At 43.3% G+C, this 71,937-nt stretch overlaps 2 protein-coding genes across 2 annotated transcripts; both read right to left on the bottom strand.

Annotated features, from left to right (window-relative positions):
- Window positions 1-16,623: 16,623 nt before the first annotated feature.
- On the bottom strand, window positions 16,624-31,632 carry LOC120981492 (embryonic protein UVS.2-like). Its single transcript, XM_040411030.1, has 14 exons — window positions 31,453-31,632; window positions 26,857-26,884; window positions 25,488-25,532; window positions 24,996-25,061; window positions 22,626-22,760; window positions 22,419-22,536; window positions 21,351-21,529; window positions 21,062-21,143; window positions 20,784-20,911; window positions 20,583-20,698; window positions 19,257-19,482; window positions 18,527-18,645; window positions 18,057-18,267; window positions 16,624-16,628 (listed from the first exon to the last, which is right to left on the bottom strand). The coding sequence occupies exons 1-14, from the start codon at window positions 31,630-31,632 to the stop codon at window positions 16,624-16,626; spliced, it is 1,638 nt and encodes a 545-aa protein (XP_040266964.1).
- Window positions 31,633-52,862: 21,230 nt separating this feature from the next.
- On the bottom strand, window positions 52,863-67,766 carry LOC120981491 (embryonic protein UVS.2-like). Its single transcript, XM_040411029.1, has 13 exons — window positions 67,617-67,766; window positions 63,097-63,124; window positions 61,074-61,139; window positions 58,728-58,862; window positions 58,521-58,638; window positions 57,438-57,616; window positions 57,149-57,230; window positions 56,871-56,998; window positions 56,670-56,785; window positions 55,349-55,574; window positions 54,606-54,724; window positions 54,136-54,346; window positions 52,863-52,867 (listed from the first exon to the last, which is right to left on the bottom strand). Exons 1-13 carry the CDS (start codon window positions 67,764-67,766, stop codon window positions 52,863-52,865), a joined length of 1,563 nt encoding a protein of 520 aa, XP_040266963.1.
- Window positions 67,767-71,937: the final 4,171 nt, after the last annotated feature.

The raw sequence follows: 71,937 nt of genomic DNA, 5'->3' as shown, positions 1-71,937 counted from the left end.
CAACGGACATGGGCATCACTGTAACAACACCAAAAATTTCCATCAGATACACTTACTAACCAAAAATTTTTACCATTTTTTTGTGCTTTACATAACTCAAGCATTTTAGATGGCACATTTGAAATAACAGATGCTGGCTGTCCTACTTATAATATTGCCTAAACCAGCCAAAAAATAAATAGAAAAACTTTTTTAGTGAACATTAGGCTTATACCTTTATACTCTGAAGGGGGATAGTCTCTTTTCAGGGGGGTCACCATCACAGATTACTTCACCAGACAAGGTTAGAATGTCCAAACTCGTGTTTTATTCCAGACGTTTCAGCAAAACAGGTTAGTCGCAGCTTTAACTTATCACGTGTGACAACCACACAAAATAACATACCCTTGCCCGGCTAGGCTCTAACTAAACACAAGTGTATCCCTGACTCACCTAGAGAGCCCTGTTCACACATGGAACACAAATGAGGCTTTCCTCAGCCATTCAGTCCAGCAACCTCCAGGCTGTGACACTTCAATGCCTTTTGGGGGATTGTGGCCCAGTAGTCCTCCCGACTCTGTTTCACAGGCGTCATCGCGTCCCTCAAAGTTCAGGCTATCGCCTAGCCTCGTGGCCCCTCAGCCCACCCGGCTGAGACCACTCACACAGAGCCTCACCAGGACTCTACTTCACCAAACACTCCAGAGCGAGACACACCCAAGATCCAGTAGTAGGATTAAATAGGATCCCTGGACATGAGCATGCCCTAAGTCCCGGACTGGAGCATGGGGAACAGGCACCCCTTTTATCCTGCTTCCCCGTGACTTTACTGCACACCTCAATGTTCACATTGCCACAACTCCTAGATTTGGACTCCTGAGTTTGATAAATCTGGAACAATTGGCTTTATGTCTGGAAAGACAGCCAGCCTGAGATGCTTTATTAATATGATTTAGAGAGCCCCCTCTGCTTCTAGCACTGGACTCTTGTGATGGACGAACATTGACCGGGACGATTCAAATATTCGCGAACCGCACGTTCGCGGCGGACCACATTGACTTTAATGGCAGGCGAACCTGAAAAACCTTCAGAACAAAGAAGAGAAATCCGTCTCACTTCAGGTGAAGTATAATAGCTTTTTATTCCAGCGAAGTAAAATCCGTGAACAAGTGTACATAAATCAATCTACGCGTTTCAGACCTCTTAGGTAAGAGGTCTGAAACGCGTAGATTGATTTATGTACACTTGTTCACGGATTTTACTTCGCTGGAATAAAAAGCTATTATACTTCACCTGAAGTGAGCTGGATTTCTCTTCTTTGTTCTTTGGATTTTCACCGCATCCAGGTGCGGCATCTGTGCACCACAGGTGATTCAACCACTGCAGGTGAGAGCTGCCTTACAATTTTCTATATTGAAAAACCTTCAAGTCATATTTGAAGGCACCAAATACTTACTGGAAGTGCACAAATAGTCCCACAAAATGTGACATACCAGAGGGGGATCAATAGCAAAAATTCCCACAAAAAAATATGTATTTTAATCAGGGGCCATTTTTATGCGTCTTAAAGGGAAACTTTAAAAATGTGCGGGCTGGAGCCTAGAAAGATTTTATTTTAGACCAATGGAGTACAGGCCCCAAAAATTAGGCATTCACCTGACAGAAAAGAACAAGTGATTATGTGGCTGGAGGTACATTAGGCGTTCACTAATTAGCCGTTCAATAGAAAAGGCCTTTTATGCCGCTGTATATACATAAGACAAATAAAAATCTTTGTTGTTCTGGGTTGTGGCGGATTTGTCTGGGCTGGCATGAGGAAATTCAATTATATGTGATCGTCATAAGTGTTGAATTCCTCCGAGATCAATGCTTTATTCATTTTTAGAAATGTAAGGTAGTCCACACTATCGTGAGCTAGGCGAGTGCGCTTATCGGTCACGATCCCCCCTGCTGTGCTGAACGTCCTTTCGGACAGGAACCTCGACGAGAGGCAAGCCAAGAGTTTCATTGCAAATTGTGCCAGCTCTGGCTACAGGTCAAGCCTGCAACCCAGTAGTCCAGGGGTTCATCGTTTCTCAGAGCATCCACATCGGCCGTTAACCCGATGTAGTCGGAAATCTGTCGGTCTAGGCGGTCCCTGAGGATGTATCTGGAGGGCAGCTGTCGATGGGTTGGCTGCAAGAATAATCTCATATTCGAAGTGACCAATACATCTTCAAACCGCCCTCTTCTGGCAGGCGCAGTAGGATTTTTAACCGCACCTGTTTCACTGTGGGTGGAAATTCCTCTGCCAGCGCCCGCAACAGCAGAATGCAGCATCTCTGACAGTAAGGCCTAAAAATGCTGCATTCTGACAGCCATCTGTGATGCTGGTAACATGTCCGCCATTTTATGTTTGTACCGGGGGTCTAAGTGCATTGTCACACAGTACTGGTCCTTGCCCTTTATGCTTTTTACACGGGGGTCCCTCTTCAAACACTGAAGCATGAAGGCCCCCATTTGCACTAAATTGGAAGCGGTGGAGTGCCCTGGCGCCTGCTCATCGCCCAGGAGAATGTTATCCTCGGTCTTCTCCCCCATCCACGGACAACACCAGGGATCCCCAAAAAGTTTAAAGTCCCCCTCAAAGCCTACGCTTCTTGCTCCTCCTCTGCCTCCTCCTCCTCCCCCCAGCCACCATCCTCCTCTGACTCCTCTTCAGACTCCTGCTGACTTGTCACAGATGGAGTAGCCATTCTTTGGAATTCAGCATTGCGACTTCCTCATCTTACAGCTCCTGCTCCTCGACAGCTTGATCATTGACATGATACAATGCACGCTCCATAAAGGAGGTGCAAGGTACGATGTCAATGAAGGTGCCCTGGCTGTGACTGACCAGTTAGGTGATCTCATTAAATAGCCTCAGAAGTCTGCATGCATCGAGTATGAGCAGCCACTGGCGTGGTGAAAAGAAACCAAGCTTCCCAGAACCGGTCCTGCTGCAGAGTTCGTACAGGTAGTCATTAACGGCACGTTGCTGCTGGAGCAGCCTTTCAAGCATATACAAGGTGGAGTTTGAGCGCGTTGGGCTTTCACAAATCAGACGTCTGGCGGCCAGGTGGTGTCGCCGGTGAACGTCAGCAAGTCGAGCCATGGCCGTGTGGGATCTTCTTAAATAGCCAGATTTTCCTGGCCTGCTGCAAGACATCCTGGACACCAGGGTATTTGGCAACGAATCACTGCATGACTAAGTTCAGGACGTGTGCCTTGCACGGCACGTGTGTCATTTTGCCCTGTTTCAGTGTGCTCAGCATATTGGCACCGTTGTCGCACACCACTTTACCAACTGTTAAATTGAGCGGGGTGAGCCACTGATCGTCCTGTGACCACAAAGCTAAAAGCAGTGCAGAACCGGTGTGGCTCTTGGCTTCCAGGCACAACAGCCGCAGCACAGCAAGGCAATGTCTCACCTGGCACGTCAAATAGGTTCTGGGGAGCCTGGGGGGTGCTGCGGAAGAGGCGGTAGCAGTGGAAAAGGAGGAGTCAGCCGAGGAGGAGACGGAGGATGGAGTAGGAGAAGGAGGAGAAGAGGCAGGCCTGCATGCAATCCATGGCGGTAACACCAAATCCACACGGGAGCCATGGATCGCATGCTTGACAGCAGTCAGAAGGTTCACCCAGTGGGCAGTAAAAATTATGTGCCTTCCCTGCCCGTGTTTGCTAGACCACGTGTCTGTGTTCAGATGAATCTTGGCACCGACACTGTGTGCCAGAGATATATTTACTTGCCGCTGAACATGACCAAATAGCTCTGGGATGGCCTTCTGGGAGAAATATTTCCTTCCATTGTAATGTGCCAATGGCCACACATTTTCTAAAGGCCTCTGCTTCCACCAGCTTATATGGCAGTAGTCGGCGGGCTAGCAGATCCGATAAGCCAGCGGTCAGCCGTTGGACGAGAGGATTATCCAGCATCATCAACTTTTTACGTTCTAACATTTTGGCCATGGAAGCCTGCCGTTTGTCAGATGAACGCGACGACGGCACGTCGGAAGGTGGAGTGGAGGACAAATGAGAGGAAAGAGGAGAAGGAGAAGAGGAAGGACATAAAGCGCCAGAAGTGTGGCTTTATGGGTTCTGACGGTGTTGCTCCCACTGGGCTCAGTGATGGGAGGCCAGGTGCCTTCTTAAATCGGTCATCCCTAGGTGAGTGCTGGGCTTACCGCGACTTATGATTTGACAGAACAAGCTGCAGATGTCAACACAATTGTCAGCAGCTGACACGTTAAAAAAAGCCCACACTGCGGAGCCATGTGCCGACATCCTGGGAGTGCCAGATGTGACCGTGCATGGTGGATGGCTCGCTCCAGATACAATTTCTGTCTGCTTTTTGCCTCCTATGCACTGCGAGTTCTGCCTTCTTCTCCTCCTTCTACCCTGTATCTGCTGCTCTGTCTCTCCTTCTGAACTCCGCTCCTCTTCCTCTCTTGTGGGCACCCACGTGACACCCATCGACACGTCATCATCTTCACCTTCACCACCACTGACATAGAGATTTCAGATTAGGCAGCAACAGCAGGGACCTCTGTCCTTGGGTTGATCTAGGTACTGTGGTCAGACCGCTGGGTGACGACCGTTGCTACCTCATCTTCCTGATCCGATGCAAAGAATGGCTGAGCATCGGTAAGGTCTGGGAATATATGTGAAAATAAATCCTCTGATTCTAGAGGAGGGGCTATGATGGTGGTGGTGGTAGTGTCGTCTTTAGGGGTGCACATAGCAGAGAGTGAGGAGGGTGCAGATACAGAAGGATGAGTGAGCCACTTAACCAACTCTGATACATCATTTGACGTAATCGCAGGCACCTTCTCCAACTTCCCACTTAGGCTCCGGCCTGGTGCACCTACCCATCCCCTACCACCCCTGAAGAATGGCCTAACTCTTTTTCTGTCTGTCATTTTAAAAATGACCCTGTGACAAGTAGCTTAAGGCTGACATGTCAGCCTGCATTTGTGGTAGGGGCGTAGGCGCGCTTAAAAGAAGGCACGCCCTCTCCTCATTTGCGTGCGTTTTCGGTGCTATCTCCCACCACGAGCGTCACGCCCTCCCTCACAGCGTGCCATTTCAGGTAAGTAGGGCTCCTCTCGTCCACCGCCGCCCTTGTCTGACATACCGGGTAAGTGCTCCCCTCCTCTGCTCCCTCGTTCCTTACCCCACGTCCTCATTTGTTCCCGCGATCCCCCGCATCAGCTCCCAGCCGGGCTCCGCCACGCTTACTGCTTACCCCGGGTCGCGTGGGACGCTAGGTCTGGGGCTGGCAGCTCGGCTCCCTAGTTTCCCCGGCAACGGGCTTCGCGTCCCGGCATCCGCTCACGTGACCTCGGCGCTGTTTCGTGTACGGCGCCGTGTTCCCATCTCCCGTCGCATCGCTGGTTCAATCCCTGGCCCCAACACTCGCGGGGTGGGGGGCGAAGCCAGTGATGCGATGGGGTTCTGAGCGTGGCTTCGCCTGCCGGTCTCCGGCTGCTCCCAAGCCGGGGGCGGCATTCCGGTCATGGGGGGCCTTTGCGATGCTCCCAGGCGCTTCCGGCACCGTCTGCAGAGGCCACGTGGCACGCCAGGCAGGTTTGCCGTGCAGCGTCTCCGTTGCCACGACAACGGAGTCGGCGTCCCGGCCGGCGGCACGTGTTAGGCTCCCCCTCCTGGCCGGCGGTTGTCATTTCAAAAGCAGCTCACACACATCATGTCTTCAATATTCCAAGTATGGCCTGCTCCCAGAGGTCACATGCACACCAGGAATGACAGTGTCGGTCATTCTAGTCCCAAACTCATCCAACACTCTGTGCAGTGCAGCAAAGTAAAAAAAAAAAAACGGTAGGTCACATTGGGGCGTTCTGGTCTGCATATCCTGCCCCTCACGTCACCAATTGTTTTACAGACCCCGGGTGCAGCGTCACTCTTGCGGCGCTCGTCAGCCAGGTTGCTCTCTTGGTGCCGTCTACGACGACCATGGCTATTCTACTCCGCCACATCCGCGGATATAGCCGGTAACTGCTTCTGTTGCCTGTTACGTTTCAGGCTTACGTTTTTTATGTTTCATCATCTGTTGCCTGTTACATTTCAGGATTTTGTTATTAATTTATCAACTGTGGCCTGTTACGCTTCAGGCTTACGTTTTCATTTTTCATAATCTGTTGCCTGTTACGTTTCAGGCTTACATTTTAATTCATCATCTGTTGCCTGTTACGCTTCAGGCTTACGTTTTCATTTTCATAATCTGTTGCCTGTTACGTTTCAGGCTTACGTTTTTAATTTATCATCTGTTGCCTGTTACGCTTCAGGCTTACGTTTTCATTTTCATAATCTGTTGCCTGTTACGTTTCAGGCTTACGTTTTTAATTTGTCATCTGTTGCCTGTTACGCTTCACGCCTACGTTTCTCCGTGTATTATTTGTCGCCTACAACGGCTCAGGCTCATGTGTTTAAACTGTTTCAACTACGTTGTTATTGGTCATCTGCTGCCCGTCACACATCGGGCGTACGTTCACGTCACCATGTTCGCCACCGGCTGGACGTTGATGTACGTCCCGGTTCTATTGACTCTAATGTCTGGAGTGCACGTTCATTACTTCTCACACCATAGTCTATCACGCTCAAGCATACGTAGTTCGTTTATGTCTGCCAGTGCGTACATCACTCAAGGTCTCACTTTGTGTTTTTGTTTTGCTTGCCTGTCACATGGCCGATTCACACTGTTAATTTCCTGCTTTTGTCGCCTGTCATTTTTTAGATTCGTTTTCAGTATTTCCTACTTCGGTACGATTTCAGGTTTGATGTTGTTTTTGTTCTTTTCAGTTTTCATTTCCCTGTCCGGGGCCGAGCCCATTTAGCCTTCTCACGTCACTTCACGCTTAGTCCATGGTCCCGCTCTTCAGAGCACCAGACACTCGCTTCTGCTAGTCCTCCTTTAATCACCATTCACGACTCGGGTGTCATTCACTAATACGAGACTTCCTGGTCAAATGTTATTTCTATTTGTCGCTTCGCAGCTGCAGTATGTCGCATGTGTCAAATATCGAGGAGGCCCTGTCGGTACCGGAAACCCCCGCATCCGAGCGGCCCAGCTCCTCATCGTTAAGGAGTTGGACAATACCGAAATTGATTGCGGAGCTCAACCAGAGAGGGATCCAATACCCTGCCTCCGCCCGTAAAGCTGAACTATATAGACTGCTTATGGCCGAGCCAGCAGCCCCGGACTTGGAGCAAGTCTCCATGTCCACCCTTCAGGTGTCCCTCACGCAATTACATGCCATGATGAACTCCATCGCCTCCTCGGTTTCGGACGTCCAGTCCAGACTCTCGGCCGTCGAGTCCTTCCAGGGGCTGCCACCTGACCGGTCCACTCTAGCCTTACCGGTAACCTCAACCCCAGGGCTCATTCTTCCAGGTAGGGTTCCGCATGCTCCCGAGATTGCTCCCTCGCATTTCATTCCCTGCCACATCAAGAAAGACATCTTAGAAGGGAAGGATGTTAATTTGGCATCCATCTTGATAGCCACCCACGACACGGTGGACAGCAAAACGATAGCTTGCGGCGATATATCCATTGTCCTCAAGGCCAGGGATCCCCGCCTCAACAAAAAGCTCTCAATTACGGAATTTGTCCTGGCGTTCAGCCTATTTAGGGACGTCATCTGCTCGGTCCATCCTGAGAGGCGGGAGGAGTTGGACACATACCTGTATAGGGTCATGGACTTGGGCCACAAGTACGGCGGGCAGGCGTTCTACGACTATCATCGCTCCGTTTCAGCCAAAGCCGCCGCCGCACTGGTCCTATTCCAGCACATCACGAACTGGGCGGCCATGGATATGGAGCTTTTCTGCCGGCATTTCGCGGGCCTCAGGGCCCCGGCGTGTGCGTCATGTCAGTCCATCACTCCGCTGATTGGTGCCCCAATACAGGTCCCTCCACGTCCCAGGGCAGATCCCTTTGCAGTAGCTCCGGGTCCCTCCAACGGTCTGGCTCAGCCACAGACAAACTAGGACGGCCAATAGTCTTCCTGGGCAACAGCCAGGTTTGTAATAATTTCAATCAGGAGGCTTGTTACTACAACAAATGCAGGGCCCTTCATGTGTGCGCAGGCTGTTTCAGGGCTCACCCACAGACGGCGTGTCCACAAAGATCAAGGCCATCCTGACTAAGCGGGGTCAATGTGGTTCTGCTAGAATCCCTGTTGCGCAATCATCACAACCCTCAGTTGGTACAGTTCCTGGTTTCCGGGTTCACCACCGGGTTCCACACGGGTCTGGTAGCTCTCCCACAAACCCCTTGGGAAGGGCCCATTCTGCTGTCAGCAACCAGGGATCCCGAGCCGGTGGGGACTCTGATCAGGTCAGAATTGGAGAAGGGGTTTCTCATCGGCCCCTTTCCCTTCATACCGTTTGACCTCTGGAGGATAAACCCCATTGGTATTGTGTCCAAGCAGTTCACAAATAAAAAACGTCTCATCTATGACTTGTCGGCACCTCATGGCTCCAGCACGCCCAGTCTTAACTCCTTAGTGCCATCCGAGGAAATTTCCATGAGTTACGCCACCATAGACGAGGCCATTCAACTGATTTTCCAAGTTGGTCGGGGGGCATGGTTGGCCAAGGCGGACATCGCCGATGCCTTTAAATTGCTGCCCATTCATCCACAGCTTTGGAAGTTCTATGGCATCAAGTGGCAAGACCAGTATTTCTTTGCCAATCGCCTGACGTTCGGGTCCAAGAGCAGCCCCTGGCTGTTCGACCAGTTCGCTCAGGCATTGCACTGGATCCTGGTCAACCACTGCGATTGCCCTCTGGTCATCCATTACTTGGATGACTTTCTTCTAATCGAAAGCCCAGACCGCCAGCCGTGCAAGCTCCAGGCTCTGCTTCGGCTGTTCGCCCAACTCAATGTTCCAGTGGCACCCTCAAAAACGGAAGGCCCCGCGACGGTAATTACCTTCCTGGGCATAATCCTGGACACAGGGAAGATGGAGGCCAGGTTGCCAGCTGAGAAGTTAGCAAAAATCAAGGAGGCCATCTCAAGGGCAGCAGGCAGTGCGCCAAGGTCGAGTTGCAGTCCCTACTAGGCATGCTCAATTTTGCCACCAAAGTCATGCCCCAGGGCAGGGCCTTCATGTCCAGGCTCCTTCAGTTACTCCCCTCAGCCCCCGAGCAAGACAGCCTCATCACTCTGGATGCCCAAGCCATGGCCGATCTGGCCATGTGGAAGGACTTCATGGCGTCTTGGAACGGAGTCTCTTTATTTGTACCTCAGCTGGGGCCAGCATCCACCTTGATTTTTTCGGACGCCGCCGCCTCCGGAGGTTTCGCGGCGATCTGTGGAAACCAATAGTTTGCGGGTCCCTGGTCACCAGACGTTTCATCAGCCAGAGGCGCCTTAAAATCATCCCCTTTGTTGGAATTCTATCCAATCGTAGTGGTGGCCCAGGTTTGGGGCAGCCAGTGGGCCAACTCTTCCGTGGCGTTCGTCACTGACAACCAGACAGTGGTGGACATTATCACCAAGGGCAGGTCGCAGTCACCACAGATCATGTCTTTTGTCCGCAGGCTGGTCTGTCTCTCGCTGGAACACAACTTCCATGTGGCGTGCCGGCACATTCAGGGTGTTCATAATGTGGCCGCAGACGCCTTGTCCCACTTTAATTTCAAAACTTTCTTTCAGGTCATGCCAGCGGCAGACCGGGTGGGGATACCTCCTCCGTTGTTTCAAAATCTGGTGATGGATTAAACCGTTTCATTGCTTCAGCAAAGTCTTTGATGCAGAAATCTTTATCTTGTAATACTGCCAGAAACTACAGGACCGCTTGGAACACCTTCAACAGGTTCATGGTCCTACATCCGAGACAAGACACTGACAAGACCACTTACATCACAGCTTTCATAGCCTACTGTCACATAGATCTAAAGCTATCCTTCAATACCATCAGATTGTATTTGGCTGGTGTCCAACATTTCCACATGTTGGAGGACCCTTAAAGTAGGTCGGTTTTTCTGTCCCAAGCAGTCAGGGCAACACTCAGGGGTGTTCAGAAGAGTGGTCACGCAGCCATCCTGGGCAGGCAGCCCGTGTCAGGGGAATTATTTAGAAAACTTTCAACCTCCCTAGATGGTCTTCCTTTTGGGCTCCTTCCCAGCACGGTCATCAAGGCCGCCATGTACCTTAGTTTCTATGGGTTCTTAAGACCCGGCGAATTCACCCGCACTTCAGCCAGGTCCAAGGGTCCAACCAGGGGTCAGCTAGTATGGCACCACGACCATTTCTCCTTACACCTCCTCACTTCCAAAACCTCGCAGGTGGGACCACCAGTGGAGGTGAAGTTCTTCCAGTCCACCAACGCATGGTGCCCGGTCCAGGTACTCAGGAGTTTGCTGGCAGCTCTGGGGGACTCCGCCCCTGACAGCCCATTGCTCCCGTTCCAGGCCTCGGCCTTCACGGCCTCGCAGTTCATCTCGCACGTTCGCACCTTGGCGTCGGGCTTGGGTTTCGACCCCAAGCCCATTTCAGGGCACTCCTTCCGTATTGGAGCTGCATCCGCGGCTTCAAAGCACAACGTCCCCGGCCACGTCATCCGCAAAATGGGTCGCTGGCGCTCCTCATGCTTCACACGCTACATACCTAACCCTCAGGCCGAGATATCCCAGGCATTCCACAGTTTGGTATTGTAACTTGGTCCGCTGCAATAAAGTTTTTTCTCTCCCTACTCGTGTGTGTTTTTGCCCCCTTTTAGGCTTACCCGCGGCATGGCTAAGGGCACCTCTCCAGCCATATTAGTTAGGCAGGTTGATTTTCCTCTGTCAGGTCTCGGCACGTTCAGGGCGCTAGCTCTCTGCCGTAGCCATGACCACAAAGTCCCTATAGAAGAGCAGTAATTGTGGAAGCAGGTATATCGCAAGCCTCAATCAATAATTGGTGGAAGCCGGTATATCAATCCCTTCTAAGGAAGGCTTAAAAGGAGGCACGCCCTCTCCTCATTTGCGTGCGTTTTCGGTGCCCCACCCTCCCTCCCCTTTCCTTTCCATACTCCTCAGGGTGTGCCCCCTTTTAGGCTTACCCGCGGCATGGCTAAGGGCACCTCTCCAGCCATATTAGTTAGGCAGGTTGATTTTCCTCTGTCAGGTCTCGGCACGTTCGGGGCGCTAGCTCTCTGCCGTAGTCATGACCACAAAGTCCCTATAGAAGAGCAGTAATTGTGGAAGCAGGTATATCGCAAGCCTCAATCAATAATTGGTGGAAGCCGGTATATCAATCCCTTCTATCAGTATTATGTGAAAACAGGTATAGTGAACCCCTTAATTAGTATTTACTAGAAGCTGGCATATCAAACCCCTTAATCAATATTTTGTGGAAGCCGGTTTATCGCAGGCCTCAATTAATATTTGGTGTAAGTCGGTATATCAATCCCCTTTATTAATGTTTTGTGGAAACAGGTATATAGAACCCCTTTAATGAGTATTTTCTGGCAGCAGGTATATCAAAGACCTTAATAAATATTTGGTGGAAGCCGTTGCATCGCAGTCCTCAATGTATATTTCGTGGAAGCTGGTGTATCAATCCCCTCTATAAGTATTTTGTGGAAACAGGTATATCGAACCCCTTAATGAGTATTTGCTGAATGCTGATATATAAAACCCCTTAATCAATATTTGGTGAAAACCAGTTTATCGCAGGCCTCAATCAATATTTGGTGTAAGCTGGTATATTAATCCCCTCTATCCAGATTTTGTAAAAACAGGTATATAGAACCCCTTAATCAATATTTGGTGGAAGCTGGATTATCGCAGGCCTCAATCAATATTTGGTGGAATTCGGTATATCAATCCCCTTTATCAACATTTTGTGGAAACAGGTATATAGAACACATTTAATGAGTATTTGCTGGAAGCTGATATATCAAAGACCTTAATAAATATTTGGTGGATGCCAGTATATCAATCCCCCCAGCAGTATTTTGTGGAAACAGTTACATAGAACCCCTTAAATGAGTATTTGCTTGAAGCTGGTATATCTAACCCCTTAATCAATATTTGGTGGAAGCCGCTGTATCGCAGACCTCAATCTATATTTGGTGGAAGCAGGTATACGAAACCCCTTAATCAATATTTGGTGGATGCCGGAATATAAATCTCCTCTATCAATATTTTGTGGAAATAGGTATATAGAACCCCTTAATGAGTATTTGCTGGAAGCAGATATATCAAACCCCTTAATCAATATTTGTTGGAAGCTGGTGTATTGCAGGCCTCAATCAATATTTGGTGGAAGCCGGTATATCAATCCTCTCTATCAATACCCTCTATCAGTATTTTGTAAAACAGGTATATAGAACCTAATAATGACTATTTGCTAGAAGCAGGTATATCACACCCCTTAATCAATAATTGATGGAAGCTGGTTTATCGCAGCCCTCAATCAATATTTGGTGGAAGTTGGTATATAAATCCCCTCTTTCTATATTATGTAGAAACGGGTATATAGAACCCCTTAATGAGTATTTGCTGGAAGCTGGTATATCAAACTCATTAATCAATAATTGGTGGAAGCCGGTTTATCGCAGGCCTCAATTAATATTTGGTGGAAGCTGGTATATCAAACCCCTCTATCAATATTTTGTGGAAACAGATATATAGAACCCCTTAATGAGTATTTGCTGGAAGCTAGTATATCAAATATCTTAATCAATATTTGGTGGAATCCGGTGTATCGCAGGCCTCAATCTACATTTGGTGAAAGCCGGAATATTAATTCCCTCTATCAGTATTTTGTGGAAACAGGTATATAGAGCCCCTCAATGAGTATTTGCTAGAAGCCGATATATATCAAAACCCAATATTTGGTGGAATCCGGTGTATCGCAGGCCTCAATCTACATTTGGTGAAAGCCGGTATATCAATCCCCTCTATCAGTATTTTGTGGAAACAGGTAAATAGAACCCAATAATAAGTATTTGCTGGTAGCAGGTATATCAAACCCCTTAATCAATATTTGGTGGAAGCTGGTTTATTGCAGGCCTCAAATTAATATTTTGTGGAAACAGGTATATAGAACTCCTTAATGAGTATTTGCTGGAAGCTGGTATATCAAACCCCTTAATCAATATTTGGTGGTAGCCAGTGTATCGCAGGCCTCAATCAATATTTTGTTGAAGGAGGAATATTAAACCCCTTAATGAGTATTTTGTGGAATCAGGTATATCGAACCCCTTAATCATTTTTTTTTCGGACAACAGGTATATCACAATAGTTGCAATTAGTTATTCCAATAGCGTTTGTCCCTCTATCTAGTTGCGGTAACTTAGCAGAACTGCACCCAACTGCTGCACAATACAAATGCACTATAATATACTTTCTATTACACACCTTTCTATAGCACACCTATACCAATCCTTAAAAATACTTCTGTGGCCCTGTTAGCTAGCGTTTGGTGTCCCTAACCACAGAGCAACATCTCCCTACACTGGCAAAAAGCTAAATGTAAAATAGCTGCCAGATCGGGTTTATTTATAGGGTAGTGGGTGTGTCCATGTGCTGAAACGTCTCAATTGGCTGTCCTGTCCCACTTGTTGGATGTGTCATGGGTCAAAGTTTGGCACAATGCCAAAGAATATGGTGCCGGTGGACATCATCATATGTTCGCATTTTCTGCTAACGAACAAAGTTCGCCGCAAAGCCATCTGTACTCTTCATGCGGCTGCCAGCTTACCACTATGTCACTGGGTCACTCTTTGATCTCCTTATCCTGCTGCTACCTTACCACCACTCTGTTACTGGGCCACTCTGTGGTCTCCTCCTCACCACCATATCGCTGGGCCACTGTGTGTTCTTCTCATGCTGATGCCAGCTCACCACTATGTCACTGGGCCACTCTGGTTTCCTCATGCTGCTGACACCTCCACACTCTGTTACTGCGCAACTCTATGGTCTCCTTATGCTGCTGCCACCTGACCCTGATCTGTCAGAAGGATGGAACAATGAGACACAATGGATCCTGTCTATGTAGCAGCTGTAAGGCCTGTATGACATGGTCCCCATTTTGCATCAGAATTGGCTTATGATTTTGTAGCCAAAAGCAGGAGTGGGTACAAAACACAGAAGACATGAAAATATTTCAAATACGTGTCATCTCTTTTTTAGATCCACTCCTGTTTTTTGGCATTAGCAATACTAATGGATTACTGACTAAATGCTGACCGAGTGAAGGTGGATGCTCCACAGACAGTATCCATTTTTTTGGAGTTATTGTTCTGGCGGATCAGAGGAAGGGCAAAATAATCAATGACGTCAACACAAATTTACTGCTGACACCCACTCCACTCTGTCAGGGGGGTTCTACTTGTATAAGTGTTTAATAGAACAGGTTCTGTAGAAATGTATGTTGAATTAGCTGACGACACACTACACTACTACTTTTTCACACTACAGGGAGTGCAGAATTATTAGGCAAGTTGTATTTTTGAGGACTAATTTTATTATTGAACAACAACCATGTTCTCAATGAACCCAAAAAACTCATTAATATCAAAGCTGAATATTTTTGGAAGTAGTTTTTAGTTTGTTTTTAGTTTTAGCTATTTTAGAGGGATATCTGTGTGTGCAGGTGACTATTACTGTGCATAATTATTAGGCAACTTAACAAAAAACAAATATATACCCATTTCAATTATTTATTTTTACCAGTGAAACCAATATAACATCTCAACATTCACAAATATACATTTCTGACATTCAAAAACAAAACAAAAACAAATCAGTGACCAATATAGCCACCTTTCTTTGCAAGGACACTCAAAAGCCTGCCATCCATGGATTCTGTCAGTGTTTTGATCTGTTCACCTTCAACATTGCATGCAGCAGCAACCACAGCCTCCCAGACACTGTTCAGAGAGGTGTACTGTTTTCCCTCCTTGTAAATCTCACATTTGATGATGGACCACAGGTTCTCAATGGGGTTCAGATCAGGTGAACAAGGAGGCCATGTCATTAGATCTTCTTCTTTTATACCCTTTCTTGCCAGCCACGCTGTGGAGTACTTGGACGAGTGTGATGGAGCATTGTCCTGCATGAAAATCATGTTTTTCTTGAAGGATGCAGACTTCTTCCTGTACCACTGCTTGAAGAAGGTGTCTTCCAGAAACTGGCAGTAGGACTGGGAGTTGAGCTTGACTCCATCCTCAACCCGAAAAGGCCCCACAAGCTCATCTTTGATGATACCAGCCCAAACCAGTACTCCACCTCCACCTTGCTGGCGTCTGAGTCGGACTGGAGCTCTCTGCCCTTTACCAATCCAGCCACGGGCCCATCCATCTGGCCCATCAAGACTCACTCTCATTTCATCAGTCCATAAAACCTTAGAAAAATCAGTCTTGAGATATTTCTTGGCCCAGTCTTGACATTTCAGCTTGTGTGTCTTGTTCAGTGATGGTCGTCTTTCAGCCTTTCTTACCTTGGCCATGTCTCTGAGTATTGCACACCTTGTGCTTTTGGGCACTCTAGTGATGTTGCAGCTCTGAAATATGGCCAAACTGGTGGCAAGTGGCATCTTGGCAGCTGCACGCTTGACTTTTCTCAGTTCATGGGCAGTTATTTTGCTCCTTGTTTTTTCCACACGCTTCTTGCGACCCTGTTGACTATTTTGAATTAAACGCTTGATTGTTCGATGATCACGCTTCAGAAGCTTTGCAATTTTAAGAGTGCTGCATCCCTCTGCAAGATATCTCACTATTTTTGACTTTTCTGAGCCTGTCAAGTCCTTCTTTTGACCCATTTTGCCAAAGTAAAGGAAGTTGCCTAATAATTATGCACACCTAATATAGGATGTTGATGTCATTAGACCATACCCCTTCTCATTACAGAGATGCACATCACCTAATATGCTTAATTGGTAGTAGGCTTTCGAGCCTATACAGCTTGGAGTAAGACAACATGCATAAAGAGGATGATGTGGTCAAAATACTCATTTGCCTAATAATTCTGCACGCAGTGTATATTAGGATCTTGGGCCTTTGCATTTTTCTTTATACCTGGCGCTAGCATTGATCTGTAAGGCTGAGTTCACAGTTGAGTTATTTAGTCAGTTTTGGCCCCATGAAGTGTGCAGTGATTCTAAGAGCGATGCCTGTCACCTGCGTGTCATACTTAACTCACAGTATTGTTTCACTACCACAACAGACTCCCTATACGTATTTCTGCAAGGAACAGTGTTTTACACCACTATACAGGCTCTCTGCAGCCAGGAAATAGCTGTTTTTAATGAGATTCACCACACATAAATTTGGATCGAATCAAATATTTCTGGAAAATTCGGCTAACTGACCAAATCGAATTTTTGAAAAATTTTGTCATCTCTAATATCACACATACATTATTAGTACACTTAAAATAACTGTATATTTACCATTATAGATGATGCAATTAGAAACTTTATTAGCAAGACTTTTTTTTTAGAAGGCATGTATATAATGGACAGAGAAGTCATATGAATTGTCTATACACTACCATTAAGTACAATTTTCTAAAGTAAAAGAAAGTCGAGAACATCACTTAGATATAACTTCAGTGAGGAGGTAGAATAAACTAGCAACACTGCACAGTATTCCGGTGTCTGATGATTTCCAGTTACACTGCAGAGAAAAAGTCATTGATTAAAAAACAAATAAAAATGTCAAATTTAATCCACTGTATTCATTGTTATTACCAAAAGAAAATAAATGTAATAAGAAAATGAAAAAAATATTTTTTTTATTTATTTCTAGCACAATGGGGTTTGTCTGATTATATAAAGCATAGTTTTAAAAATCAGACATAAAAGAGGAATGGGATGCCATCAGGACCCTCATCTATTAGCCAGTGGAAAACCAGTTCAAAGATCATATTTTTCTGGATTCAGTTATTACACAGAAAGTTCAATGTATTCAATAAAAACTGTAATGCTTCATAGCAGCCGTGCAATAGAAAATTGAACATTGTTTACTGTGTGTGGTGAAACCAACCTCGCCACTGGGTTTTGGAGGGGCCTGTTTGCCAGCCTCTTGCCCCTGTATTATGGGCCCTCTCATCAGCCCATGCTAAACTTTTGAACCCCTGGTCTAATTCATGCCATTTTGGGATATGTTAAATGTCTATGTGTACTGTAAAGGGTGGGACATTGTATATTTGAGTAGTGATGTCTGTCCTATTGTCTCCACGTGTGTATTGGCGATTTCCCTTTGTCCTGAGAGATAATTGAATTACTCCTCGGTTGTCTGCAGGACAGAAGACATTGTGTATTCTCCTGCCTGTGATGATTACATTTACCCATTGTGTAAGGCAATTGTATCACAGGCAGAGGGGAGGATTTTGTGTGGGAGTGTTTTACTGTATTGTACGTGTTTATTGGTTGTTTTTACAAACCCTGTGGGTGGTTACCTTGTTGGAAAATGTGTATAAGTCAATGCTTGTGTGTTCAATAAAGAGTTCCTGTTTTACCCTTCATCATGTTGAGGCTGGTGTTCGGGTAACCGACACTGTCGCTAAAGGCAGACAATTAACTTTCAATAGACTTTTGGGGCCCGTTATAGTATGAGAGCTCGGGCCCACTGAAATTCCCTCTGGAATAATCTGACACTGTCTATGGTGGCACTACAGAGAAACTAAACACTTACTGTAAGGTTTCCCTACTAATCATAGCTAATTGTAGAGGAATGCTTTGTGATCTGCATCTTATCAACTGCGATTTCTAACAAGGAGACATTGTCCAAAGAGAACATTCTCTATAATTTCTTCTAAAAAGTACTATATGACATATCATGCTAGATGACTAAATCATGATTTTTCCTGAAGATAACATTATGATGATTGCATGACTGTACTTTTAGGGAACCTTCACATTCTGCAGATTTTGTTTCAGATTAAAAATCTGTTCAATTAATATGAAAAAAATGTAAACTCTGTTCAGGTGCTTGAAATGGTTTTTCAATCTGCAGCATGTGAAGGCATTATTATAGTCAACCTACAGTTATAATGTCCTGTGAATTAATAAGAATATATAAAGACGAGGCTGTAGTACTCACCAAATTTATATGATGCCTGGAAGCCTCTAAACTGATCGCTGCCATCACTAACAAATCTCAGCCACAGTGAATTGCCTTTAGAGGTAAAGGAAGGGATTTTATAGTTCCCACAGAATGGACCCTTCCAGGTGGACCCATCCAGGATCTCTAAATAGTCATAGAGGCAGTACTGACTACTCTCTGTCTGAAAATCAGTAACCATGAAGGAAATCTGTAAAGAGCAAAAGTGTACATTGTAATATCATATCACAAGGTGATCAGACTCCAACATTTTCCATATAATTTGTATTTATAAAATTATCATTTCTGTATTTAGTAAAAATCATGTAGAAATATTTCATAAAATTATGACGCTGATATGATTTTCTAAATATAGATAAAAATAGAGAGAGAAATTCTAGGATAACTGAAATAATACAAAAATATATATTTTAGGGGAAGCTTTGGACAAGTTGAAAAGAATACTTTACCTTCTTTCCAACAGGAGCTGTAATGGTGTAGATGCAATTCATGTTTGGGCTGTAGGAATTGGGGTAGCCAGGGGATGTAAAGTTTCTTTCCGGTGCATAGAATGCTCCTCCACATTGCACTGTGGAAAATATAGTTTAAAATCGTTATTGAAGTAGAATATTCATACACAAATTATTTTATATTTGGTTGTCCATTCCGTTTAAAATGGTAGTCTAAAGAATAAAAAGAGAAATAAATTGTAAAACAATATTTGATTTTAGCTATTGAGAATTTGGAGCCTTTTTCAGAAAAACTGAGCCCCATAAAAAATACTTTGTAGCTAAAACTTTACAATGGTACATAAAGATTTCAGAGATACCCTTTTACATGTTATTTTGTTCAGTGGGTCCAAAAATGCTACTTTTAAACATCACATATTTTAAATTGTGTATCTCAAAGTATCCATAGATAAGTGATATAGTCATTGTAGTCATGTGTGGGTAATAATGAGTTGAATGCTAAAAAATGATCTTCAAAGAAGAGGAAGAAGTTCTATATGATTACTTAGTGATAGCTGCATAATTTTGGCTTAATATAGCTTGTGGCATGGAAAAAAAGTTACTAAAACTTCTAAAAAAAATTAACAAACTTAGGCCATTTTCTGATTAAGTATCCACTTTAAGTTTTAAAATTAAAAGTTACAAACAATATGTCAAGATAAACTATAAACTCTAGAAAGTAATAGTGTACCTGAGCTGTATGTGGCTTTAAAGCCTACTCCAGCAACACTGCTGTCACTGGAAAACTCAAGCAGTAACTGGTTAGTAGAGGCAATAATTTGAGGAATCAACCCAGTCCCACAAGTTCTGTCCAACAACAGGGGATCTTTCTTAGTCGGACCATCATAAATCCTAATATAGTCAGATATACAATTGGGTGACGACTGGACATCAAAGGCAACAAAGTTCAATGTAACCTAAAGAAATAATGAAAAGAAAGAACGATCAAACCATTTGTGTGAGTCAGCACCAATATTAATAATGAAGAGCTATTTAACCTAATTGTAGATAGACCACAATGACCCGATGTCCGTTGATTCGTCAAAGCAATGAAACTTTAACGTATTAAAGCAGGGTTCAGTAACCTCTGGCACTCCAGATGTTCTGAAACTTCAACTTCCAGAAAGCTCCAGTCACTTCTATGGAAGTTGTGGGAACAGCCAAGCATTTTTGCATGCTGGGAGTTGAAGGTTCACAGTAGCTAGAATGCTGAAGGTTGTTAGAACATCGAGGTAAAGAAACACAAACATCATGAAAGTTGTAAAACTAATGTTATAGTGAGGGGTCTTAAAAAAAATTAAACACATCTATAGATACAAATAATGACATAGGATTAGTTGATGCTAAAACTACTCATAAAAGGACAATAGCTGCTAATTTAATAAAATTTGGTGCCCTGCTAACACAAATTATTAATTTCAGGTCCTAATAAAATAGAATCAAATCGAGTCCAAAGTGCCTGATATGCCATTAAAAGTTGTGTATAACACTCTCTGGTCTCCTAATACTGTATCAAATCTTTTTCAAGCTCTTGAAGGCAAAGACAGCATTAGAAATGTCAAATTGATGGTGACATACAAGACTTTGGGTAAATAGATGTTAGCCAGTAATAACAATCATAATGCTTTTTTAATTTTTTTTATTAAGCAATGTATTCTATTTTGAGAGCAGATATCTTTTTTCTCTGTCTTTTGTCCTGTACAATGATTGACACTATTTTGAGCGAGCCATCCAAAATCGATAGCTTAGAAAAATTTTCTATTCTCCTGAACACAGATGTTCTGGGAAATTTGTTATTATCGATTCCCTCATCTCTACTAATAACTGTTGGAAAATTCATTCTATGTTTGTAACTTAACATCAATGATTATTCCAGACTGTGGACGGCCATTTATCATGGTATAACATCTCCTTCCTGGTATACTAGACATTAAATTTATAGAGGAAAAATGGTCTTATGTCAAAAAATAAGGAGCTTTGGTTTTTTGTCAATAGTTGTGCCTTTTCACTACGGTACCTGATCTGATGGTGTTCTGATCAGCCAAACACAGCTGGCATTATTGGGGTAGGCTGATGGATAGTTGGCGGAGGTTAGACTTCCATTCTTTTCATTAAGTAAATAAGCACAGGCATCTGAAAGGGGAAACACAACTTAATCAATGACTGTGATGGATCTTGTATGTAACTTTTTGAAATCTGTAGACCTGCAAGAGCTTACTGCATTGATACAACCGGTTGATTTTAGAGACATCTAGAACACTCAGTCCATCTATTTGACCAATTGGGATGTTTGGGACCGGTATGGTCACAATGGTGGGTTGTCCTGAAGTGTTTGAGAAAGCGAAACTGTCCGATAAATAGAAAAAATAAGGTGGAAACAATAACATTTTACAGTATCATAAATCATAGAAAAGGATATTCCAGAATTTTACTTTAGTCTTTATAGTTGCCATGTATTATTAATTTTACCAACAAGTAATGAGCTAATGACCTTACCTGTTATAATGCATCACTGATTTATAGTCATACTCAAGACCAAGGTTGTTGGTGTTTTGTTTATAAAAATTCATAACGTGACCTACAAGACAAAGAATCTCTATAAGGTTTTGTCCATGTATGTTGGATTTCATTTACAGAATTGATTTTGCACCTAATTCCATGTGAAATCTGCATCCAATGCAGGTAAAGGAAGTTTCCACAACCCTGTTCACATGTATCACAAAATTTATATCTGCTAAGCAAAAAAATATATATGTAAAAGAATAAAAAAACATGAGGAAATTACCTGGTAAAATGTACTGGTACATGATGGTGACATAGTTATCCCGGTCACTCCTTGTATGCTCATGGTAGAACCCCAGGGCATGGTTTAGCTCATGCTGTATAATTCCTCTGTACATACAGCCACCCATATCTAGTGCAACCATCTGACCTCCACCGATTCGGCCCACATATGATGCGCATCTGAATATAAATAGAACATTATTAATATTTGTAATAGTATCAACAGATTTGTCAAAAGAATAATAAAGCATAAGAAATGACTGATATTCTGATTCACATCAAATAAACGTATTGGTTCCCTCTATAACAGTGCTACAATTAGATGTAATTGTGGTTAACATTGATCTATTAGTGAGGGATGGAACATCTCATCAGCTTTTAACACAGAGGCTCACAAACCGTGTTGTAGTGTAATACATTCATGACTATGTGCAAATACAAACCATAGTGGACTTCTATTTTTCTACTGATAACTTCATAGGTCGTCAGCAGTGAATTTCAGTTTCCTTCAGCTCCTTTATTAATATATTCTTAACTGTGACTAAATCTAGTCATCTAATAGGATGAGGAAAATTGGATCAGCTCACTCATTCCTCCAAAAATACAGTCAATCTGGTGCATGGACTAGCTGGGCTGGCTTACTACAATGGATCTTTAATATAGGAGACATTTCATGCCTTTTAAAAATAACTTCTTTTATTTGAAAAGTCATCTTGGACACACAATAATAATATAAATCTGGTCTCTACTTTCATGTTTTGAGTCTACCTTTACTGTTAGCTTGTAATCTCTAAAAGGTATACTTGACATGTTTGAAATCCATGATCAAATGCCATATTTTAAACACTGCTATTGTGCGCCCAAGGTGAAATACCAAATGCCAGGAAATGTTAAGACTGAAATAATAAGACTCACTTTTTGGTTAGTATAGGTACACCAAGCTTCACACACAATAGTAGATATGGATTTCCATTTCTTTACTTGTTTCACACTAATAATCATAGATTACAATATTATACAGACACTTTTAGTAAATTAAACTTGAAAAAGCCTCAATACTAGAACCTACCCCTTTGAAGTCATAATATTGAGGTAGTCATTCTCCGTTGTCCGAGGCACAAACCTCACACAGGTAAGGGTTTCAAATTCCTCCATTGATGTCTTAAACAAGTTGAGGTTCCCAATACCTGGGGTTAAAATAACATTTATACAATGATGAATCTAGGATAAAACAGTTAGGGTGGCTAAGTTAGATATGACATGAAAAAAAACTTACTATAATTGGAGGCAAACGAATAAGGCACATTGACCGTCCCATTGGCAGATTTGGGCCACAAGCATCCTGTGCAGGACGTAGCGCTGCGTCCAGTTGTTTCGAACATGTCACCTTGATGTAAGTTTATGTCATTTTCTAAATAAAGAAGATGATGACATTTTAAATGCAGTATATACCTTTACTGTACAAATCAAATATTCAGGTCACTTAGTTGTCTAATCTAGACTTTTAGATCCATGGACAACACAGAAAGATGAGTCAATGGTTGAACACAAAGTTCAACTTTTTCTATAAAGTACAGTAAGATAGAAAAATTATAATAGAACTTGTATCATTTATACTACTGCTGCAGATCTGATTCCGTTATATGTTTAGTTTCTAAAAACTACTCCATACAGAGATATTCTCTCAACATATTCTCTATTTGGTCCATTAATATGCTCTTCATGTTTTTAATATACAATATAGTTAAAACATAAAATATATATATGATGGTGAAAAGAACCAATTTACTTTGAAAGGCTGTTTTGCAATCATCTTAGGTGGATACTTTGTGATGATTGTAAATTACAGCCTAAATTATACTTCATAGTTATATTTAGAATTCTGTCGGCTTCAGAGCCAATCTATTGTCTGTTTATTTAGTGTTTCTGTAATGATTTGTTTGGAGACTTAAGGTTTGTGTGGTCCCATTGCATTTTACATAGTGACATATGAATAGTGCATTTTATCAGGTTGTAGAACTCATCCATGTGACACATTCACTGAAGTTGTAGCAGGTCTACACAGGGATGCACCACCAATGTTGCCAGGTGAGGCCTCAGGCAGCATCAGGTAGGGGCAAGAGGGGGGCAGCGGAGGGGACATGGGTAATGATCGCTTTCATTGTGGCAAATGGGTTAGGTTAACAAATTGGCATTGGGGGGGCCCAGTTTCAGTTTTCGCCTCAGGCAGAGGAAATACAAGGTTCTCCCCTGGGTCTACAGTGACCAGATCCATGCACTAAAACAATGGCTGGTGCTCTGTAGTTCCAGCAATACCTTCCAATACCATTTCCATTATAGCTATCGCAGGATTGTTGTGTGTTCGACCCCCAAGGATAGGTCATCAATATTAAAGTGCCAAAAACCCTCTTAAGGTTCCGTATCAGTTTTAAAAAGTATTCTCCTATTTAGTATGTACTGGTGACTTGTATTTTCCCTTTCTATCTGCATAACCGTACATTTATCAATGTTAAACCTCTTTTATGACATCTCTGCCTAATCCTATAACTTATCTTCCAGATTCATCTGTAGCAGTATAGTGTCCTCTTTTATCTTAATTACTTTACACACTTAGTTGTCATCTATAACAATTGATGTTTTACTATGCAGTCCCTCTATGAGATCTTATATAAATATAGTAAAAAGAATAGGACCCGATTCTAACCCCTGTGGTACCCATATAGCAATAGTGACCTCTCCAATATTAACCCCTTTGGTACCCATATAATAATTGTGACCTCTAATATACTAACCTGTGTGGTACCCATTTAGTAATAGTGACCTCTACAATACTAACCTCTGTGGTACCCATGTAGTAATAGTGACCTCTCCAATACTAACCCCTGTGGTACCCATATAATAATAGTGACCTCTACAATACTAACCTCTGTGGTACCCATATATAGTAATAGTGACCTATACAATACTAACCTCTGTGGTACCCATTTAGTAATAGTGACCTCTCCAATACTAACCCCTATGGTACCCATATAATAAAAGTGACCTCTCCAATACTAACCTCTGTGGTACCTATATAATAATTGTGACCTCTACAATACCAACCTCTGTATTACCCTGATGTTAATGGTAATCTCTTCAATGCTAAGCCCTGTGGTACCCCACTTGTGACAGTGACTTGGTCTCTGTATGTACAATACTTTTTACAACTACCCTTTGTATTCTAGGAATGATGTTAGTAGACCATTAGTCTGCTAAAATATTTGTATAGCTAAGAGTTCACAGGAATGGATGAGTTTAAATGGATAGCTGTTGGCCAAGCCATAGTTTGAATGACAGCTAAGTAATGGACATGGCCATCGCAGGGGTCAGTGCAAATTGATTGATGTACTAATGTATAACATTAATTATCTATTTATGGCACAAATCCCTTGTAATTGGTGGACATTCTCTTCAAGCACATGATTCTTCTAACAATGGAATGATTATGGCTTTCCCCGTGTCAAATACACTATAGAAATTATAGAACAACAACAGACTAATTATATTACTGAGTTTTCTTTGAAAGCATTCTAAAATTATTTCTTAATGTAAATGCGTAATGTCTATAACTAATGACTTTTATTGACCAGGGAACATAAGCTGTTACCTTTGTTGACCTTGATTATCTTGGCAAAGGTTCCTTCAGGTTCTTCTGATGCCTTAGAATCTGTATCTAAAAGCATGTATATAATGAAGGAATCATGTCATGTATTTATCAGCAATGAATAAATTTAATATTACTATTCATTATAATTCTTCCATGAATTAGAATACTGCCACTCAATGAAACCTCAGAAATTGAATTTTCTTATTCTGTATTACAATTTATATCAATGGGATTTGAAGTTCAACTTCCTAACAGTCTGTGATTTATTGTTCTATTATTTGCCCCATTTTCTAATTGACTAATAAAGTCACAACTAAATAATCTGTGACTTTAAGACGTAACTGAAAAATAGGAAAAGTAATAGAAATATAAATCCCAAAATGTAAGTGTTATACATCCAATCCCTTTGAAATACATTATAATACACAATAAGACACTTCAGCTTTCATTGAAGATAAATTACCAGATTGATTAAACATGACCTCTTCTTACCTGGGCTTGATTTTGCAATTTTCTTGATCGCATTTAATGTATTTTCTGTTGATTATAAATGAGAAGTATATTGATGAGTAAAACAAGAAATAAAAAAAACTATTGAGTTCTCATTGGCAGAATAAAGTAATTTTTTTTTTGAAATTTGAGAATAATAAACAATATTGCGCATGCTCTGTTTATGTCCCGCTACACCTAGAAGTGAAAAGACTTGGCATCCGGTCTCTGATTCCAGTATCTACAATGTCAAGACTTTTCACTTTCAGGTGAAACATTATATAATCTGCGCAATTGCAATACAGTTCTTTTTGGCCAGCCAGGATCAATTAGCCTCTACTGCGCATGCGCTGAAATTGAATCCAATAGGGCAAGCATGAAATTACAGGGTCAGGTTATAGGAAGATTCAGAAGCCTGGTCTTGGCTTCTGAAAGCAATCTGCAGGCAGGATGTTATAGAGAAGGAGCGGCTGAGCAGATTGGTCGGAAAGGATTTATCAAAATTTGCTATTTTTTCTTTTAATTCTCTGCTCTGAGCTTAATAGCCAAGTGGTCAGTCCTATCAGTGACTGAAAGCCTTCCCTGTATAAGTGTGTATGCTGAGATATCAATCACCAATAGGACCATCCACATAGCTACTAAACTCAGAATGAGCAGAGATTTAAATTAGAGATAATTGAAACGATTTATTAGAATAGAAATTTGATCAGATTTTTTAAAAATTTCAGACTCAGTAGAATCAGAATTTCTTCAAATTCAGTTTGGTAAACTTTTGAGACAAGTACATTTTCCAGACATTTTAAAACATGTTTGATCCAGGGAAATAGGTTTTGTACCAGAGTCTAATTTCTTAGTCTGTCCTAACAAATGAAACCGAAACAAATTTTAGGAAAATCGCTCATCTGTAATTTAAATGAATGAATCAGGAGTGATGCTGAATCTTTAACAAAAAACTATAGTTCATTTCTATGCAACTAAAGTTTTTAGTGCACTGTGGGTGAGGCGACTTCTTTCAGTCCGTTTTACATACCCTGTGTCATCGCTAACCGACTCTGAAGTCTTAGGGCTTGTCAATTGGACAAGAGAAGGCAACACTGGGAGGTATTACTGATGAAGCAATAATGCACTGAACTGAAAGGCTCTACCCAAAGTGCATTAAAAACCTTATCTTCATGCAAACGAAAATAACTATTTCTCAGCTTTAGGCAATCTGTTTTGTTTTTTTTATAAGAAATGCCTGACTATGTTTTAAGATCTCACTAGAAAAGTAAGTATGATTTTAATTAAATTAATACCAGACTCTAAAGACACACTTGAAGAATAGTGGTACAGACACTTAAGTACAGCCCAAATAACGCTGAGGAGCTCTTACCATATTCCTTTAATCCAGGTAGGGACAGCTAGAGAAGAAACACATGCAGTCATTAGTAACACTACAATTCCAATCATGAAAAATATTTAGCTTCATTAATATAATAGTATAAAAAGAACTGCATCTGAATGGGGTTAATTTGACAGCAATCCATAGATTTCTGCTAAATCCTTCCATAGGAATGGGACAGTCAAATATATTTCTTCTGTCCTTCTAACATGTGCAGAGACTGTCAGGACATCTGAGAAAATACAAATTTTACTGGAGACATAAGAAATGACCTTACCTGTAATGATGGAGATAGAGGAACACTCGTCACGGATCCCACCACAAAAAGCAGGAGAAGAAAAGAAATTTTCTCAGCCATGTTACAGAGAGATAGCTACAGTGTTGGAAGATTGTTTTCTTGTCTGGATTAGTGCTCAATGTATATGCCTTATATACCTGTAAATTATAGTACTCTACCAATCACAAAGCAGAACTAAACATATCTGTAATGGTCAAAATAACATCCTGAAGCCCATAACAGGTTTAGAATCATCTCTGTGTGTGACCACCAGGTGACTACCATGGAGATGTTTTTCAATTTGTTCAGCCATTCCAGTAAGTTTTCATGGTGTAATTTTTATGCCATTGATAATTTTGTGTATGTGTGTCAAACCTTAAAAGAAAAAAAATTAATATACAAATTTACACCTGATTACTAATATTTAAGAATTAAAGTTTTGTTTTGTTTTTATAGTTAGATTTGCAACCTCTGCTTGTGAGGGCAACTGTATCATTTACTTCTGTAGGGAATTCTAAAACAACAGACAGATCTATCATCAAGTTTAATATGGCTCAGTTATTAGCACAAATATAGAAAGAAGTTAAAGCAGCACTTACAGGAGAAGATATTCTGCTAGTGGTGGTGCCAGCAGTGATGGGTACCAGCCTGTAGTACCCCCGTTATTGAGAAAGCAAAAGAGAAACCGCAGCACTCTGTAGTTGTTTGCTTTGTTCTTGATATTCAGTGGTAATTTATATAATTTATATAATGATGGAGTTGCTAGTAAATTGAAATTAATAATTTATAGTGAGAGAAATAGGAAGCAATGCTTGCGTGGATCTGCATATCCTCTTCAAACAGCTGTTTGTGGGAGTGACAGGTGTCGGACCCTCGTCGATCAGATTTTGATGACCTCTCCTGATGATAGATCATCAATATTTATGGCCTACACAACCCCTTTAATGTCACTCCAATAATTATTAGTTTTGTTTTCCTCATTTATGTTTTCATTTTGAGTCATAAGTGATAACGTGATGAACTAGGCCGAAAACCATGTTGGTGCATCTACAAGCAGTTCAAGTGTTGGTGTGATGATGAGGGGAAAATAATTGCATAGTAGGCTGACAACTTCTATTTTACACTAGACAGAGCATTCTCCTGAATCTGGAAATTGTACTACACTTCCCTGTCTTTAAGTTCCAGAAAACAGATTTTCAAACAGTTCCATACTTTGTGTGACTGCATACACTTAGGCCCAAAAATGTCAGTAATACGAAAGGATTCCAAATGAAAGACCTAGATACAGAATGTGGGTAGTAGCAGCATAAGTAGTATTAATAGTCCACAGTTGTCCCTGCTGGTTTTGGAAAAGCGCAACATTACCCCTTTCTTGTGGGGCTCCTTCCTTTTTCCTAAGAAGTAACAAATAAACCCCACCACTCCCTATAGCAGACAGTCAAGAGAGTCTTCCTGCTAATGGCTTGTCTTCGAGCAGTCATCATTTGGGCTGCACTGAGAAAGAGGTTCAGGAGGAGGCTAGGGACCCCATGCATAGCTGTGTTGACAGTGGTAATAGTGGCACCTATAGCCACAACATTTGCGTTATGGGCAGCAACAGTGGCAGTCAGGGCAAATTCATAGCAGGGGAGGGGGCCAAAAAGAGCCCATCATGATATCTCACAGTCTGATAAAAGTGGCAGGGAGGGTATGGACTCTGAATGTGTGCTTGACATCAAACTTGAGTCGGATAGAGATGCTGAGGAGACAACATCAGAGGAGGAGGGAGATAGTGACAGCCCCGGCAATAAAGTGTAGACCCAATGTACCTTCCAAAGAACAGCCAGGACCCATGTCTGCTTTAGGATCCGGCGATGCCACTGACACTGTGGACTCGTTAGGCCCAAAACATGCCATAGCTAAGATAAGCTCAGCTGCTTCTAGATCTGTGTGAGTAACTTCCGCATAGTGTTTTTCTCCCCAAGATAGAGTCCAAGATCTGCAGGAATAAAATAAGCTCTAGGCATGCCAATAAAATCACAGATAACGGAGCTCTATTGCAGTAAGTTGGAGCAAACTGACCAACATTCCCATTGAGAACAAGTCTGTCCTCCTTCTCCTGTTCCTCTTTGTTGAAAAACCCGCATCCCCAAGCAATACACTGCCCTTGTCATCAGTTTCTTCTCATCATGCTAATATTCCTCCTCGTCCTTGTCCTCCGCTTCATCGTGAGACCTCTATAACGGCCAAGTTTGCCCATGAAAAAACTTTTCTAAACCAGCAATTAGCTTGTATACAAGCCAAAGCACCACCTGGCCACATTGCTGGTGGTGCAGCTGCTGCCATACCATTGTAGCAGTGCCTTGTACTCTCACGTGGAGGAGAATCCGGCAGGTCTTTGTGTTTTTTGTTGTGTGGCAACCTGGACTCCACGGTTGACACCAGGAGCAGCTCTTACAGGCAAAGACACACAGTATTTCATTCCTGGCCCACTACGTCAATGTTTTTTGTGGGAGGGGAGAAGCAGCACCCCATGCAACATGGCCATGTCTTTTTGACACCCGCCCATGATTATATCAGGCTGGCTCCAACAGCAGGTACTTATCTGCCATCTGCCCCTCCTCCATGGACAAGCTCCTGTCATTAACAGCAGCAAAGACCCCTCATCCTTGTTCCTGTCAAATGTGTTAAGTCAAGTGTTGCCATGTGGTGTTGGAGCCTGGGCGAGAGTAGCGATACAGATGAACAGTTGATAATACACATCGACCAGCAACCATCCCACTTGCTGTCACCTAGCAGACTCCAACTGGGCAAGGTGGTCAGCGACAATGGCTGTAACATGGCTGATCTGTACTTGGAGGGGAAATAACACATGTTCCCTACATGGCTTATTAAAAAGGTTCACTGGGTTGCGCAAAATCCTAACAATGTCCAAGAGAATGTCCCTCTGTTTAGCCATTCTCATTTGGCGAGGAACACTCTCCTGACTTGCAGTGAGAGAAGGGTCTGCAATTACATGACTCAATCTGCGATGTTCCAACTCTATGCAATTCAACATTGCTCAAGCTACATCTTCTGTATGAGAAGCAGAAAACTGTGAACAATGTTGTTGTTCACTGGACTGCTTCAGAAGGGGGCATGTGTTGTTTCCAGTTTGGAAGTGGCAGGTTTTGCCATTTATGCAGATCTTCATCCCCCTCATATGCACCTTAGAACATACGCTAATGCTCATGCAGCAGAGAGCAATGGAGGAAGAAGAGCTAATGCATCTTGCTGTCCGTCCTATAGCTGTCGGGGTCCCACAAGGAGAAACTCCCATGGAGGAGGAAGAAGAAGATGAGGAAAGGAGCAGTCACTGGAGGAGTAATCGGAGTCGAAGGAGAAAGATGTTGATGATGGTGATATTGACCACAAAACTCAATTGTCTAAGTTGGGGGCAGAGTTGGAAAGAGCTGGCTCTTTTAGCACACTGGCAAGAATGTTGTAGCTGTATAGCTACTGTGACAGGCATATTATTGACATCAAGCTGTCTGGTGTTTACTGGATAGCCATGATTTTATATCCTTGATATTAAAGCAAAAAGGGGGAAGGTTTTTCTCCCTATGACAGGGACGCCAAATTATGCTATAACTAGGAATCATTGTGTATGAAGCTTGCCATATCTTTTGTCCTGCAGACTCCTGCCACCAACATGTCTTAAAGGATGGCCCCTTTCCGCTCTCTAGAGTCACCCCCACCCCCACCCTCTGACGGCCACAAGTAGCAGAAGTCACAGAAGCAGTAGCAGCACCAGCAGCCTGTTCAGTCTTCTCAACATAGATTTTTTTTCCTGTGCCACATCAGGCTGAGGCTAATCAGCAAGCTGAGACCTCTTGCCTCAGCTCCAAATGTAAGGCCTAACTACACACTGGCCTGTCTCCGGTGCATACACTGTTCCCTGACCCCATGTATGTCTGGGCAGGCAGACTGAAACAGTGGCCTGAACTGGCATGGCACACTCTTCCTTCTTTCTTGGCTATCCTCCAGTGTCTTCCCAGAGAGGGTTTTCAGTGCCGCAGGATGTGTGGTGACACCGAAACGGACCGTTGTCCTCCACCACTGACCAAAACATCACTTTTCTCAACATGAACCAAGCCTTGATTTAGGAGGATTTTCACACTATTCCAGCTGAGGCAGATAACTAGATCTGGCCTTGCTGACAATGTCCCACCTTGCCACTGCATACTGTTCTGCCTACCATCATTTTGCTTGCCTACTATCATGTTCTGTATGGCTGATGATGTCTCCATCATGCCCCTGTCACCTTCACGCCACTGCTGCTGCCTACCCACCATCATGTTCAGTAAGGCTGCGGATGCCTCCATCATCTTGTTGTAATATTCATGCCACTGCTTTTGACTACCTACCAACATGTTCCATACATTTGATGCCATCGTCATGCTGCTACCACCTTCATGCCTATCCTGCTGCTTGCTCACCATCATGTCTCGTATGGCTGCTGCTGCCTCCATCATGCCACAGCCGCTGCCTGCCTACCATAATTTTTGTATGGCTGTTGCTGCATTCATCATTCTGCTGCTACCTTCTTACCAACATGTTCCATAAGGTCCCTTTCACACCAGCGTTACGGATTCTTTCAGGATGCGTTCATTGAAACTGACGGAATTTCGCAAGCAAGTTTAGTAAGTTTTGTCAGCAATTGCGTTCAGTGTTTTAGTTTTTTCCACGCCGGTGTAATCAGTTTTGATCCGTTTTTTACGCATGTGAAAAAATTGAAGGTTTACAAACAATTATATCCGGATGGAATGCATTTTTCACTGAAGCCCCTATCACTTCTATGCGGCCAGAGCTGGGAAAAAAATGCAGAATATAAAACATGCTGCGATTCTCACACAACGCAGAAATGATGCATGAAAAGCAATGCTCATGTGCATAGACCCTTTTAAATGAATGGGTCAGGATTCAGTGCGGTTGCTATGTGTTAACTTCAATGCATCGCATCCACGTGGAAATCTCGCTTGTGTGAAAGGGGCTTAAGGCTGCTGCTGTCACCTCAGCTGCTGCTCCCCGCTGCTAATCGGCTACTACCAGCATTATTAATGTTATGCATATGCCACTACTACCACTAATATTACTACTACTCATAGATAAGCAACCTACTGCTTTGTATGTTCCATGATATGCTGCTTCTGCTGCCACTACTATTGATACCTTGTCCCAACCCTTTCCACATCCACCCTGCACTGGTGCTGCTCCCAATTATAATGGAGAATTTTATAGGCTTGTTCATAACAAGCCACTTTTTCTTCAGACATCTCTTGTGTGTATCATATGAGCAAGCATTCTGACCCCATCAAGAATTTTTGGATACTTGATTCCCAACAAGCCACCGAGATGTGTTTTTAAACACACTGTTTGTTAACGGGGTCAAACATTTGTTTATCAATAGCTATGTATGTATCACTTGACATGATTTACTATTGCTGTCATTGCGTTCAAGAGCTTATGGATGGGGTTAAGCAAACATTTATAAAAAAAAAGGAACAAAAAAATTATAATAACACATTTTCCTAAATATTCTAGTCCTAGGAGACTAGAAGGTTTAATATACTAAATTCCAGGCAATGGGAACAAATCTGGTTTGGCCGAAACTGGTTCAGGTCTGAACTAAACTTTTTTTAAATTCTGCCAACCTGAAACAAACCTAATCAGCGCTTCAATCCTGATTTTGCGGGGTATTATGGCTGGCAAATTGAGATTGTATTAGGTACTGCCTCTGGCTTGCCTAATAATTGACCAAAGATGGCAGACAAGGAGACCTTCATTAAGACATTGGCACCCTCAGATGACAGAACAGGGGGCTGATGATGGGTTACTGACTATAAAACCTTCAGATACCATTTTCTCTGTTGACCATGGTTTTAAAAAATCATATATCATGCAAAAAAAGGTGTATCATCAAAAACTATTTAACTTATTAGCAATAAAAACTAACTAAAGTGCTATATATAATAGTCTGGATAAATGAAAACTGCATATTACAAACCACAATGTGTCCTCATGACTGAATGTGCATGCTCAAGTTTTACAGAACGTGGCCAGGGGAACAAAGCTTCCTTGTGGCCAGAAAACGAATCTCCTGCTTTTCCACACTGATCTAAACAGTCTATTATTCACTATGAAATGAATGAATGATAAACAAGTGCAGGGATATATTTACCAGCTCACATTTACCCTCCACATATCAATGCATTGATGACACCAGTACATCCCCAGCCCTAAAGGGATTCAATGAATGCTTTTTAAAACTTAATGACTGCTTTGAGTAAACAAAAGTATATAATTGTTCTGTATAATTTACCATTGAGGAAACAGATAAAGCCATGAAATTCCAAATTAACCTGTAACAGGCAATGGGTGTGGACCCACAGTGCCAACTAACCTGTTTGACTTGGAGCAGGCAAACAGATAAGCACACCTTCACTGGAAGAATAGCAAGCTAGGAACCTAAACTTTAGGCATCCTACTCTAGGGGAGGGCAAATTAAATACCCCAAAGTTACCTACAATAACACGGGAAGATTAAGCGTGCAAGTGCGCTGTCCCTTTTAGAGCCTGGGTGTAAGTCCTAAGGCAGAGGACCAAAAAGGAAAGCACAGGCTGTGGCCTACAACAGAGGAGTAGGGAGTTATGGGCACATGGAACACTGGCATCCTCGTTCCAGAGGAGAGCATGTGGGTCTGCAGAACAGGCAAGATGCAGAGTGGCTTAAGAGACGCAAGGCAACAGCGGACATGGGCACCATCGTAACAACACCAAAAATTTCTATCAGATACACTTACTAACCAAATTATTTTACCATTTTTTGTGCTTTACATAACTCGAGCATTTTAGATGGCACATTTGTAAAAACAGATGCTGGCTGTCCTACTTATAATATTGCCTAAACCAGCCAAAAAATAAATAGAAAAACCTATGTTTTAGTGAACATCAGGCTTATACCTTTATACTCCTTGATTTGGACTCCTGAGTTTGATAAATCTGGAACAATTGGCTTTATGTCTGGAAAGACAGCCAGCATGAGATGCTTTATTAATTTGATTTAGAGAGCCCCCTCTGCTTCTAGCACTGGACTCTAGTAATGGACGAACATTGGGCGGGACGATTCAAATATTCGCGAACCGCGCGTTCGCGGCGGACCGCATTGACTTTAATGGCAGGCGAACCTGTAAAACCTTCAGGTCATACTTGCCGGCACCAAATACTTACTAAAAGTGCACAAATAGTCCCACAACATGGACAGTGACATACTAGATGGGGATGAATTACCAAAAATTCCCACACCAAAAATATGTATTTTAATCAGGGGCCATTTTTATGCGTCTTAAAGGGAAACTCTCAAAAATGTGCCAGCAGGAGCCTAGAAAGATTTTATTTTAGGCCAGTGGAGTACAGGTCCCAAAAATTAGGCATTCACCTGAAAAGAACAAGTGATTATGTGGTACAGGAGGTACATTAGGCGCTCACTTAATAACAATTTTATTGTAGGCCAGCACAGGCCCCAAAAATTAGGCATTCACCTAACAGAAAAGGCCTTTTATGCCGCTGTATATACATAAGACAAGGAGAATTCTTTGTTCTGGGTTGTGGCGGATTTGTGTGGGCTGGCATGAGGAAATTCAATTATATGTGATCGTCATAAGGCTTCTTTCACACGACCGTATGGCTTTTTCAGTGTTTTGCGGGTCGTTTTTCCGGATCCTTTGTTCCGTTTCCGTTGTGTTTCTGTTTCGGTTCCGTTTTTCCATATGGCATATACAGTATACAGTAATTACATATAAAAAATTGGGCTGGGCATAACATTTACAATAGATGGTTCCTCAAAAAACGGAACGGATACGGAAGACATACGGATGCATTTCCGTATGTGTTCCGTTTTTTTTGCGGACCCATTGACTTGAATGGAGCCACGGACCGTGATTTGCGGACAAGAATAGGACAAGACTCAAAATCTAGCGGAACGGAATTGCGGACATACGGAAACGGAATGCTCACAGAGTACATTCAGTTTTTTTTGCGAACCCATTGAAATGAATGGTTCCATATACGGACCGTATACGGAACGCAATAAACGACCCATATACGGAACGCAAAAAACGTTCGTGTCAACGAGCCCTAAGTGTTGAATTCCTCCGAGATCCATGCCTCATTCATTTTTTGAAATGTAAGGTATTCCACACTATCGTGAGCTAGGCGAGTGCGCTTATCGGTCACGATCCCCCCTGCTAAGCTGAACATCCTTTCGGACAGGAACCTCGATGAGGGGCAAGCCAAGAGTTTAATTGCAAATTGTGCCAGCTCTGGCCACAGGTCAAGCCTGCACATTCGGTAGTCCAGGGGTTCCTCGCTTCTCAGAGCGTCCACATCGGCCGTTATCCCGATGTAGTCAGACACCTGTCGGTCTAGGCAGTCCCTGCGGCTGGATCTGGAGGGCGGCTGTCGATGGGTTGCCTACAAGAATGATCTCATATTGGAAGTGACCAACACATCTTTAAACCGCCCTCTTCTGGCAGGTGCGGTAATTTTGGTACCCGCACCTGTTTCACTGTTGATGAAAATTCCTCTGACAGCCCTCTGTGATGCTGGTAACATGTCCGCCATTTTATGTTTGTATCGGGGGTCTAAGTGCATTGTCACCCAGTACTGGACCTTGCCCTTTAACACTGGAGAATGAAGGCCCCCATTTGCACTAAATTGGAAGCGGTGGAGTGCCCTGTCTCCTGCTCATCGCCCAGGAGACTGTCATCCTCGATCTCCTCCCCCATCCACAGACAACTCCAGGATCCCCGAAAAGTTTAAAGTCCCCCTCAAAGCCTACACTTCTTGCTTCTCCTCCTCCCCCCAGACACCATCTTCCTCTGACTCCTCTTCAGACTCCTGCTGACTTGTAGATGGAGTAGCCATCTCTTGGAATTCAGCATTGCGACTTCCTCATCTTCCAGCTCATGCTCCTCAACGGCTTGATCAATGACATGACGCAATGCACGCTCCATAAAGAGGGTGCAAGGTACTATGTCAATGATGGTGCTCTGGCTGCGACTGACCAGTTTGGTGATCCCTTTAATTGGCGCAGAAGTCTGCATGCGTCGAGCATGAGAAGCCACTGGCGTGGTGAAAAGAAACCTAGCTCCCCAGAAACTGTCCTGCTGCAGAGATTGCAGTGGCAGGTTGCTGCTGGAGCAGCCTATCAAGCATATACAAGGTGGGGTTCGAGCGCGTTGGGCTTTCACAAATCAGAAGTCTGACGGCCAGGTGGTGTCACCGCTGAACGTCAGCAAGGCGAGCCATGGTCGTGTAAGATCTTCTAAAATAGCTACATTTTCCTGACCTGCCGTAAGACAACCTGGACCTATACACGGGTATTTGGCAACGAATCGCTGCACGACTAAGTTCAGGACGTGTGCCTTGCACAGCACATGTGTCATTTTGCCTTGTTTCAGCGCGCTCAGCAGATTGGCACCTTTTTGCACACCACTTTACCAACTGTGAAATTGAGCGGGATTAGCCACTGACCGACCTGTGACCACAAATCTAAAAGCAGTGCAGGACCAGTGTGGCTCTTGGCTTCCAGGCACAACAGTCGCAACACAGCATGGCAACGGCTCACCTGGCACGTCGAATAGGTTCTGGGGAGCTTCTGGGGTGCAGCGGAAGAGGCGGTAGCAGTGGAAAAGGATGAGTTAGCTCACGAGGAGACGGAGGATGGAGTAGGAGGAGGAGGAGAAGAGGCAGGCCTGCATGCAATCCATGGCGGTAACACCAAATCCACATGGGTGCCACGGGTCGCATGCTTGACAGCCGTCAGAAGGTTCACCCAGTGGGCAGTAAAAATGATGTGCCTTCCCTGCCCGTGTTTGCTAGAACACATGTCTGTGTCACGAGGGTATCAAGAGCCACGTCTGACTCCGTTATACCCGGGGTCAGGAAGTCGCAGCGGGTGGCTGCGCGCTCTATATCTAAAGATCACGTTGTTTCTTAGTGATTGTTTTCTGTGTTTGCCTTGCTATCCTTTTTGTCTCTCTCAGGGATCCATAGCTTCTCCTCCTCAGCTGTTTCTTGTCTGCCACTCCCTACCTCCTTATATTCTCCCCTCACACTTCTCTAGTTGCCAGTTATAGAGCTTCCTGCCTGGACATCTATACTGACCCACTGGAGTGGTGAATCCTGGTTGTCGTTCCTGAGTGCTACCCTCCGGATCCCTGTTGGGCTTATTGTTGTCTCCTGTTGTCGCCCACCTGGGATTATATGTTGAGTCTGTGTTGTCTGTCCTCCCCTTGGTGTTTTCCCTTAGAGTTAGTGGTGCGGACTAGTGTTCCCATCGCCCTGTTCACTATCTAGGGCTCAGCTCAGGGAAAGCCAGGGCTTTAGGCACGTGATCGGCGTACGGGTGAGGAACCCGTCTAGGGACGTCAGGGCAGCCAGGTGCCAGCCGCCAGGTGAGTCAGGGGTCACCATCTTCCCTCTCACTTGGGCAGGGCCTTCCTCGTTCCCTCCCTCTGTGTCACGTATGTGATAGCCACGCCGACCGTGATAGTCTGTGTTCAGATGTATATTGGCACTGACACTGTGTGCCAGAGATACATTCACTTGCCGCTGAACATGGCCAAATAGCTCTGGGATGCCCTTCTGGGAGAAATATTTCCTTCCATTGTGGTGTGCCAATGGCCACAAATTTTATAAAGGCCTCTGAGTCCAATAGTTTATATGGCAGAAGTTGGCGGGTTAGCAGTTCTGATAAGCCAGCCAGCCGTTGGGCAAGAGCATTATCTGGCGTCATCAACTTTTTACGTTCAAACATTTGGGACATGAAAGCCTGCCTTTTGTCAGATGAACTTGACGAAGGAACGTTGGAAGGTGGAGTGGAGGACAAATGGGAGGAGAGAGGAGAAGGAGAAGAGGCAGGACATGGAGCGCCGGAAGTGTGGCTTTGTGGGTTCTGATGGTGTTGCTCCCACTGGGCTCTGCGATGGGAGGCCAGGTGCTTTCTTAAAGCGCTCATCCCTAGGTGAGTGCTGGGCTTACCGCGACTTATGCATAGGCGGCAGATGGCAACACTATTGTCAGCAGCTGACACGTTAAAAAAAAGCCAGCGCTGCGGAGCCATGTGCCGCGACGTCCTGGGAGTGACAGATGTGACCGTGCATGGTGGATGACTCGCTCCAGATACATTTTCTGTCTGCTTTTTGTCTCCTGTGCACTGCGAGTTCTGCCTTATTCTCCTCCTTCTACCCTCTATCTGCTGCTCTTTCTCTCCCTCTGAACTCCCCTTCTTTTCCTCTCCTGTGGGCACTTACATGACACCCATCGACACGTCATCATCTTCACCTTCACTAACACTGACATTAGAGATTTCAGATTAGGCAGCAACAGCGGGGACCTCTGTCCTTGGGCTGATCTGGGTACTGTCGTCAGACCGCTGGGTGGCGACCGTTGCTACCTCCTCTTCCTGATCCGATGCAAAGAATTGCTGAGCATCGGTAAGGTCTGAGAATGGATGTGAAAATAATTCCTCTGATTCTAGTGGAGAAGCTATGGTGGTGGTGGTGGTGGTGGTAGTGGTGTCTTTGTGGGTGCACACAGCAGAGAGTAAGGAGGGTGCAGAAACAGAAGGATGAGTGAGCCACTCAACCAACTCTGATGCGTCGCTTGACGTAATCGCACGCACCTTCTCCAAGTTCTCACTTAGGCCCTGGCCTGGTGCACCTGCCCGTCCCCTACCACCCCTGAGGAATGGCCTACCTCTTCCTCTGTCTGTCATTTTTAAAAAGAACCTATGACAAAGTCCCTATAGAAGAGCAGTAATTGTGGAAGCAGGTATATCGCAAGCCTCAATCAATAATTGGTGGAAGCCGGTATATCAAACCCCTCTATCAGTATTATGTGAAAACAGGTATAGTGAACCCCTTAATTAGTATTTGCTGGAAGCCGGCATATCAAACCCCTTAATCAATATCTGTTGGAAGCTGGTGTATCGCAGGCCTCAATCAATATTTGGTGGAAGCCGGTATATCAATCCTCTCTGTCAATATTTTGTAAAAACAGGTATATTGAACCCCCTAATGAGTATTTGCTGGAAGAAGTTATATCAAACCCCTTATCCAATATTTGGTGGAAACAGGTGTATTGTAGGCCTCAATCTTTTTTTTGGTGGAAGCCGGGATATTAATCCCCTCTATCAGCATTTTGTGGAAAAATGTATATAGAACCCCTTAATGAGTATTTGCTGGAAGCCGGTATATCAAACTCCTTAATCAATATTTGGTGGAAGCCATTTTATCGCAGGCCTCAATCAATATTTGGTGGAAGCCGGTATATAAATTCCCTCTATCAATATTTTGTGGAAACAGGTATATAGAACCGCTTAAAGGGGTATTCCCTTCTTAGACAATGTGGGCATATCGCTATGATATGCCCTCATTGTCTTATAGGTGCGGGTCCTAACGCTGGGACCCACACCTATATCAAGAATGGAGCGGGGAGCGCTGTGGCTGGATGACCCCAGATTTCCCGTGGTCCATCCACCACCAAGCGCTAATCCCCGCCTCTCCCATAGAAGTGAATGGGAGCGTGTCGCGCATGCGCGGCCCATGCTCCCATTCATTTCTATAGAACAGACGGCAATCCTTCACTTTCGGGGCTCCGTTCTCAATATAGGTGCGGGTCCCAGAGGTGGGACCTGCACCTATAAGACAATGGGGGCATATCCTAACGATATGTCCCCATTGTCTGAGATGAGAAAACCCCTTTAATGAGTATTTGCTGGAAGCTGGTATATAAAACCGCTTAATCAATATTTGGTGGAAGCCGGTTTATCGCAGGCCTCAATAAATATTTGGTGTCAGCTGGTATATCAATCACCTCTAACAATATTTAGTGGAAACAGGTATAAAGAACCACTTAATGAGTATTTCCTGCAATCTGGTATATCAAAGACCTTAATCAATATTTGGTGGAAGCCGCAGTATCGCAGACCTCAATCTATATTTTGTGGAAGCCAGTATATCAATCCCCTCTATCAGAATTTTGTGGAAACAGGTATATAGAACCCTTTAATGAGTATTTGCTTGAAGCAGGTATATCAACCCCATAATCAATATTTGGTGGACGCTGGTGTATTGCAGGCCTCAATCAATCTTTGTTGGAAGCTGGTTCTTTCAATCCCCTATCAGTATTGTGTGGAAAAATGGTATATAAAACCACATAACGAGTATTTGCTGGAAGCCGGTATATCAAAACCATTACTCAATATTTGGTGGAAGCCGGTGTATCGCAGTCCTCAATCTATATTTGGTGGAAGCCGGTGTATCGCAGGCTTTAATCTATATTTGGTGGAAGCCGTTATATCAATCCCCTCTATCAGTATATTGTGGAAACATGAAGCTGATATATAAAACCCCTTAATCAATATTTGGGAAAGTCAGTTTATTGCAGGCCTCAATCAATATTTGGTGTAAGCTGGTATAGCAATATTCTTTATAATTATTTTGTAAAAACAGGTATATAGAACCCCTTAATGAGTATTTGCTGGAGGCTGGTTTATCAAACACCTTAATCAATATTTGGTGGAAGCCGGATTATCGCAGGCCTCAATCAATATTTGGTGGAAGTTGGTATATCAATCCCCTCTGTCAACATTTTGTGGAAACAGGATTATAGAACCCCTTTAATGAGTATTTGCTGGAAGCTGGTGTATCAAAGACCTTAATAAATATTTGGTGGAAGCTGTTGTATTGCAGGATGTAACAGATCTCCTGGCACCCGACTGGATACCTCCGTTAATGGATGCTCCTTGTGCTTCCCGAGGGCTCCAAGCACTCCGTTCTACAGCGTAACCACCACAGGAACAAGGAACAGGAACAGCTCTTACAAGAGCTAGGAGTTATAGCCAGGGGAGTATACAGCGTATAGCAATCCCCACACACATGAGACGAGGCTCTATGTTGAAAGTAAAACAGGAACTCTTTATTGACCACACAAGCATTGCCTTTTATACACATTTTCCAACAAGGATACCACCCCCGTGGACCTGGTTGGGAACTAAGGACATAACAAAGCAGCCAATCATTTCCAGTTTTACAGTTTAAACACAAAACTATATTTTCAACAAACACAATGGAATGGCCTGTGACGCAATCAACAAACACCATGGCATTGCCTGTGACGGAAACAATAACAGAATAGGCATTGTCTGTGATGCAATTAACAACACAATGGCATTGCCTGTGACATATTTAACAAACACAATGGACTCACAGGTAGAGTTGAGCGGACACCTGGATGTTCCGGGTTCGACGGGTTCGGCCGAACTTCGGAAAAAAGTTTGAGTTCGGGACCCGAACTTGACCCCGAACCCGAACCCCATTGAAGTCAATAGGGACCCGAACTTTGAAAACTAAAATGGCTGTAAAAATGTCATGGAAAGGGCTAGAGGGCTGCAAATGGCGTCAAAATGTGGTTAAAAGCATGGCAAGTGCTCTGCAAGCAAACATGGATAGGGAAAGGGCTTTAAATAACATAAAATACGTAAAAATAAAAAATAATAATCTTGATCTAGGAGGACCAGGTCCATATGGAGTAGGAGGTTGAGGAGACGGTGGATGTGGCAGTGGCAGTGGCAGTGGAAGCAGCGGTGAAGGAGGAGGAGGTAGCCTACACTGGTTTTTTGTTTTAAATTTTATTTTTAAAATTAGGGTACACCCCAAAACATTCGGAAATATAACCTGTGATAACCCCCTCCAGTCATGCTAAACACACGTTCAGACAATACACTGGCTGCAGGGCAGGCCAGCACCTCCAAGGGGTAAAGGGCAAGCTCAGGCTATGTGCCCAATTTGTAGACCCAGAAGTTGCAGGGGCTGACCCCTGTCAGTCAGTTCGTGTAGGCGTGTGCACACTTACTGCCCCACCATGTCGCACGTCCCCGTGATGTTCACGATCCATTTGATATCTGCTCTATCAACTTTCGATGTTCTTTTATGTTCCTACCATGGTGATTACGGGTGGCGGGGAATCAGGGTTCCAGGCCGTAGAGGGAGCGTGAGAAAAAGAGACCAAATTTAAGGGAGGATCCATTTTTTCAAATTTAAAATTAGAGTTGAAATATAGGAGAAATTATTAAAGCATAAAAGTGTGACAACTTTTTAAAGTTTAAGCATTGAATGTAAGGATGTGGTGCGCATTAATAACTGAATCATTTATAAAATTTTATTCCCTGTCACCTATGCATAGCAGGTGTTTATTCACGTCTAAAATTGTATAATGTCAACCCAAGAATGTAACAGAAAAATAATTGAAATTTATTATTACACTTAAAAAATTGTGAATTTCACCAGAATATATAACTTTTTTTAACCTGTCTACTAGGTATAGCAGTGGTACTATACACCCAGAAAATGTAACTGACAATTTTTTTTTTTTTTTTTTATAATATTCCACTTGGTATAGCAGTGGTACTATACACACTGCAATTGGTGAATTTCACCCGAAAATGTCAATGACAATTTATTTATTTTTTAACCGGCATACTAGGTATAGCAGTGGTACTATACACCCAAAAATTTGTTAATTTTACCCGAAAAAGTAAATGACAATTTTTTTTTGGTTTAACCTGTCTACTCGGTATAGCAGTGGTACTATACACACAAAAATTTGTTAATTTCACCATAAAATGTAACTGACAATTTTTTTTAATTTTTTTTTACCGGTCTACTAGGTTTAGCAGTGGTACTATACACCCAGAAATTTGTGAATTTCACCTGAAAATGTAAATGACAAAGTAGTGAAATGATATAAAATAAAACACGTACAAAAAAAAATGGATTTATGAGGTGGAGTTCCATATGGAGTAGAAGTTTGAGGAGGCGGTGGATGTAGCGGAGTAGGTGGAAGCGGCGGTGGAGGAGGACGAGATAGCCAACACAGGTTTTTGGTTTTAATTTAATTTTGTAAAATTAAGGTACACTCCAAAAGAGTGTGAAATATCCAAAATACAAACATGAGCAATTGCGCTGCAGTATACCAATGGCTGCTTAGTGCCGGTATACATGTCTATTCTGCACAAGGTACGGACAAGTCCTGAGGGATGCATGCCTGGTTCATTTTAATGAACGTGAGCTTGTCCACATTGGCTGTGGATAGGCGGCTGCGTTTGTCTGTGATGACGCCCCTTGCCGTGCTAAACACAAGTTCAGATAATACACTGGCTGCAGGGCAGGCCAGAACCTCCAAGGCGTAAAGGGCAAGCTCAGGCCATGTGCCCAATTTGGAGACCCAGAAGATGAAGGGGGCAGACCCGTAATTTAGTACGTGTAGGCGTGTGCACACATTCTGCTCCACCATGTTGGTGAAATGCTGCCTCCTGCTAAGACGTTCCATATCAGCTGGTGGTGCTGGTTGTTGTGGCGTGCTGACACAGCTTTTCCACATTTCGGCCATGCTAACCCTGCCTTCGAAGGTGCTGGCGGTGCCCCAGCTGCGTTGGCGACCTCTTCCTCGTCCTCTGCCTTCGCCTTGTGCTTCCACTGTGCCCCCGCTGTTAGGTGGGAATGCCACCAGCAGCGCGTCTACCAGCGTGTGCTAGTACTCGCGCATCTTACGATCACGCTCCAGTGACGGAATTAAGGACAGTACGTTGTCCTTATAACAGGGATCCAGCAGCGTGGCCACCCAGTAATCAGCACAAGTTAGAATGTGGGCAACTCGGCGGTCATTGCGGGGACACTGCAGCATATAATCGCTCATGTGTGGCAGGCTGCCCAGAGGCAACGAAAAGCTGTCCTCTGTGGGAGGTGTATCGTCTGTGTCCTCTGTATCCCCCCATCCACGTACCAGTGATGGCCATGAGCTGGTCTGGGTGCCACCCTGCTATGAACATGGTTCCACCTCCATCTCCTCATCCTCCACCTCCTCATCCTCCAGAACTGTGCCCTGGCTGGACGATTGTGTACCTTGGGTTTGTGGGTGCAGGAACCCACCCTTGAAGCTACTTGGGAATGACTGGCCGGAAAACCTACAAAATGATCCCTCTTCCTCCTCCTGTGCCACATCCTCTTCCATCATCGCCAGGAGCATTTTTTCAAGGAGGCATAGAAGCGGGACAATGTGAAGGAACTGGATCCACTGTCAGCAACCCAATCTACTATCGCCTGTACTTGTTCAGGCCTCACCATTCGTAGAGCAGCATTAGGCCCGACCAAATACCGCTGCAGGTTTTGTCGCCTACTCTTACCCGAGGAAGAAGTTTTACTTGTGCTTGTAGCTGGCACAGATCGACCACGTCCTCTCCCTGCAACAGGAGCTCCACCAGCAGCACCACGACCTGGGCCACGTCCCTTATTTGACACTCTCCTCATATTTTTTTAATTTAGGATCTTGCCCTAAATGGGTGTTTAATTAATAGTAGAATAGAACGACAGTATGTAAAGGGTGTATCTCACACGGCCTGAACCAGACTAGGCCTCAATAATAGATTTTTTTTGCCCAAAATGGCTGTATTTCAAATGCCAAATTCAAAGCCCTGTATTTAGAGGTAGTATCTCAGAGGGCCTGAACCTCTGTAGGCCTGCAGTAAATATATCTTTGCACAAAATGGCTGTATTTCTAATTGCTGAATCAAACCCCTGTATGTAGGGGGAATCTCACACGCACTGAATCAGTGTAGGCCTGAATTAAAGATTTCTTTGCACAAAATGGCTATATTTCAAATAGCTGAATCAAACCCCTGTATGTAGGGGGAAATCTCACACGCACTGAATCAGTGTAGGCCTAAATTAAAGATTTCTTTGCACAAAATGGCTGTATTTCAAATGGCTGAATCAAACCCCTGTATGTATAGGCGGGATCTCACATGCCCTGATTCAGTGTAGGCCTGAAGTAAATATATCTTTGCACAAAAAGGCTGTATTTCAAATGCCTAATTCAAACCCCTGTATGTATAGGGGGGATCTCACACGCCCTGAATCAGTGTAGGCCTGAAGTAAATATATCTGTAACGGTCACGTACACACACACACAGGGGGGAGGATAGTGACCACTGCGCTCCACCCTCACCCCTGGCCCTGCCTACTTTCCTCATGAGTCCTGATGACAGGGGACAACTGGACAGCAGTCCCTAACTTAAGATACGTGCAAGAAGGACAGACAAGACAAATAACGGATAGTGAACGGACCGGGTCAAAACCAAGAGGACTACGCAGTACAGAGGGATAAGCAAAGAATGGTCAGAGGAATCCGGGGTCATAAATACCAGGAGAGTCGAGAAGTCCCAAAGGAGTCCGCAAAGAATAGTCAGGTGGAAGCCGAGGTCAAAATACCAGGAGGGATGCGCAGTACAGGAGGAGCAGGCAAAGGATCATCAGGGAACAGGATCAGGTAAGTATACAGGTATCCAACAAATGCCAGGAACCTAAATTAACAGGCAACCTGTGGCCAGCAGGCTGCCTGCGTAACATCCCAGAGTTATGTTACTAAACTCTTTTTCCCCGCTACTATTTGTTGGTAACATGTGACTTTTCATCTAATGTGATTTTATTTGATATTTCTCACAAATGTGCATTTTCTAAGCCTGCTAGATGTATTTGCTGTAATTTCCATGTACACCAGCAGGTGTCAGCAATGTGTTTAGCAGGGCCTTAGTAACAGTTTAGCATGTCTAGACTGGAATAGTTTATTTCAGTTTAGCTCCCCCCTCTTTGAGGAGGTGTGGAATGTTTCCCACATCCTGCCTCATGGGGAGGAAAGGAAGTTACAGTTAGTGTGCCAGCCCCCCGGCTAGGGGAAGTCTGTGCTGGTAGGAGCTCCCAGTTCTAGGGATCCCAACCCAGGATCGTGCCTCGCCTGAGGCCAAAGATCTTCATCCCCAGTCTGAGCCTTCAGCCTCAGCTGGTTGACAAGCAAGCAGCACCTCCAGATCTCTAGGACGAACCATTCCCTGTGAGCTAATTGTGAGTAACATCCAGAGACCAAGAGAAGCCAAATTCCTCCTCAGCTAGTCAGTCCCATACACAGCAGAAGATAGACAGAGCAGAAGACAGATACCTGCCATATTCACCAGGCACATGCTAGATGCAGAAGAGATATTGATCCCTGCCATACATTGCCAAAACCTGCTGGGACCTAAAAGACTAATGCTGTATCTCGTATGGATTCAAGCTGCAATCAGTAAAGACAAGTTGGATTATATTAAAAGTCTGGATTTCATTTACTGCTACTAAAATCCTCAATTACTCCTACTAGCAAAACAGGAGTCCAGCCGTACCCAGGTAGGAGACACCGTTGACAATATTGCGACTACTATACAGAGATATTACCCCACTCTGGCATTCCTAACCTGGTATGTGAGTTGCAACACCTTAAAGGGCCCTGAGACTGTAACCTGCGCACACTGCAATTGGTGTCACGAACAAAACTCTTAACTATCATTTACACCTGACCCAGTCAGTGCATATTGTTGCGCCAGTGTGCATTAGTCCAATCCGGCTTACTGCACCTGTATTTATAGTGGGGAGTGAGGGTCATGTGACGTGGCCAGCGTCACATGACCGACAGACCGACCAGTCGAGCACCGAGTGATCAGCTCGGCACTCAAGGCAGACCTAAGAGCAGGAAGCCTCCCAGCTAGCAAAGCCGCCCTGGGAACGAGGCCAAACACAGATCCTCGCTCCCGAAGCTAAGCAGCAGGTCTGCGGCTGATGGGAGACCGAGTGGGCCTTCGGCGCCCCGTTACAATATCTTTGCACAAAAAGGCTGTATTTCAAATGGCTGTATTTCAAATGCCTAATTCAAACCCCTGTATGTATAGGGGGGATCTTACACGCCCTGAATCCAACCCCTGAATGTAGAGGTGGTATCTCACAGGGCCTAAAACCTCTGTAGGCCTAAATTCAATATTGGTGCACCAAATGGCGGTATTTAAAATCTCTGAATGTAACCCAAATGTATTAAGGGTGTATCTCACAATGACATCTGCATCAAAGGCTGCCAAACAACTGTTTGTTTAACAACTGAATTTGACAGCAGTATATAAACCTGTAATTTCACACGTGCTGATGCTGCAAGGCCTGAAAATAGTGTTTTTTGTCAAAAAAAAGTGTGTTTTTCAAACCCCAGAAAATGATGGGTGTATTTCTAGCTTAAATTGCACACTGACTAATCCAGATGTTATAGTTTGCCCAAAAAAATGGTGATTTGCAATGTCCCAAAAGTTCAGATGCAGTGCTGTTGCACTGAGCATGCATAAAGTGGCCGCCACTGCCGCCACCCACCTAACTAACAGAATTATAAAATAAAAAAAATTCTGGTCAATGGCCTCTGGGCAGGGTAAAACGATTGTGTCCTGCACCCACACAACTAATTCTAGGTAGATCGCTGAGTTAGATTCTCTCCTATTCTCTCCCTGAAATCACAAGTCCAGCAGCATCCTCTCCCTACACTTGTAACAGCAGAGTGACGTGCAGCGCTACGTGACTCAAGCTTATATAGAGCCTGGGTCACATGCTGCTCCTGCCAATCACAGCCATGGCATTAGTAGACATGGCTGTGATGGCCTCTTGGGGCAAGTAGTATAATGCTTGTTGATTGGCTGCTGTGCAACCTTTCAAAAAGCGCCGAACACCGAACTTTTACGGAAATGTTCGGGTTCGCGTCCGGGGTCCAAAGATCCTAAAGTTCGGTACAAACCCGAACTTTACAGTTCGGGTTCGCTCAACCCTACCGGTATATCAATTCCCCCTCTATCAGTTTTTTGTGGAAACAGGTATATAGAACCCCTTAATGAGTTATTTGCTGGAATCTGATATATCAAACCCCTTAATCAATATTTGGTGAAAGCTGGTTTATTGCAGGCATCGAACAATATATGGTGGAAGCCGGTATATCAATCCCCTACTTCAATATTTTGTTGAAACAGGTTTATAGAACTCCTTATTGAGTATTTGCTGGTAGTTGGTATATCAAACCCCTTAATCAATATTTGGTGGAAGCCGGTGTATAGCAGGCCTCAATCAGTATTTTGTTAAAGCAGGAATATCAAACCTCTTAATGAGTATTTTGTGGAATCAGGTATATCGAACCCCTTAATCATTGTTTTTTTTGGACAACAGTTATATCACACCAGTTGCATTTCGTTATTCCAATAGCGTTTGTCCCTCTATCTAGCTGCGGTATCTTATCAGAACTGCACACAACTGCTGCACAATACAAATGCACTATAATATACTTTCTATCACACCCCTCAGTATATCACACCTTTCTATAGCACATCTATACCAATCCTTAAAAGGACTTTTATTGCCCTGTTAGCTAGCGTTTGGTGTCCCTAACAGTCTGTCCCTGTTCCACATAGCAACCTCTCCCTACACTGGCAAAAAACAGAATGTAAAATGGCTGCCAGATCGGGTTTATTTATAGGGTAGGGTGTGTGTCCATGTGCTGAAACGTCTCAATTGGCTGTCCCGTACCACCTTATGGATGTGTCATGGATCAAATTTTGGCACAATGCAAAAGAATATGGCGCCGACGGACATCGCCATATGTTTGCATGTTCGCCGTACCACGAACGATCAAAGTTCGCCTCGAAACGACTGCCGGGCGAACCGCAAGGCCATCTCTACTCTTCATGCATCCTGCCAGCTCACCACTATGTCACTGGGACACTCTGTAGTCTTCTCATGCTGCTGCCACCTCATCACTCTGTTGTCTTCTCATGTAGCTGTCATCTCAACACAGTCATTGGGCCACTCTGTGATCTCCTTATGCTGCTGCCATCTCACCACCACTCTGTCACTGGGACACTCTGTGGTCTCCTCATGCTGCTGCCACCTGACCCTGATCTGTCAGAAGGACGGAACAATGAGACCAGGGGCGGGCTGGGCCGGGGGGCAGGGAGGCAATTGCCCCCCAGGCCGCCCTAAATAAACGGCCGCTGGGCCGCCCGTCTTAAAAAAAAATTTTTTTTTTTTATTTTTTATTTTTTCCTTCAGGGCCGCACCGCCGATCATCACCACAGGCGGCGCGGCCCTGGATGTCATTGCGGCCGTGCTGTGTGTGTGCTGTGGGGCAGGGGAGGGAGAGGCGTGTCCCTCCCCTGTTCTTCTGATAGGCCGCAGGCACTAATGCCTGCAGCCTATCAGAGGCCGGCTCAGGCAGAGCGATGACGTCATTATCATCGCGACGCCTGAGCCCGGCAGCACACAGCAGGGACACAGGCCAGAAGAGGCTTGCATCGCTGCTGATGGAGGTAAGTATTAGTGTTTTTTTTTTCTTCTTTGCGGGGGGCTGGCACTATGGGGGGGGGGATCTGGCACTATAGGGGGGGCTGGCACTATGGGGGTGGGCTGGCACTATGGGGGGGGATCTGGCACTATGGGGGGGATCTGGCATTATGGGGGGGATCTGGCATTATAGGGGGGGGATCTGGCATTATAGGGGGGATCTGGCACTATGGGGGGGGGATTTGGCACTATGGGGGGGATCTGGCACTTTGGGGGAGCTAGCACTATGGGGGGGGGATCTGGCACTATGGGGGGGGGATCTGGCACTATAGGGGGGCTTGCACTATAGGGGGGGCTGGCACTATGGGGGGGGGGATCTGGCACTATGGGGGGGATCTGGCACTATGGGGGGGGATCTGGCACTATAGGGGGGCTGGCACTATGGGGGGGATCTGGCACTATAGGGGGAGCTGGCACTATAGGGGGGCTGGCACTATGGGGGGGAGCTGGCACTATGGGGGAGCTAGCACTATGGGGGGGCACTATAGGGGGAGCTAGCACTATGGGGGGGCACTATAGGGGGAGCTGTAACTATGGGGGGAGCTGGCACTATGGGGGGAGCTGGCACTATGGGGGGAGCTGGCACTATGGGGGGCTGGCACTATGGGGGAGCTAGCACTATGGGGGGGCTGGCACTATGGGGGAGCTATCACTATGGGGGGGCTGGCACTATGGGGGAGCTGGCACTATGGGGGAGCTGGCACTATGGGGGAACTGGCACTATGGGGGGAGATGGCACTATGGGGGGGGAGCTGGCACTATGGGGGGAGCTGGCACTATGGGGGGAGCTGGCACTATGGGGGGGGAGCTGGCACTATTGGAGGAGCTGGCACTATGGGGGTATTTCTTGCTGGCACATTATGGGGGGCCCCCATGGGGGAGAGGAGCACTATGGGGGTATCTAGGGGCTCTAAAGGGGCTTTTTTTTTTTATTATTGGCACATTCTGGGGGGCACTATAGGGGAGAGCAGCACTATGGGGCATCTGGTGTTACTATAGGGGCATTATTTGGGGGCACTATGGGGAAGTGGGGGCTCTAAAGGGGCCTTTTGTATTGGAACATTATGGGGGGCACTATGGCATTTGGTAGCACTAAGGGGGCATTTTTTACTGGCACATTATGGCAGGCACTATAGGGGAGAGCGGCACTATGGGGCATTATTTGGGGGCACTATTGGGGCATATGGTGGCACTAAGAAGGGGAATTTTTTTACTGGCACATTGTGGGGGAGAGGAGCACTATAGGGGCATCTGCTGGGGGCACTAAGGGGCATTTTTTTACTGGCATATTATGGGGGACACTATGGGGAAGGGGGAGAGGAGCAGTATGAGTGCATTTACTGGGGCACTATATAGGGGTATTTTATACTGGCATACATTATGGGGACATTAGCTCAACTGCAGGCACTAAGCGGGGGTATTTCATGTACTGTCATATTATAGGGAAAATTAGTACTACTAGGAGGTATTATGGGGAGCTTTACTACTACTGGGGGGCTATGAGGAACATGATTACTAGGGCACTATAGGGGCATTATTACTACTAAGTGTGCTCTGGCAGAGAATTATTTCTATTGGTGGGATTTTGGGGGGCACTGTTACTTTGGGGGCACCCTGGCATAGTATCAGCTTAGCACAATTATTTTTGGGGGACATTATCTTTATACTATTAGTGTCTGAGCGCAGTTATTTTTTAGAGCACTGTATGCCAATAATTGTTTAAGGGGGCACTATCTGTGTGGTAGTAGTATTCCCAGGGGTACTGTTTCTGCAGTATAGTATTGGGGGTGGCAGGAAACTAATGTCTGTTTCTCAATCTCTGCAGAGACGGGAGATGGCAGAAAAATCATCATGTCAGTCTGGTCTGAATGGAGAAGATGAGGAAAGAGAACGTCTACATCAAAGGTGACATCACTGGATGTAAGAGGTAGGGGGCGCTATGTAGGAGAGGAGATGCTCTGGCTCCTCCCCCTGCCATTTGCAGAAGGAGGATTCAGAGCTGGGTGAGGACGACGAAAGGGGGCAGCAGGCCATGGGTGGGTGGCAGATGTTGGGGGGGAACCACAGGCCTTGAGCAGGATCTGGGAGGGAGGAGAGCGGAGGAGCTTCCTGGCTGTAGCTTGTTGTATAAGCAGGCAGTGCAGCCAGGACAGACCCTCCCCTCTCCGTATGATGTGTAGACAGGCCGCAACTATAGAATGTCAGCTGTACAGTGTGTGTTGGGAGTGGCCTATTATATGTAGGAGGGGCTTCTAATAATGGGCGGGGCTAAAAATGGGCCACTTGACTGGATTTGCCCCCCAGGACTAAGGCTGCCAGCCCTCCCCTGAATGAGACACACAACGGATCCTGTCTCTGTAGCAGCTGTAAGGCCTGTATGACATGGTCCGTATTTTGCATCAGAATTGGCTTATGATTTTGTAGCCAAAAGCAGGAGTGGGTACAAAACACAGAAGACATGCAAATATTCCATTTACGTGTCATCTCTGTTTTAGATCCACTCCTGTTTTTTGGCATTAGCAATACTGATGGATTACTGATTAAATTCTGACCGAGTGAAGGTGGATGCTCCACAGACAGTATCCTTTTTTTTTAAAGTTATTGTTCTGGCGGATCAGAGGAAGGGCAAAATAATCTGTGACGTCAACACAAATTTACTCCTGACACCCACTCCACTCTATCAGGGGGGCTCTACTTGTATAAGTGTTTAATAGAACAGGTTCTGTAGAAATCTATGTGGAATCAGCTGACGATGGTGTAAAATTAATGCGCTTTTTCACACTATATTAGGATCTTGGGCCTTTGCACTTTTCTTTATACCTGGCGCTAGCATTGATCTGTAAGGTTGAGTTCACATTTGAGTTATTTAGTCAGTTTTGGCCCCATGAAGTGTGCAGTAATTCTAAGAGCGATGCCTGTCACCTGCGTGTCATACTAACTCACAGTATTGTTTCACTACCACAGCAGACTCCCTATATGTATTTCTGCAAGGAACAGTGTTTTACACCACTATACAGGCTCTTTGCAGCCAGGAAATAGCTGTTTTTAATGAGATTCACCACACATAAATTTGGATCGAATCAAATATTTTTGGAAAATTCGGCGAACCGACCAAATCGAATTTTTGAATAATTCACTCATCTCTAATATCACACATACAGTATTAGTACACTTAAAATAACTGTATATTTACCATTATAGATGATGCAATTAGAAACTTTATTAGCAAGACTTTTTTTTTAGAAGGCATGTATATAATGGACAGAGAAGTCATATGAATTGTCTATACACTACCATTAAGTACAATTTTCTAAAGTAAAAGAAAGTCGAGAACATCACTTAGATATAACTTCAGTGAGGAGGTAGAATAAACTAGTAACACTGCACTGTATTCCGGTGTCTGATGATTTCCAGTTACACTGCAGAGAAAAAGACATTGATTAAAAAACTTATAAATATGTCAAATTCAATCCACTGTATTCATTGTTATTACCAAAAGTGTGAAATAAAGTGATAAGAAAATTAGAATTATTTTTTTTAATTATTTCTAGCACAATGGGGTTTGTCTGATTATATAAAGCATAGTTTTAAAAATCAGACATAAAAGACGAATGGGATGCCATCAGGACCCTCCTCTATTATCCAGTGGAAAACCAGTTCAAAGATCATATTTTTCTGGATTCAGTTATTACACAGAAAGTTCAATGTATTCAATAAAAACTGTAATGCTTCTTAGCAGCCGTGGAATTGAAAATTGAACATTGTTTACTGTATTACCTCACATTTAACAGCAAATCATTGGAGGTCCCAGCAATGGCTCAAAATGTGATAAGATTACTGCCTGAAGTCCTGGGGACCTCTACACAGGCCGATTTTTAGGAATAAAAAAAAGATAGTTTGTAGGGTGATCACATCTTTCACGTACAGTACTTGGCAGCACATGGTCGTGTATAAACTGGGGATGTGCTGCCAACAATGTGAAAACTGAATGGGGGCAAACAATCATAGTAGAAATCATTTATTCCCTACTAGGTGTGTCTCGGGTTGTTAAGAAGGCAGTGTTGAGCAACTTGCATAGCATCAATTCTTGCATGTTTGGACAGGAGTTGCCTAATGGAAGAACCCTAACAAAGGATAGGCAAAGAAAAATATATTTTAAAGAAGCCATCCATGTCTATATTCAAATAGATTTTAGTGAATTGTAGATTAACATAGAAGGATCCTCTGTGCAGGATTCTCAATTCTTTACCATAATAGGGAGCTTTTGCAAAAACATCCGTATGTCTGGGGGATCTGTTTATCCTGCATCACACAGACAAGCCCTTCAATTAATGGGTATTGTGTAATGCTCAATATGTCCTATGGTCAGGGTTGGACTAGGACTCCTTGAGCTGACCAGGGAAAAAGAACTATATGACATATCATGCTGGTTGACTAGATCATGATATTTCCTGAAGATAACATTATGATGATTGCATGACTGTAATTTTAGGGCACCTTCACATTCTGCAGATTTTGTTGCAGACTAAAAATCTGTTCAATTCATTTAAATAAAATGTAAACTCTATTCAGGTGCATGAAATTCTTTTTTAATCTGCAGCATGTGAAGGCATTCTTATGGTCCACCTATAGGTATAATGTCCTGTGAATTGTTAAGAAAATATAAAGACAAGGCTGTAGTACTCACCAAATTTATATGATGCCTGGAAGCCTCTAAACTGATCGCTGCCATCACTAACAAATCTCAGCCACAGTGAATTGCCTTGAGAGGTAAAGGAAGGGATTTTATAGTTCCCACAGAATGGACCCTTCCAGGTGGACCCATCAAGGATCTCTAAATAGTCATAGAGGCAGTACTGACTACTCTCTGTCTGAAAATCAGTAACCATGAAGGAAATCTGTAAAGAGCAAAAGTGTACATTGTAATATCATATCACAAGGTGATCAGACTCCAACATTTTTCATATAATTTGTATTTATAAAATTATCATTTCTGTATTTAGTAAAAATCATGTAGAAATATTTCATAAAATTATGACGCTGATATGATTTTCTAAATATAGATAAAATTAGAGAGACAAATTCTAGGATAACTGAAATAATACAAAAATATATATTTTAGGGGAAGCTTTGGACAAGTTGAAAAGAATAGTTTACCTTCTTTCCAACAGGAGCTGTAATGGTGTAGATGCAATTCATGTTTGGGCCGTAGGAATTGGGGTAACCAGGGGATGTAAAGTTTCTTTCCGGTGCATAGAATGCTCCTCCACATTGCACTGTGGAAAATATAGTTTAATATCGTTATTGAAGTAGAATATTCATACACAAATTATTTTATATTTGGTTGTCCATTCCGTTTAAAATGGTAGTCTAAAGAATAAAAAGAGAAATAAATGTAAAACAATATTTGAGTTTAGCTGTTGAGAATTTTGAGACTTTTTAAGAAAAACTGAGCCCCATAAAAAATACTTTGTAGCTAAAACTTTACAATGGTACTTAAAGATTACAGAGATACCCTTTTAGATGTTATTTGGTTCAGTGGGTCCATAAATGCTACTTTTAAACATCACATATTTTAAATTGTGTATCTCAAAGTATCCATAGATAAGTGATATAGTCATTGTAGTCATGTGTGGGTAATAATGAGTTGACCGCTAAATGATCTTCAAAGAAGAGGAAGAAGTTCTATATGATTACTTAGTGATAGCTGCATAATTTGGCTTAATATAGCTTGTGGCATGGAAAAAAAGTTACTAAAACTTCTAAAAAAAAAAAACACAAATAAACTTAATTCATACATTAGGCCATTTTCTGATTAAGTATCCACTTTAAGTTTTAAAATTAAAAGTTACAAACAATATACCAAGATAAACTATAAACTCTAGAAAGTAATAGTGTACCTGAGCTGTATGTGGCTTTAAAGCCTACTCCAGCAACACTGCTGTCACTGGAAAACTCAACCAGTAACTGGTTAGTAGAGGCAATAATTTGAGGAATCAACCCAGTCCCACAAGTTCTGTCCAACAACAGGGGATCTTTCTTAGTGGGACCATCATAAATCCTAATATAGTCAGAAATACAATTGGGGGATGACTGGACATCAAAGGCAACAAAGTTCAATGTAACCTAAAGAAATAATGAAAAGAAAGAACGATCAAACCAGTTGTGTGAGTCAACACCAATATTAATAACGAAGAGCTATTTAACCTAATTGTAGATAGACCACAATGACCCGATGTCTGTTGATTCGTCAAAGCAATGAAACTTTAACGTGTTAAAGCAGGGATCAGCAACCTCTGGCACTCCAGATTTTCTGAAACTACAACTCCCAGAAAGCTCCAGTCACTTCTATGGGAGTTGTTGGAACAGCCAAGCATTTTTGCATGCTGGGAGTTGAAGGTTCACAGTAGCTAGAATGCTGAAGGTTGTTATAACATCGAGGTAAAGAAACACAAACATCATGAAAGTTGGAAAACAAATGTTATAGTTAGGGGTCTTTAAAAAAATTAAACACATCTATAGATACAAATAATGACATAGGATTAGTTGATGCTAAAACTACTCATAAAAGGACAATAGCTGCTAATTGAATAAAATTTGGTGCTCTGTTCACACAAATTATTAATTTCAGGTCCTAATAAAATAGAATCAAACCGACTCCAAATCGCCTGATATGGCATGGTTGTGTATAACACTCTGTGGTCTCCTAATACTGTATCAAATCTCTTTCAAGCTCTTGAAGGCCAAGACAGCATTAGAAATGTCAAATTGATGGTGACATACAAGACTTTGGGCAAATGGATGTTAGCCAGTAATAACAAGCATAATGCTTTATTTTTTATTTTTATTAAGCAATGTATTCTATTTTGAGAGCAGATATCTTTTTCTCTGTCTTCTGTCCTGTACAATGATGGCCACCATTTTGAGCGAGCTATCCAAAATAGATAGCTTAGAAAATGTTTCTATTCTCCTGAACACAGATGTTCTGGGAAATTTGTTATAATCGATTCCCTCATCTCTACTAATAACTGTTGGATAATTCATTCTATGTTTGTAACTTAACATCAATGATTATTCCAAACTGTGGACGGCTATTTATCATGGTATAACATCTCCTTCCTGGTATACTAGACATTGAATATATAGAGGAAAAATGGTCTTATGTCAAAAAATAAGGAGCTTTGGTTCTTTGTCAATAGTTGTGCCGTTTCACTACGGTACCTGATCTGATGGTGTTCTGATCAGCCAAACACAGCTGGCATTATTCGGGTAGGCTGATGGGTAGTTGGCAGAGGTTAGACTTCCATTCTTTTCATTAAGTAAATAAGCACAGGCATCTGAAAGGGGAAACACAACTTAATCAATGACTGTGATGGATCTTGTATGTAACTTTTTGAAATCTGTAGACCTGCAAGAGCTTACTGCATTGATACAACCGGTTGATTTTAGAGACATCTAGAACACTCAGTCCATCTATTTGCCCAATTGGGATGTTTGGGACCGGTATGGTCACAATGGTGGGTTGTCCTGAAGTGTTTGAGAAAGCGAAACTGTCCGATAAATAGAAAACATAAGGTGAAAACATCAAAATTTTACAGTATCATACATCATAGAAAAGGATATTCCAGAATTTTACTTTAGTCTTTATAGTTGCTATGTATAATTAATTTTACCAACAAGTAATAAGCTAATGACCTTACCTGTCATAATGCATCACTGATTTATAGTCATACTCAAGACCAAGGTTGTTGGTGTTTTGTTTATAAAAATTCATAACGTGACCTACAAGACAAAGAATCTCTATAAGGCTTTGTCCTTGTGTGTTAGATTTCATTTACAGAATTGATTCTGCACCTAATTCCATGTGAAATCTGCATCCAATGCAGGTAAAGGAATTTTCCACAACCCTGTTCACATGTATCACAAAATTTATATCTGCTAAGCAAAAAAAAAAAAAAGTAAAATAATAAAAAAACATGAGGAAATTACCTGGTGCTATGTACTGGTACATGATGGTGACATAGTTATCCCGGTCACTCCTTGTATGCTCATGGTAGAACCCCAGGGCATGGTTTAGCTCATGCTGTATAATTCCTCTATACATACAGCCACCCATATTTAGTGCAACCATCTGACCTCCACCTATTCGGCCCACAAATGATGCACATCTGAATATAAATAGGACATTATTATTATTTGTAATAGTATCAACAGATTTGTCAAAAGAATAATAAAGCATAAGAAAAACATCAACGTAATTTCTGATATTCTGATTCACATCAAATAAACTTATTGGTTCCCTCTATAACAGTGCTACAATTAGGTGTAATTGTGGTTTATATTGATCTATTAGTGAGGGATGGAACATCTCATCAGCTTTTAACACAGAGGCTCACAAACCGTGTTGTAGTGTAATACATTCATGACTATGTGCAAATACAAACCATAGTGGACTTCTATTATTCTACTGGCAACTTCATAGGTCGTCAGCAGTGAATTTCAGTTTCCTTTAGCTCCTTTATTAATATATTCTTAACTGTGACTAAATCTAGTCATCTAATAGGATGAGGAAAATTGGATCAGCTCAAACATTCCTTTCAAAAATCCAGTCAACCTGGTGCATGGACTAGCTGGGCTAGATCTTTAATATAGTAGACATTTCATGCCTTTTAAAAATAACTTCTTTTATTTGAAAAGTCATCTTGGACACACAATAATAATATAAATCTGGTCTCTACTTTTATGTTTTGAGTCTACCTTTACTGTTAGCTTGTAATCTCTAAAAGGTATACTTGACATGTTTGAAATCCATGATCAAATGCCATATTTTAAACACTGCTATTGTGCGCCCAAGGTGAAATACCAAGTGCCGGGAAATGTTAAGACTGAAATAATAAGACTCCATTATGGAATTCACTTTTTAGTTAGTATAGGTAAACCAAGCTTCACACACAATAGTAGATATGGATTTCCATTTCTTTACTTGTTTCACACTAATAATCATAGATTACAATATTATACAGACACTTTTAGTAAATTAAACTTGAAAAAAGCCTCAATACTAGAACCTACCCATTTGAAGTCATAATATTGAGGTAGTCATTCTCCGTTGTCCGAGGCACAAACCTCACACAGGTGAGAGTTTCAAATTCCTCCATTGATGTCTTAAACAAGTTGAGGTTCCCAATACCTGGGGTTAAAATAACATTTATAGAATGATGAATCTAGGATAAAACAGTTAGGGTGGCCAAGTTAGATATGACATGAAAAAAAACTTACTATAATTGGAGGCAAACGAATAAGGCACATTGACCGTCCCATTGGCAGATTTGGGCCACAAGCACCCTGTGCAGGATGTAGCGCTGCGTCCAGTTGTTTCCAACATGTCACCTTGATGTAAGTTTATGTCATTTTCTAAATAAAGAAGATGGTGACATTTTAAATGCAGTATATACCTTTACTTTACAAATCAAATATTCAGGTCACTTAGTTGTCTAATCTAGACTTTTAGACCCATGGACAAGACAGAAAGATGAGTCAATGGTTGAACACAAAGTTCAACTTTTTCTATAAAGTACAGTAAGATTAAAAATTTATAATAGAACTTGTATCATTTATACTACTGCTGCAGATCTGATTCCGTTATATGTTTAGTTTCTAAAAACTACTCCATACAGAGATATTCTCTCAACATATTCTCAATTAGGTCCAATAATATGTTCTTCATGTTTTTAATATACAATATAGTTAAAACATAAAATATATATATATATGATGGTGAAAAGAACCAATTTACTTTGAAAGGCTGTTTTGCAATCATCTTAGGTGGATACTTTGTGATGATCGTAAATTACAGCCTAAATTATACTTCATAGATATATTTAGAATTCTGTCGGCTTCAAAGCCAATCTATTGTCTGTTTATTTAGTGTTTCTGTAATGATTTGTTTGGAGACTTAAGGTTTGTTTGGTCCCATTGCATTTTACATAGTGACATATGAATAGTGCATTTTTTCAGGTTGTAGAACCAATCCAGGTGACACATTCACTGAAGTTGTAGCAGGTCTACACAGGGATGCACCACAAATGTTGCCAGGTGAGGCCTCAGGCAGCATCAGGTAGGGGCAAGAGAGGGGGAGAGAGGGGGAGAGGAGGGGAGAGGAGGGGAAAGGAGGAGACATGGGCAATGATCGCTTTTATTGTGGCAAAAGGGTTAGGTTAACAAAATTGGCATTAGGGGGGCCCTGTTTCAGTTTTCGCCTCAGGTAACGGAAATACTAGGTTCACCCCTGGGTCTACAGTGACCAGATCCATGCACTACAACAATTGTTGGTGCTCTGTAGTTCTAGCAATACCTTCCAATAACATATCCACTATAGCTATCACAGGATTGTTGTGTGTTCGACCCCTGAGGATAGGTCATCAATATTAAAGTGCCAAAAACCCTCTTAAGGTTCCGTATCAGTTTTAAAAAAGTATTTTCCCATTTAGTATGTACTGGTCACTTGTATTTTCCTTTCCTATCTGCATAACCGTACATTTATCAATGTTAAACCTGTTTTATTCCATCTCTGCCTAATCCTATAACTTATCTTCCAGATTCATCTGTAGCAGTATAGTGTCCTCTTTTATCTTAATTACTTTACACACTTAGTTGTCATCTATAACAATTGATGTTTTACTATGCAGTCCCTCTATGAGATCTTATGTAAATATAGTAAAAAGAATAGGACCCGATTCTAACCCCTGTGGTACCCATATAGTAATAGTGACCTCTCCAATATTAACCCCTTTGGTACCCATATAATAATTGTGACCTCTAATATACAAACCTGTGTGGTACCCATTTAGTAATAGTGACCTCTCCAATACTAACCCCTGTGGTACCCATGTAGTAATAGGGACCTCTCCAATACTAACCCCTGTGGTACCCATATAATAATAGTGACCTCTACAATACTAACCTCTGTGGTACCCATTTAGTAATAGTGACCTCTACAATACTAACCTCTGTGGTACCCATTTAGTAATAGTGACCTCTACAATACTAACCCCTGTGGTACCCATATAATATTTGTGAACTCTACAATACCAGCCTCTGTGATACCCTGATGTTAATGGTAATCTCTTCAATGCTAAGCCCTGTGGTACCCCACTTGTGACAGTGACTCGGTCTCTGTATGTACATTACTATTTACAACTACCCTTTGTATTCTAGGAATGATGCTAGTAGACCATTAGTCTGCTAAAATATTTGTATAGCTAAGAGTTCATAGGAATGGATTAGTTTAAATGGATAGCTGTTGGCCAAGCCATAGTTTGAATGACAGCTAAGTAATGGACATGGCCATCGCAGGGGTCAGTGCAAATTGATTGATGTACTAATGTATAACATTAATTATCTATTTATGGCACAAATCCCTTGTAATTGGTGGACATTCTCTTTAAGCACATGATTCTTGTAACAATGGAATTATTATGGCTTTCCCCGTGTCAAATACACTATAGAAATTATAGAACAACAACAGACTAATTATATTAGAGGGTTTTCTTTAAAAAAAAACATTCTATAATAATTTCTTAAATGCGTAATGTCTTTTATTGACCAGGGAACATAAGCTGTTACCTTTGTTGACCTTGATTATCTTGGCAAAGGTTCCTTCAGGTTCTTCTGATGCCTTAGAATCTGTATCTAAAAGCATGTATATAATGAAGGAATCATGTCATGTATTTATCAGCAATGTATAATATTACTATTCGTTATAGTTCGAATGTTACTATTCGTTATAATTCTTATATCAATTAGAATACCATCACTCAATGAAACATCGGAATTTGAATTTTCTTATTCTGTATTACAATTTATATCAATTGGATTTGAAGTTCAATTTCCTAACAGTCTGTGATTTATCATTCTATTATTTTCCCCATTTGTTATTTGACTAATAAAGTCACAGAAAAAAAAAACTAAATAATCTGGAACTTTAAGACGTAACTGAAAAATGGAAAAAATAATAGAAATATAAATCCAAGAATGTAAGAGTGTTATACATCCAATCCCTTTGTAATTCATTATAATACACAATAAGACACTTCAGCTTTCATTGAAGATAAATTACCAGATTGATTAAACATGACCTCATCTTACCTGGGCCTGATTTTAAAATTTTCTTGATCACATTTAATGTATTTTCTGTTGATTGTAAATGAGAAGTATATTGATGAGTAAAACAAGAAAGAAAAAAAAAACTATTGAGTTCTCATGGGCAGAATAAAGATAATTTTTGTGTGTAATTTGCAATATAGTTCTTTTTGGCCAGCCAGGATCAAGTAGCCTATACTGCGCATGCGCTGAGATTAAATCCAATAGGGCAAGCATAAAACTACAGGGTCAGGCTATAAGAAGATTCAGAAGCCTGGTCTTGGCTTCTGAAATCAATCTGCAGGCAGGATGTTATAGAGCAGGAGCTGCTGAGCAGATTGGTCGGAAAGGATTTACCAAAATTTGTAAATTATTCTTTGAATTCTCTGCTTTGAGCTCATTAGCCAAGTGGTCAGTCCCATCAGTGACTGAGAGCCTTCCCTGTATAAGTGTGTATACCGAGATACCAATTATCAATAAGACCATCCACATAGCTACTAAACTCAGAATGAACAGATATTTAAACTAGAGATAATTAAAACAATTTGATCAGAATTTTTTTTGATTCAGTAGAATCAGAATTTCTTCAAATTCATTTGTGTAAACTTTTGAGACAGAGAACTTTTCCAGACATTTTAAAACATGTTTGATCTAAGTAAATATGATTTGTACCAGAATCAAAATTCTTAGTCTTTTCTAACAAATTAAACCAAAACAAATTTTAGGAAAATCGCTTATCTCTAATTTAAATGAATGAATGAGAAGTGATGCTGAATCTTTAACAAAAAACTATAGTTCATTTCTATGCAACTAAAGTTTTTGGAGCAGTGTGGGTGAGGCCACTTCTTTCAGTGCATTTGACTTACCCTGTGCCATCGCTAACCACTCTGAAGACTTAGGGCTTTTCAATTGGGCAAGAGAAGGCAACACTGGGTGGTATTACTGATGAAGCAATAATGTCCTGAACTGAAAGGCTCCGCCCAAAGTGCACCAAAAACCTTATCTTTATACAAACGAAAATAACCATTTCTCAGGGTTAGGCGATCTGTTTTTTTATAAGAAATGCCTGAGTATGTTTGAAGAATTGTATGATACCAGTAAAACTAATACCAGACTCTAAAGACACACTTAGGCTCAGTTCAGACCTGAGCGTTTTACAGCGCGTTCCTACGCACTGTAAAACGCTCAACAAGGAGAAACCAATGCTTCCCTATGGGAATGGTTCTCACCTGGGCGTTTTACAGCGCGTACGATCGCGCTGTAAAACGCCCGACGCTCAAACAAGTACAGGAGCGTTTTTTTGGGCGCTTGTCCCGCGTTCCCGTACATAGACTTTCGGGAACGCGCGACACTGTGTGTACGCTTGTCTCTGTATGCGCGATTGTAAACGCCCGTACAATCGCGCATACAGAGCGCTCCTTTCAGAACGCTCAGGTCTGAACTGAGCCTTAAAGAATAGTGGTACAGACACTGAAGTATAGCCCAAATAAAGCTGAGAAGCTCTTACCATATTCCTTGAATCCAGGTATGGACAGCTAGAGAAGAAACACATGTAGTCATTAGTAACACTACAATTCCAATCATGAAAAATATATATTTTTTCATTAATATAATAGTATAAAAAGAACTCCCTCTGAATGGGGTTAATTTGACAGCAATCCATAGATTTCTGCTAAATCCTTCCATAGGAATGGGACAGTCAAATATGTTTCTTTTGTCCTTCTAACATGTGCAGAGACTGTCAGGACATCTGAGAAGATACTTATTTTACTGGAGACATAAGAAATTACCTTACCTGTAATGATGGGGATAGAGGAACACTCGTCACGGATCCCACCACGAACAGCAGGAGAAGAAGAGAAATCTTCTCAGCCATGTTACAGAGAGATAGCTACAGTATTGGAAGATTGTTTTCTTGTCTAGATTAGTGCTCAATGTATATGCCTTATATACCTATAAATTATAGACCTCTACCAATCACAAAGCAGAACAAAACATATCTGTAATGGTCACAATAACAGCCTGAAGCCCATAACAGGTTTAGAATCATCTCTGTGTGTGACCACCAGGTGACTACCATGGAGATGTTTTTCAATTTGTTCAGCCATTCCAGTAAGTTTTCATGGTGTAATTGTTATGCCATTGACAATTGTGTATGACTGTCATACCTTAAAAAAAAAATCTAAACCTATTTATTACACCTAACATTTAAGATTTTTTATGAAGTTAGATTTGCAACCTCAACTATATCATTAACTTCTGTAGGGAATTCTAAAAAACAGACAGATTTATCATAAAGTTGAATATGGCTCAGTTGTTAGCACAAATATAGAAATAAGTTAAAGCAGCACTTACAGGAGAAGATATTCAGCTAGGGGTGGTGCCAGCAGTGATGGGTACCAGCCTGTAGTACCCCCTTTATTGAGAAAGCAAAAGAGAAACCGCAGCACTCTGTAGTTGTTTGCTTTATTCTTGATATTCAGTGGTAATTTGTATCTTTTATATAATGATGGTGTTGCTAGTAAATTGAAATTTAAAATTTGTAGTGAGAGGAATAGGAAGCAATGCTCGCTTGGACCTGCATGTCCTCTTGCTGTTTGTAGGAGTGCCGGGTGTTGTACCTCCGTCGATCAGATTTTGATAATAGATCATCAATATTTATGGCCTACACAACTCCTTTAATGTCACTCCAATAATTATTAGTTTTGCTTTCCTCATTTATATTTTCATTTTGAGTCATAAGTGATAACTCATGTACTAGGCAGAAATCCGTGTTGGTGCATCTACAAGCAGTTCAAGTGTTGGTGTGATGATGAGGGGAAAATAATTGCATAGTAGGCTGACAACTTCTATTTTACACTAGAGAGAGCATTTTCCTGAATCTGGAAATTGTACTACACTTCCCTGTCTTTAAGTTCCAGAAAACAGATTTTCAAACAGTTCCATACTTTGTGTGACTGCATACACTTAGGCCCAAAAATGTCAGGAATACGGTAGGATTCCAAATGAAAGACCTAGATACAGAATGTGGGTAGTAGCAGCATAAGTAGTATTAATAGTCCACAGTTGTCCCTGCTGGTTTTGGAAAAGCGCAACATTACCCCTTTCTTGTGGGGCTCCTTCCTTTTTCCTAAGAAGTAACAAATAAACCCCACCACGCCCTATAGCAGACAGTCAAGAGAGTCTTCCTGCTAATGGCTTGTCTTCGAGCAGTCATCATTTGGGCTGCACTGAGAAAGAGGTTCAGGAGGAGGCTAGGGACCCCATGCATAGCTGTGTTGACAGTGGTAATAGTGGCACCTATAGCCACAACATTGGCGTTATGGGCAGCAACAGTGGCAGTCAGGGCAAATTCATAGCAGGGGAGGGGGCCAAAAAGAGCCCATCATGATATCTCACAGTCTGATAAAAGTGGCAGGGAGGGTATGGACTCTGAATGTGTGCTTGACAAGACCTGGGAGTCGGATAGAGATGCTGAGGAGACAACATCAGAGGAGGAGGGAGATAGTGACAGCCCCGGCAATAAAGTGTAGACCCAATGTACCTTCCAAAGAACAGCCAGGACCCATGTCTGCTTTAGGATCCGGCGATGCCACTGACACTGTGGACTCGTTAGGCCCAAAACATGCTATAGCTAAGATAAGCTCAGCTGCTTCTAGATCTGTGTGAGTAACTTCCGCATAGTGTTTTTCTCCCCAAGGTAGAGTCCAAGATCTGCAGGAATAAAATAAGCTCTAGGCATGCCAATAAAATCACAGATAACGGAGCTCTATTGCAGTAAGTTGCAGCAAACTGACCAGCATTCCCATTGAGAACAAGTCTGTCATCCGTCTCCTGTTCCTCTTTGTTGCACCCAACCCGCATACACAAGCAATACACTGCCCTTGTGATCAGTTTCTTCCCATCATGCTAATATTCCTCCTCATCCTTGTCCTCCGCTTAATTGTGAGACCAAGTTTGCCCATGAAAAAACTTTTCTAAACCAGCAATTAGCTTGTATACAAGCCGAAGCACCACCTGACCACATTGCTGGTGGTGCAGCTGCTGCCATACCATTGTAGCAGTGCCTTGTACTCTCACGTGGAGGAGAATCCGGCAGGTTTTTGTGTTTTTTGTTGTGTGGCAACCTGGACTCCACGGTTGACACCAGGAGCAGCTCTTACAGGCAAAGACACACAGTATTTCATTCCTGGCCCACTGCGTCATTGTTTTTGATGGGAGGGGAGAAGCAGCACCCCATGCAACATGGCCATGTCTTTTTGACACCCGCCCATGATTATATCAGGCTGGCTCCAACAGCAGGTACTTATCTGCCCCTCCTCCATGGACAAGCTCCTGTCGTTAACAGCAGCAAAGACCCCTCATCCTTGTTCCTGTCAAATGTGTTAAGTCAAGTGTTGCCATGTGGTGTTGGAGCCTGGGCGAGAGTAGCGATACAGATGAACAGTTGATAATACACATCGACCAGCAACCATCCCACTTGCTGTCACCTAGCAGACTCCAACTGGGCAAGGTGGTCAGCGACAATGGCTGTAACATGGCTGATCTGTACTTGGAGGGGAAATAACACATGTTCCCTACATGGCTTATTAAAAAGGTTCACTGGGTTGCGTAAAATCCTAGCAATGTCCAAGAGAACGTCCCTCTGTTTAGCCATTCTCATTTGGCGAGGAACACTCTCCTGACTTGCAGTGAGAGAAGGGTCTGCAATTACATGATTCAATCTGCGATGTTCCAACTCTCTGGAATTCAACATTGCTCATGCTATATCATCTGTATGAGAAGCTGAAAACCGTGAACAATGTTGTCATGCACTAGACTGCTTCAGAAGGGGGCATGTGTTGTTTCCAGTTTGGAAGTGGCAGCTTTTGCTATTTATGAAGCTCTTCATCCCCCTCATATGCACCTTAGAACATACGCTAATGCTCATGCAGCAGAGAGCAATAGAGGAAGAAGAGCTAATGCATCTTGCTGTACGTCCTATAGCTGTCGGGGTCCCACAAGGAGAAACTCCCATGGAGGAGGAAGAAGAAGATGAGGAAAGGAGCGGTCACTGGAGGAGTAATCGGAGTCGAAGGAGAAAGAGGTTGATGGTGATATTGGCCACAAAACTCAATTGTCTAAGTTGGGGGCAGAGTTGGAAGTTTTAGCACACTGGCAAGAATGTTGAGCTGTATAGTCACTTGCTTGCTACTGTGACAGGCATATTATTGACATCAAGCTGTCTGGTGTTTACTGGATAGCCATAATTTTATATCCTTGATATTAAAGCAAAAAGGGGGAAGGTTTTTCTCCCTATTACAGGGACACCAAATTATGCTATAACTAGGATTCACTGTGTATGAAGATTGCCATATCTTTTGTCATGCAGACTCCTGCCACCAACATGTCTTAAAGGGTGGCCCCTTTCCGCTCTCTAGAGTCACCCCCACCCCCACCCTCTGACGGCCACAAGTAGCAGAAGTCACAGAAGCAGTAGCAGCACCAGCAGCCTGTTCAGTCTTCTCAACATAGATTTTTTTTCCTGTGCCACATCAGGCTGAGGCTAATCAGCAAGCTGAGACCTCTTGCCTCAGCTCCAAATGTAAGGCCTAACTACACACTGGCCTGTCTCCGGTGCATACACTGTTCCCTGACCCCATGTATGTCTGGGCAGGCAGACTGAAACAGTGGCCTGAACTGGCATGGCACACTCTTCCTTCTTTCTTGGCTATCCTCCAGTGTCATCCCAGAGAGGGTTTTCAGTTCCTGCAGGATGTGTGGTGACACCGAAACGGACCGTTGTCCTCCACCACTGACCAAAACATCACTATTCTCAACATGAACCAAGCCTTGATTTAAGAGGATTTTCACACTATTCCAGCTGAGGCAGATAACTAGATCTGGCGTTGCTGACAATGTCCCACCTTGCCACTGCATGTTGTTCCGCCTACCATCATTTTGCTTGCCTACTATCATGTTTTGTACGGCTGATGATGTCTCCATCATGCCCCTGTCACCTTCACGCCACTGCTGCTGCCTACCCACCATCATGTTCAGTAAGGCTGCGGATGCCTCCATCATCTTGCTGTCATCTTCATGCCTCTGCTTTTGACTACCTACCAACATGTTCCATACATCTGATGCCATTGTCATGGTGCTACCACCTTCATGCCTATCCTGCTGCTTGCTTACCATCATGTCTCATATGGCTGCTGCTGCCTGCATCATGCCACCGCCGCTGCCTACCTACCATAATTTTTTGTATGGCTGTTGCTGCATTCATCATTCTGCTGCTACCTTCTTACCAACATGTTCCATAAGGTCCCTTTCACACCAGCGTTACGGATCTTTCATGATGCGTTTTTGAAACTGATGGAATTTCGCAAGCAAGTTCAGTAAGTTTTGTCAGCAATTGCGTTCAGCTTTTTAGTTTTTTCCACGCCGGTGCAATCAGTTTTGATGCGTTTTTCACGCATGTGAAATAATTGAAGGTTTACAAACAACATCTCCTAGCAACCGTCAATGAAAAATGCATTGCACCCGGACTGCATCCGGATTATATCCGGATGGAAGGCATTTTTCACTGAAGCCCCTATCACTTCTATGGAGCCAGAGCTGGGTAAAAAATGCAGAATATAAAACATGCTGCGATTCTCACACAACGCAGAAATGATGCATGAAAAGCAATGCTCATGTGCATAGACCCTTTTAAATTAATGGGTCAGGATTCAGTGCGGTTGCTATGTGTTAACTTCAATGCATCGCATCCACATGGAAATCTCGCCTGTGTGAAAGGGGCTTAGGGCTGCTGCTGTCACCTCAGCTGCTGCTCCCCGCTGCTAATCTGCTACTACAAGCATTAATAATGCTATACATATGCCACTACTACCACTAATATTACTACTACTCATAGATAAGCAACCTACTGCTTTGTATGTTCCATGATATGCTGCTTCTTCTGCCACTACTATTTATACCTTGTGCCTATTATTATTCTACCCTTTCCACATCCACCCTGCACTGCTGCTGCTCCCAATTATAATGGAGAATTTTATAGGCTTGCTCATAACGAGCCACTTTTTCTTCAGAAATCTCTTGTGTGTATCATATGAGCAAGCATTCTGACCCCATCAAGAATTTTTAGATACTTGATCCCCCAACAAGCCACTGAGATGTGTTTTTAAACACACTGTTTGTTAACAGGGTCAAACATTTGTTTATCCATAGCTATGTATGTATCACTTGGACATGATTTACTATTGCTGTCATTGCGTTCAAGAGCTTATGGATGGGGTGAAGCAAACATTTATAAAAAAAAAAAAATGAACAAAAAAAATAATAACACATTTTCCTAAATATTCTAGTCCTAGGAGACTAGAAGGTTTAATATACTAAATTCCAGGCAATGGGAACAAATCTGGTTTGGCCCAAACTGGTTCAGGTCTGAACCAAATTTTTTTTTAAATTCTGCCAACCTGGAACAAACCTCATCAGTGCTTCAATCCTGATTTTGCAGGGTATTATGGCTGGCAGATTGACATTGTATTAGGTACTGCCTCTGGCTTGAATAATAATTGACCAAAGATGGCAGACAAGGAGACCTTCATTAAGACATTGGCACTTTCAGAAGACAGAACAGGGGGCTGATGATAAGTTACTAACTATAAAACCTTTAGATACCATTTTCTCTGTTGACCATGGTTTTAAAAAGTCATTTGTGTAAGGGGCTTACGGTAGTACAGTGAAGAGCCCTGGGAAAGCAGGGAATAGGTGTAGTCGGTTGTGGTGTGCCAAAACCGAGGATGAGGTAGGCCTGAGAAAGAAGAGGGCCTACCCAAGGAAAAGATATGGAAGAAATGAGTTGTAAATGAGTGGAGTGGTGGGAGGGTCAAAGCTCAGACCTCAATGATGCAGGAGCCAGGTAAGGGGAGTGCCCTAAATAGGCTGGAGGTGGACCTCAGCCCCTCCCACAAATCCAGGCAATCTGCCTTAATACTTGTGTAAGGGGCTTACGGTAGTACAGTGAAGAGCCCTGGGAAAGCAGGGAATGAGTGTAGTCGGTTGTGGTGTGCCGAAACCGAGGATGGGGTAGGCCTGAGAAAGAAGAGGGCAAAAATGGAAATAACCAGTTTGTTGTAGCCAATTGATGTATCAATAGCTTAACCCGACATGTTTTGGAAAGCCACTCTTAAACTCTTGTGTTGGATTGGGGAATGTATTGCGCGTAAGCGGATGACTCCCAGCGCCCCAATCCCCTGATGCCATGAGTGAGGATGTTGGCACTGGAGGCCGTGGACGTGGCTCCAATGCGAAAGGAGTGCCCTGAGTAGTTGGCTGCGTTGAGGCCTAGTTGTGTGAGGGATGACCCGACATGGGTCATGAAGGTGGTGGTGGTGAGTACCGAACCATGTAGTTGAAGTAGCGGTTAAGAGGGTAGAACTTGTGACGCTGATTGTGAGCATCCAGGACCCTGACTGGACACCATCTGTTGTGCGTGGGGTAATATGAAATGTTGACGGGTAAGTGCTGACTATTCTTGGAGTGAGGTAAGGACAGGATGTAGTGAACCATGTGTTTTGACAAGTGGGAGACAAGAAGACAAGGTGAGGTTCGGGTCGAGGAGGCTGTAGTGAATTTCCCGGAACTCAGGAATCCGTAGAAGGTCAAGTAAATGCCGTAGTGATGATGGAGTTGGTATCTGTTTCCAGAGGCGTGGCGTCCAGCAAGTCGGATAATGCTTTGAAGATATGATTGATTATGGGTAGCCTCTGGGCTGGACGTGCGGGTTCCGTTTCCTGAATACCTCCGAGTATGGATTTGATCTGGTGCGAGGACATGAAGCTGATGTTATTGGGGTGTATGATTAGCATATGATGTTGAAATGCCAGTGAGATATGGTTTGATGGTGTTGTATGACATGAGTTTGAGGTGGCAAAAAGAAGCCAACCCCGGAAGAGACGTCATGACAAAAAGGGTGCGTGATGTTGTGTTCCAACAGGACCTGTTGAATAGTGTGAACGCTCTGTCGTATGTTCTATGTGTATCGTCTGATAGTGCTAAGCGGGACAAAGACTGGCTATGCCGCATGATGCCTTCTAATCCAGAATGAGCTGTTTGAAATGATGGAGTGATGGAGGCCGTGGGTAACGCTGATGGGAGAGCTTGATGAAATGCCTGAAATTTGACGCGAGACAGACTGTCAGCTGCCGTATTGCCCACCCCCGGGACATAGAAACAATGCAAGAAGAAAATATTGCAAGCGGCCAACCAAGGAAGTCTCCGCAGAAACCTCACGATTGTGAGAGATTTGGAACAATCCTGTTGATGAACTGGCAGGTCGTATGGTTGTCTGAATAGCACCGGACCGACATGTTGCCCATGAATGACCCCACGCTACGGCCGCCGCCGCGATGGGGTAGATCTTGAAAAGCGCTGAGGCAGTGGAGAATCCTTCCAACCCCGGACCGCAGGAGGCCAGCTGCCCCACAGCCAATCGTTCCCAAAAACGGCCGCGAAGCCTGTGGTAGATGCCGCATCTGACCAGATAGAGGGGGAAGAGTCCGACGGCTGAGGGAGAAACAAGCTCCCGCCATTCCAGGTGGACAGAAATCTCCCCCACATGCCCAGACCTGCCTGCAGCGTGGGCATCCAGGGACAACCTGTGCGAGTCGTGTAGGAAAAGGGGAGAGGTGCAGGAGCCGTGATATAAATGAGCGACACTGAGGTGGATGCGCATGGCAAAGATCAGGGAGCCCAGCAGGGACTGCAGTTCTTTGCGGTTGCCGGTGCTGAGTTGAAGGTAGTTGCCTATGTGGGCGAGAATGTCCTGGATCTTCCCGGATGGCAAACTGGCTGAATCCAACTGGGTACCCAGGAAAGGTGATGACCGTGTCTGGTCCTTCTGTCTTCTTGGTGGCGATGGGTACCCCCGGTTCCTCCTCCGGTATTATGTGCGTCGGGCTGACTTCTTGGTCCTCCAGGCTAACGGTCGACGTGATCACTGGCAATCCGGCTGGTGACGCTGCCGGTGGTGGCCCCGCCAAGGAGAGGGTCGCAGTGACCGATTCCAGCCTCTCCAACCTGGCGTTGACTCTAGACATGGATGACATTTAGGGAGGACAGCATGGTATGTATATCCCCTGTGCTGGACTGGCTAGGTCCTCCCCTGCCTCCCTGTTATCGATTGGCGTGCGCAGCAGCCGGAAAAGCTCTGCTTCCCTCGCCGTGGCGGGGAAGGGAACATGCCGTCACCTTGACTCCGTCGTTATGCGCGGGATTGCCCAGGATCTGATGGGTGCTGGACTGGCTAGACCGTCTCCCTGGGTAGCAGTGACGGATCTAGCAGGGGTGCCAGGTAGGGAGAAGT

The sequence above is a fragment of the Bufo bufo genome, chromosome 11 (assembly GCF_905171765.1).
Source record: "Bufo bufo chromosome 11, aBufBuf1.1, whole genome shotgun sequence".
NCBI lineage: Eukaryota > Metazoa > Chordata > Amphibia > Anura > Bufonidae > Bufo > Bufo bufo.
Note: the sequence above shows the minus strand (reverse complement) of the source record. Positions and strands in the feature narration are given on the sequence as shown.

Bases quoted from the DNA above. Each gene is read 5' to 3' on its own strand.
- LOC120981492 (XM_040411030.1), bottom strand. From the start codon at position 31,632: ATGGAGGCAGCAGCAGCCATACGAGACATGATGGTGAGCAAGCAGCAG. The intron at 21,144-21,350 runs GTAATTTCCTCA...TTTGTCTTGTAG, and splicing joins GTACCAGTACATTTTACCAG to GTCACGTTATGAATTTTTAT. The intron at 18,646-19,256 runs GTACACTATTAC...TATTTTCCACAG, and splicing joins TAAAGCCACATACAGCTCAG to TGCAATGTGGAGGAGCATTC.
- LOC120981491 (XM_040411029.1), bottom strand. From the start codon at position 67,766: ATGGTAAGCAAGCAGCAGGATAGGCATGAAGGTGGTAGCACCATGACA. The intron at 63,125-67,616 runs GTGGGTAGGCAG...TTTCTTCTCTAG, and splicing joins CAGCCTTACTGAACATGATG to CTGTCCATACCTGGATTCAA. The intron at 54,347-54,605 runs GTAAACTATTCT...TGCTCTTTACAG, and splicing joins CAGCTCCTGTTGGAAAGAAG to ATTTCCTTCATGGTTACTGA.